Source organism: Bos grunniens, chromosome 27 (genome assembly GCF_055505025.1).
Source record: "Bos grunniens cultivar Pamir isolate PY7600 chromosome 27, Bosgru_T2T1.0, whole genome shotgun sequence".
NCBI classification, from domain to species: domain Eukaryota; kingdom Metazoa; phylum Chordata; class Mammalia; order Artiodactyla; family Bovidae; genus Bos; species Bos grunniens.
The window spans coordinates 38,018,462-38,084,108 of record NC_141191.1 but is presented as its reverse complement, the minus strand read 5'-3'; the positions used below and the strand labels follow the sequence as shown (position 1 = coordinate 38,084,108).

General features: G+C 43.1%; 1 protein-coding gene and 2 long non-coding RNA genes across 7 annotated transcripts; all 3 read right to left on the bottom strand.

Moving 5' to 3' along the window:
• Positions 1 to 3,688: 3,688 nt before the first annotated feature.
• Positions 3,689 to 4,198, bottom strand: LOC147343817 (uncharacterized). The gene is made up of 2 exons (XR_015155925.1): positions 3,921 to 4,198; positions 3,689 to 3,799 (listed from the first exon to the last, which is right to left on the bottom strand). It is a non-coding gene; the product is annotated as an uncharacterized LOC147343817 (long non-coding RNA).
• Positions 4,199 to 9,833: 5,635 nt separating this feature from the next.
• GOLGA7 (golgin A7) lies at positions 9,834 to 27,248 on the bottom strand. 5 transcript variants are annotated; one of them, XR_015155924.1, is made up of 7 exons: positions 26,787 to 26,910; positions 26,326 to 26,458; positions 21,087 to 21,239; positions 16,756 to 17,523; positions 14,898 to 14,999; positions 13,619 to 13,681; positions 9,834 to 11,218 (listed from the first exon to the last, which is right to left on the bottom strand). XR_015155924.1 is itself a non-coding variant. In XM_086379609.1 (6 exons), the coding sequence occupies exons 2-5, from the start codon at positions 26,434 to 26,436 to the stop codon at positions 13,634 to 13,636; spliced, it is 414 nt and encodes a 137-aa protein (XP_086235735.1). In that variant the 5' UTR covers positions 26,437 to 26,458; positions 26,787 to 27,248; the 3' UTR covers positions 9,834 to 11,218; positions 13,619 to 13,633. The 5 variants fall into 5 exon arrangements, 3 of the variants coding, with proteins under 3 accessions (XP_086235735.1, XP_086235734.1, XP_086235733.1); XR_015155923.1 differs by lacking the exon at positions 26,787 to 26,910 and adding an exon at positions 26,674 to 26,710; XM_086379609.1 differs by lacking the exon at positions 16,756 to 17,523 and having other exon boundaries at positions 26,787 to 27,248.
• An 18,219-nt stretch (positions 27,249 to 45,467) lies between these two features.
• Positions 45,468 to 48,897, bottom strand: LOC147343815 (uncharacterized). Its single transcript, XR_015156403.1, has 3 exons — positions 48,653 to 48,897; positions 46,993 to 47,188; positions 45,468 to 46,900 (listed from the first exon to the last, which is right to left on the bottom strand). It is a non-coding gene; the product is annotated as an uncharacterized LOC147343815 (long non-coding RNA).
• Between the last annotated feature and the right edge of the window lie 16,750 nt (positions 48,898 to 65,647).

Genomic DNA, 65,647 nt, shown 5'->3' with positions numbered 1-65,647 from the left:
ATACCATCCTCTTGGGTGGGGGTTAGGGTCTCAACATGTGAATTTGAAGAGACACAAACATTCAGCCTTCAGCAGCCTCCCTGAGGAGCTGACATGTGAGCAGTGCTTGCAGGAAGAATGAGTCAGCTTCAAGGCGATGGGTATGCAGCACTGTGAGCAGAGCCAAGGCTGTGCAGTTACTTTCTCACTGCAGAATACACAATGACCATGACTTTTCCTTTTAAAAAAACATTAAACATATCTTCTGAAAAACTGTGCCCGAATAGCATTTATCAGACCAAGTAAGATGATTTTCTTAATGATTTTCTGGATAAGAGTCTAGCAAAGAGAAATGTGACTTTTCCGTCAAGAAATATGTATGCCTTTGTGTCATGAACCTCCGATGAAAAGCTTCTGTGTCTAAGTGCTGGGCAGGCCCTCTTGTTTATTAGGTCCACATAATTTACTCTAGGGAAATGTGTCTAGGTCTAAATGAAAACCAGGCCAAACTCAGTATTTCTACATGCTTATGTCTTAGGGCAATGCTCTTTTTTAAAATATATATATAGCTATAGGAAAAGTTTTGACCACAGTCATAGGAAAAAGCTAAAGGGCAGCCTTGCTTAAGAATGAACCCTGTACTGGTACATGAAAATATGCTTAACATCACTAATTATTAGAGAAGTGCAAATCAACAGCACAATGAGCCAACTCACACAGGTCAGAATGATCATCATTAAAACATCTACAAATAACAAATGCTGGAGAGAGTGTGGCGAAAAGAGAACCCTCCTCCACTGCTGGTGGGAATGTAAACTGGTACAGCCACTGTGGAAAACAGTAGGGAAGGTCCTCAACATCTAAAAATAGAGTTGCCATACGATCCAGAAATTCTACTCCTGGGCGTATATACAGAAAAAACTATATTCAGAAAGATACACGTGCCCCTCTGTTCATGGCAGCACTATTCATGAGCGCCAAGACGTGCAACTCAAATGGCCATCCACAGATGAACGGGTAAGATGTGCTGTGTGTGTGTATATATACTCACACACACAATAGAATACTACTCAGCCATAAAAAAACATGAACCAATGCCATTTGCAACAACATGGACACAACTAGAGATTATCGTACTAAGCGAAGTCAGACAGAGAAAGACAAATATGCAATATCACTTACATGTGGAATCTGAAAATACGATATAATGAACTTATTTACAAAACAGAAACAGACTCACAGACATAGAGGAGATTTATGGTGGGACGGCTTGGGAATTTGGGCCTAGCACATGCAAACAATTATATAGAAAATGGATAAACAAGGTCCTCCTGTACAGCACAGGGAACTATGTTCAGTACCCTGTGATAAACCATCATGGAAAAGAGTTTGAAAAAGAATGTGTGTATATATGAATCTATACACATGTATATGTATAACTGAATCACTTAACATCTTATATATCAACTATATTTCGATGAAATAAATTTAGAAAAGAATGTACCCTGTATCAAAACTTCATTCATTGTTCTTCATTTTAATGCCATCTTCCAGGGAATTCGCTGGTGGCCCAGGGGTTAGGACTCTGTGTTTTCACTGCCTAGAGGGTGGGTTCAGTCCCTGGTTGGGGGGAGCAGGCAGGTACGCAGGTGCGCAGGGGGATGTCGGCAGGAGCCCGGGGCCCCGCCCCCGAGGGGCCCAGGCGCCCCCGGGGAAGGCCCAGCTGCCCGCCGCCCCCGCGCGCAGCCATGGACGCCGCGCCCGAGCTCCTGAGGGTACCCCCTGCCGAACTCCTAAAAAAAAAAAAAAAAAAAAAATCCCTGGTTGGGGAACTAAGGTACTACAAGCCCACAGTGTGACCAAGAAAAGTAAAAAGTCACCTTCCTTTGATTAGTGGACCGTAGGCATAAAACCATTTTGAAAACTTCACCTTATGAATGAAATGGGTCATTCCACTTCAGACTAAAGTTTATTAAAAAAAATATGTATTTTCATAGAGACAACTCTTAGAATAGAGTCAAGTTCATCTATATATAAGTATGGTTTCCTTGAACTGACAATATATAGTAAGATTTATTTTAAAATGTTCTCCAGTTCCAAACTTTCTAACTAGAGTTATAGAGATGGAATTGTATTGTAATTGTTACCATTTTGTTTTCATTCCTACATGGAACATCTATAAATTATACATCTCTTGACGTGTCAGTACTTGAAATAATAAGGAATAAGAGGCTTGAGTTAGTAGAAAAATGTGAAATTTAAAAATTTGTGACATCTTAAAAACTTTTGGCATTTTGTCTAAATTTCTTCACTTAACACTTCTTACAAGTTTCTCACTGGTGAAACTGAATATTTTGATTGAGTTCAGTAGTCTCCCTCTGTCTATCAGACAGCTAAAGAATAGCATGATTAATTATGTCCCATGACACTGAGTATTTTACTATTAAATTAGTTAGAACAGATAATGTAATAATTCCATCTTTGGAATATCCAAAAGGGATGCAAAAAATTAGATTTTCCAGTTTACTCTGTGTTCAGTCAGTTATAAAAATATTTTCAGCTGAAAATACTGAAATTTTGGTCATGAAGTTCTAATTGCTGGTATCTTGGGAAACGAACCAGAAACCTTGGGTCAGTTGGTCTGTCAGAGGTGATCTTGCTGTAAGCTGCTGTCATCCTGTGAGCTGCTAACTCAGCGAGAATCAATAAAACCTGGATGCGACCCACGGAGCTCTGTGAAGGCTGAAACTACTTTGGACTGTTCCCTGTTGGTGGTGAAGTGAGATCACACGTTTCCCAGTCACCCTCTTTGTCTCGTCTTAGATGTGTTTACTTTAAGAGAGAAATTCAGCTTGACCCTGAACTTTACCCTTAGCTAGAGTTTGCTTCTAGGCTGGAAGTTCAGTTCAGTTCATTTTTTTTTTTTTTTTCAGACGCTCACTCACATACCTGTAAGTGGGAAAGAGCTATTTGTCCATATTTTTCACTTTTTTTAGGGGGGGTTATAATTAGAACTAGCAGGACTTAGAGGCTAGTGTCTCTTGATAATGAAACTGAGGAGACCAACCGGCAGGGATGCATGGAGGAAATCGAAAATAGAAACCCGTGATTGTGAAATCCGGGGGTAGGGGGGGAGTGGGAGAGGTAGTGTGTAAAGTTATCAAAGCCCATTCTGATCCTGAAGATGTTTACTGGCGTGCAGAATATTTAGATTACAGTAGTTTACGTTGGCAAATATATGTAGTTTTTTATTTTAATTTTTTATATTTAATTTTCATTTTATATTGGAATATCATTGATTGACAATGTTGTGTTAGTTTCAAGTGTACAACAAAGTGATTAAGTTCTTCATATATATATATATATATATATATATATATGCATTCTTTTTCAGATTCTTTTCCCACATTGGTTGTTAGAGAGTATTGAGTATTACCCTTTCTTTTTAAAGTATAGTTGATTTAAGACATATAATTGTTTTTGTCACAGTTTTTAGGCATTTGATGAAGTATGGAAAACAAGGCATTTAATACCAGGAGTTCGATCTCGGCCCTGTGTTCCTCTTTCTGACCCCCCCTCCTCCCCCTCCAAAGGTAACAGGCTGGCATTCCACACTCCAGGCATGTTTACATATTTTACCAAATATGTTTGAACCAAAGAAAGTATAACAACAAAAGCTGTGTGTTTTGTACCAAGATAACTCACAGAATGCAGTCATAGAGCAACTTTATTTTTGTCCCTTGACATTTCAGTTGTTGGATATAGATCTTCCCTGTCACTGGATGAAAACTGACGAAGGTCCATGGTTGCTCTTGTCACTCTTAGATTGAAAAAAAAAAAAAAAAAATCCCATGATCTCTTTAAGTCACAAAGCATAGACCCAATTCATTCATTAAGAAGTCTTGTTAACATCAGAACCCCCCTGGAGAGAGGTGCCATACTGGGGCTTTGAATCGGCGTCCCGCGGCCGAGCAGGCACTCAGCCCTGGCGGTGGACAGATTGGCGAAGTCCACGTGGTTGAGCCACATGCTGCCCACCCCACTCCCCTCGGTCCCAGAGCCATTTCACGTGGTCCCACAGAGGAAGCACCAGGGGGCTGGGATGAACTGGCCGACAGCAAAGTGCTCTCCACTTTCTCGGTAAGAAGCTCTGCAGGGGATACTCTCTGATGGGCACTCACACGGCGTGGGTGACCAGCTGGCCACGCCCCGAATCAGTGCGCATGCTCAGATCAGGCCTGAGCATCCCTCCCTCCGGCCGAACCTCCCGGAAGCCCGGGGACCAGGAAACCAGGGTGAAGCTGTGCACCGGTCCAGGTTTCCAGAATGTAGAGAGGACACCGAAGGAAAAAGGTGGGACGAAGACAGTGTCCGCCGACCGCACATGAGCCGACGGCCAGCTCTCCATTCTGCCCCGTCTTCCACGAGCCCCTCTTTGCTCCAAAGCCACACACCTCAACTCTACGGCTCTGCATGCCATGCTAGCTATGCACGACTTCACTTCTCCTAGAATCAGCATGTCAAGTTCCATTAAAAACAAACAAAAAACCAAACAACTCTTACAGGGACTTTATCAGGCCAGTGCGTTCTTCAGTTTCTAATAAGCTGGTCTGTTAAGTGAACTGACTAGTTTTACCCTTTGAGCCTAAATGCGCCCCTCCCCCCGCCCTCCCGTTTCAGAGGCATTTTCACCTTCTGCCTCTGTCACACGTGGGTAATATGTAGCTGCATTTTATCCAGACACCACACAGTTTCCTTAATAAACAGAAATATTGTGTTCATTTCAAAATCAGTGTAAAACTTGGGGACAGAAAACGATGTACACAAGCAACTTTTCCTTTTTTTCAGAATTTTGTTTCTATCAGGGATCTGATTATTTTTAATGTATAGCCCTTGCTGGCAGAGGTTGGTAAAGTGACTATTGTCAATATGATTGCTGTTGGGAATCCTGGTTACTTATAGATGATTTTTCCTATCCTCAAACAGTGCTTCCAAATCATTAGATATCAAGCAAAGATTTTTCTCTGCAATATTAAAAATGCCCAAACACGCTGTCAGGCCTTTCCTTTGCTGAATGTCTAACTGAAGCACTCCTTGTTTTTAAATTAGACAATAACATCTACAATAATGTTCCTTTTTCATAATCTTTCAAATATCTGAGAAAATATGAATTAGACTAAATATTTGTACATTGTATGAGATGCACAAAGATGTGCAAAAATTGTGAACACTAATCCTTTAATTGGAAAGAAAAGGTCATAAATCATCTAAGTTTCTGAGTCCTTGCATATCACAGAATCTGAGCTCCTATAGTTATGTTGCTTGGCACTTATTTGATTGTTCCCAGAAGACTAATTGCCAAAACATTTTGAATAAAAATTATGATGTTCATTTCCTGGCAATAAATTGGTCTGTGAAAATATGAAGTAACAGAATATATACATGAACAGAAACATTAAGAACAACAGGTCTGGCAGGCAATGGACTGATTTTTCACTGCCATCCCCCCGCCATATGCCCCCACTTGCCTTAAAAAAAAAAAAAAACTCTTTGTATGAAAAACAAAAGGAAATTCTTCAAAGACAAAGTGACTTAATTAATCTGAAGATTAAAGACTTCATTACCAAGGTAAAAAGTGACAGTACAAAGTTAAATTCTTGACAAGGTCCTAAATACTTATAGATTCTACGAAAAAAACCCTGAAAATTCTACTGGCGTAAATTTGTTTTAACTTGACAGTGACCCCCAGCCATAGATCTTTAGCTTTGTCCACTTTATTATTTCTTTTTTGCAAAATGGAGGCTTAAAATTTTTTTTAAGTAGGTAATGGCACCCCACTCCAGTACTCTTGCCTGGAAAATCCCACGGATGGAGGAGCCTGGTAGGCTGCAGTCCATGGGGTTGCTAAGAGTCGGACACGGCTGAGTGACTTTACTTTCACTTTTCACTTTCATGCATTGGAGAAGGAAATGGCAACCCACTCCAGTGTTCTTGCCTGGAGAATCCTAGGGACAGGATGCCTGGTGGGCTGCCGTCTATGGGGTTGCACAGAGTCAGACATGACTGAAGTGACTTAGCAAGTTCCTATAGGGCTTCCTAGTTTTAGGCATAATTTCTCAGAACTTCACATCTGCACCACTGAAGGTTTATGGGAAGAGCTTAGGATACAGCACAGAAGAGCTCTATCCTTTATTTGATCACATAATTCTGTTCACTCATTTTGGAACAGCGTATATGTACCACTGTACTCCTAACTATCCTAGAACTTGGGAGGTCTTAAGTTATATTTTGGCATTCACAATTTATGGCAGATGAGATGGTGCTCAGACATTTGCTATTCTCTATAGGTTTCCAAGTTTTGTGGTGTGCAGAAAACTACTATAAAACCATAAACTCTGTGGGAGGAAGGATAAAGTCTTCACATTTCACACATCTGCAGATTAAAGTTGGTCATTGTGTAATGGTTCTATTTATTGATGCTTATCTTCCAGCCAAGGACAAATGATGCGGATCACTTTGACCTATATCAATTCATTTATCCCATTAAGAAGTGATTTGCAAGCCTGTTGGGGTCATTTTAACTGCTAAATGAAGGACAAGCACATTCTTCATCCAGTTTCTTGGAACTTTGTACAGAGAAGTCTAGTCAGTAAAATCCTAAATGAATACAAAGTATCATTTGCGCTTTCCAAGGTTCCAGAAAACTTTGAAAAGTGGAAACTTTCTAAAAGTGAATGTTTATCAGATTAAAGAAGTTTAAAGAATTCAGGAGAAAAATATTACAATACTTTAAAGTGTTTTCTAGTTTTAACCATTCTCAGGTGGCCCAGATGGTAAAGAATCTGCTTGCAGTGCAGGAGACTTGGGTTCAATCCCTGTGTGAAAAAGATCCTCTGGGGAAGGGAATGGAAACTCACTCCAGTATTTTTGCCTGGGAAATCCCAAGGAGAGGCGCCTGGAAGGCTACAGTCCATGACGTCACAGAGTTGGACACAACTGAGCAATTAACACACACACACATGGATTTAACATAACACACTGGCAACGCCAGTGACATACAGAATAACAAAAGAATGAAGTGAAGTATGAGACCCCTTCTTTTCATTATGTTTGTCAGAAGTTTTGAAAGCAATTCCTTTCATTTCCCTGGAATTCCTGATCTAGAGGGAAAAGCTCATTGGAATCAAGAATAGTTATCTCTAGGCAAAAGTCCTAGAACCAGACATCCTGGAAGGTGAAGTCAAGTGGGCCTTGGAAGCATCACTACGAACAAAGCTAGTGGAGGTGATGGAATTCAGTTGAGCTATTTCAAACCCTAAAAGATGATGCTGTGAAAGTGCTGCACTCAATACGCCAGTAAATTTGGAAAACTCAGCAGTGGCCACAGGACTGGAAAAGGTCAGTTTTCATTCCAATCCCAAAGAAAGGCAATGCCAAATAATGTTCAAACTACCACACAATTGCACTCATCTCACATGCTAGCAAAATAATGCTCAAAATCCTCCAAGCCAGGCTTCAACAGTATGTGAACCGTGAATTCCCAGATGTTCAAGCTGGATTTAGAAAAGGCAGAGGAACCAGAGATCAAATTGCCAACATCCATTGGATCATTGAAAAACCAAGAGAGTTCCAGCAAAATGTCTACTGCTTTACTGACTATGCCAAAGCCTTTGATTGTGTGGATCACAACAAATTGTGGAAAATTCTGAAAGAGATGGGAATACCAGACCACCTGACCTGCCTTCTGAGAAATCTGTATCCAGGTAGAAATTCTGTATGCAAGAAGTAACAGAATCAGACATGAAACAACAGACTGGTTCCAAATCGGGAAAGGAGTATGTCAAGGCTGTATATTGTCACCCTGCTTATTTAACTTATATGCAGAGTACCTCATGAGAAATGCTGGGCTGGATGAAGCACAAGCTGGAATCAAGATTGCTGGGAGAAATATCAATAACCTTAGATACACAGATGACACCACCCTTATGGGAGAAAGCAAAGAAGAACTAAAGAGCCTCTTGATGAAAGTGAAAGAGGAGAGAGAAAAAGGTGGCTTAAAACTCAACATTCAGAAAACTAAGATCATGGCATCTGGTCCCATCACTTCATGGCAAATAAATGGGGAAACAATGGAAACAGTGAGAGGCTTTATATTTTTGGGCTTCAAAATCACTGCAGATGGTGACTGTAGCCATGAAATTAAAAGATGCTTGCTCCTTGGAAGAAAAGCTATGACCAACCTAGACAGCATATTAAAAAGAAGAGACATTACTTTGCCAACAAAGGTCCGTCTATAGTCAAAGCTATGGTTTTTCCAGTAGTCATGTATGGATGTGAGAATTGGACTATAAAGAAAGCTGAGTGCCAAAAAATTGATGCTTTTGAACTGCGGTGTTGGAGAAGACTCGAGAGTCCCTTGGACTTCAAACCAGTCAATCCGAAAGAGTATCAGTCCTGAATATTCATTGTAAGGACTGATGCTAAAGCTGAAACTCCAATACTTTGGCCACCTGATGCAAAGAACCAACTCTTTGGAAAAGACCCTGATGCTGGGAAAGATTGAAGGCTGGAGGAGAAGGGGATGAGAGAGGACAAGATGGTTGGATGGCATCACCGACTCAATAGACATGAGCTTGAGCAAGCTCCTGGAGTTGGTGATGGACAGGCAAGCCTGGCATGCTGTAGTCCATGGGGTCGCAGAGTCGGACACGACTGAGTGACTGAATGGAGGAAAAGTCCACCTCTAATGGAATCTGAGCACAGATACTGTCTCTTAGAACAAGACTTCTATAAAGGGGAGTTTGCTGTGCTGTGTGCTGTGCTTAGTCACTCAGTCACGTCTTATCCTTCGTGACCCCATGGGCTGTAGCCACCAGGCTCCTCTGTCCATGGGATTCTCCAGGCAACAAGACTAGAGTGGGTTGCCATGCCCTCCTCCAGGGGATGTTCCCAACCCAGGGATCAAACCCAGGTCTCCCTCATTGCAGGCAGATCCTTTACTGTCTGAGCCAGTAGGGAATCGTAAGAAAACTGGAGTGGGTAGCCTATCCGTTCTTCAGGGGGTCTCCCCAACCCAGGAAGTCTCCCACACGTCAGGTGGATTCTGTACCAGCTGATCTACGAGGGAAGCCCCAGGGAGTTTACGAGTCACTATTAAGTCAAACGCCTTACATCTCGGGCATTTATGTACACGGATACGAGTGCTAAGTACAGTATATGTAGCCGTGTTGTGGAATGCTGGGTCAGGGACGGATGCGAGGGCAACGAGAAACCAGCCCTGCTCTCAGGGAACTGAGGGGCTGGGTGGGGTGGCAAGGGGAAGGGGAGGTTAAGTATGAAGGTCAGACATGGCTTGAAGACTCCAACTTCCTTTATGAGACTGAAACAAGCAACAGAGTCTGTGCCACTTGACAAATGTTGACTTATCCAGGAACCAAGGCCAAATGGAATATGGAAGGAACTTAAGTTGGAATACAGACTCTACTTTATAAGCTGTTACTCTCTGCAAATGCACTTCATAAAAAAAAAAACAACACAAGAGACATCAGATGATCTAAGATTGTCATGATCCTGTGATACTTTTCCCCAATGAAACATTCCAATCTCTTATTTAATACATTTTGACTATTGGGGACTATTTCTTGGTTTGGAGCCCTGTCGCTAATATATCTTCATTTAAGAGATAAAGCATGTAAAAAACTGCTGAGTGTGACAAACCATATAAATGTCAGATGTTTGTTTAAAAATACTAAGCTGCACTGGACCAGGGGTTCTCGTAGTATTGTCTATCTGCCAAATTTAATACTGTTTCATTTACACTTTACCAAATCACACCAAATATGACACAGAGACAATTTGTTTAAGAAAAGTTTTACTAATGTGTTAATATTTCAGCAAAGTTATTGCAACGGGTTGAAAAGGCAGACAGACACACTATTATAGGCTATTATAAAGTAACAAGTTATACAATTAAAATATTACATGGAACTATGGGATTTACTGAATAATTAACAGATCATAAAAGAAATTAAATCTGAAAGGTTAAATCCAGTATTAGCACCTACAACATCTCTGAAAGTAAAACTTTTAACTGTTTCATTCTCTCCTAATACATGTCTTATCCTTCACCCAAAAACAGTGCTCTCAAACCCCGAAGGTGAAGGGTATGGGAAGTCCCCGTGCTAAGAACATACAGCCCAAAAAAGAACTCCAAACAGTGACTCGGGACTTGACACTTTTAGCTGGAAATCACTTATCTTACTGAACTTGAACCAATCATACATGTTTCTGTGCACGGAATACTGTATATGATAAAGTCTATGAATCATAAGGACTGCCATCAGGGAGAGTTAAAAATTAGCAATGTACAGTATTATTCCTATCAAATTTTTTTTTCTCTTAAGTTACATTTATAACAAAACTATAATTAAAATATTTATTACACTTGCTCATTACACGTTCAGGGACACAGCAGGGACATTTGAGTTTGATGGTTTAGCATCCACTTTATTGTGCTTACTTATTTTTATAAGGAACAAGCGACACATACCACATCTTCCCAATGTTTGAGGTGATGCAGTAGTAACAGAATTCTAAAAAAAAACCAAACCTGGAAAATGCATTAAATACTGCTTTAATTAGGAAATGGCTATAATAAAACAAGTAAAATAATACATTATTTTTCCAATGAGCTTCGGTTTGGGAAATTAAACAGCAGAAGTAGATCTTTAAGCTTTGAGTCACAGCAAAACTGGTAGTTCTCTGAAATCTGAGAGATGCGTTAGCAAAACCAGACACAGCCCACCCTTCACCAAAATCCTGGAGAAAAGCATTTCATGAATTTGGGGGAGTAAGACTGAACACTGGCTAGGGCACGACTTGCTGAAGCCCAAGGAATGGTGAGAACCACTGGTGCTGGTGGCAGGTGAGAAATAAACTGTGCTGGGCTGACCAACTGCATATGTTTTTAATGGCTTTGAATGAAAAAGTGAAACGCTTCACTGCATTTTCTCAGAAACTGATCAAAAGATTGCAGAGTCCTACACGATTTGGAGACACAAAGTGGATGCTGAGCGACTAGAGGTCACTCCAGGTGCAGAATTTTAGAAAGTCAGTCCTTGGAGTGAATGGCACCGTGGCTCTGGCAGCAGATACGAAGGAATGATGCTCTGGAGAGGAGGTAGGGGGACGCTCTGCGGTCGGCCGGTGGACAGGTGAGGGTCCCAGCTGGAGATGGGATCTGCAGTTAGAAGGGGAAGCAAAGGTTTAGAAAGCGACACTGACTGACCTCCCAAGAGCAGCTGCTGTGACCTCCCCGCGTGTGGGCTACACTCCATTAACCCAGACTCTGGCTACTGAGATGCCCATATCTGTCTCATCTGCCGAAGGGGGTCCACGGCTCGAGGGTCCAGAGATCCAAGCCTGAACGTTTGCATCTCTGACCAAGCATGTCTTGAGAGGCAGGACAGCACAGGGGTGCGCGGCCAATCCAGGCCTGGCTGCCTCCTGCCGAACTGCCAGTCTGGGGCCCTGGACAAGTAACTGAAATCCTCTGGGCCTCAGTCCCCTCGTCTGAAACACAGGGATGCCGCCACGGACCTCAGAGGGTGTTGTGAATGATGCGGGCACAAAGAGGGGCCCACAAGCGCTGGGTGTTTTTATTATCACTTCTTTATCATGATAGATTAGTGCTACATTCTGTTTTTTAAGTAAAGAAGACAATCTTAATCTGAAGAGAGAAAACAACCATCAGTTTGTTGGGTAACAAAGGTATCAAAAAAATTCAAACTTTTTTAAAAGGAGCAAGATATAACACTCTTTTTAAAAAAATAAAGGCCGCCTCCATGATTTGTGTGCTCTTAAGTCATTAATTTTAATTCCCATGTAATGCTTTAAGCTGCAGACACCACGTACGCTTAAGAAAAACGACAGAACTGAATTCATTAGAGAGTTTTCCCCTCTCCTCTAAGACCTCAGCCCACACAGGATCCCGGGTCTGAGGAACACACAGCTCTGAAAACTAAATTACACTGAACGAAAATATTTGCATTCATGAAATTACCACAAGTTCCTAATGTAAATCTCATTTCAAAATTTCACTGTTGTTGAATATTGATAGATTCGTCTCTGGTGTGCAATTGCTCCAAATCCCGCGCCACCTCAGAAAAACAGTGTATTAAAGCAATAAGAGCTGCAAAGTGAGTCATGACAAATGGGTTGTGCCAAAGCAGCGCAGCTGCAACTGATCAAACAAACGTATCCCAGCGGCCGTCACCAAACCCACACGTAGGGCTCCTGGCTGCTCGTCTGAGAAACACCAGTTTGCAAACCGCACGTGAGAAAGTGTGTGAACAGGTAACACCAAGTGCTCCAAAACAGCCTCAGTAAAGACTAAAACACACGGCAGAGCGTGTCATTGTTTAGGTCTGCGTCTTGTAAGAACTCCGGGGACACATTCCCTGGCGCTCAGAGAAGGCAGCTATGTATTAACAGCATTCAACAAATGGTACAGGGCAGACAAGATGTTATTTTTAAAAGGTACTGGAAAAGAAACGAAGGGGAAAAGCACTTAGAATAATGTGATGGACTCTCTCTTTCTCCACATCTCTGCTGCTGCATGTACTTACAGGAAGTATGGTGAAAAGACAAGGCTTTATGGTCAATCAGACTCGGGTTGGTAACCCGGGACTCATTAGCTGTGTGACCTGGAGATCATCACTTAGTCTCTTCCTATCTTGGTTTGCTTATCTGTTAAGTGGGGGAAATACTGGGCAGGATTCTCGTGAGAACTGGAAACACGGTCTGTGTAACACCTAGCACACAGCCATGCCCTCAAAACAGCAGCGAGTATCATTACTGTTGCCTTGGGGAGGAGGCTGTCTGCTGTGGTTGAATCTGTTTCTGCGTGGCCTCCTGTGAGTCAGGGACAGCTGCCTGCGGACGCGCTCAGGAAAGCACCGCGGTAGAATTACTACTGGGAGGCAGAGAGTAGGATGGAAACATGCAGAAATCGACCATTTTTTTGGTCACTTAGAAGGCATGGTGGCTTCCAGGTGATTCTTCCCGCACATTCCCACCAGCATTCATCAATTCGTTGCTCAGTTGTTCAACGTCATTATATGGATATGTGAGAACATGAACATTCTAAAGAGAAAGAACATTTATGGTTCTACCCACTGGAGGTAAGGTTTTTTCTAAAGGGCTATGAAGCCACTTAAATACATGAAATATTTAGAATCTCCCTATTCTGAAACGTTTCTTTGGTTATTAAAGCCATTTGTAATGGCTTTAATTACAGGGAAATCTGTCAGGGAAAAAAATGTCAGGGAAATCTCTGATCTGATTTTTATGTGTAAGACCCATGTATTAAAATGTCCAGATAGTTTTGAAATATTAAAATAAGACCGCCCCCAAACCCCCCAAACAAAGTAATAACAAAACCAGTCTGAAAACAACAAAGGGGGAAGAAAAAAAATCAGGATTAAACTATCACTTGGGTTAACAGAATTTGGGTTAATGACACATTTTAAATATCAAGTCAGTACAAAGAGTATGCCAGGATTTATGATGCAGGCGAGAAAATGTATGCATCCTACAAAATTACAGAAATGGCACGTAAATCATACAATTTCGTATTTACCTTTAATTCTATGGTTTATCTTCCACTGCTCATGCCTCTGTCTTCGTAAATGGTAATTTCAATCTGAACAGCGTGACTGTTAAGAAAACACACTGGAGAACAGAACACAGAAAAAGGGACTACGGAGAGAAGATGGGTGTGATCTGTGCGGACTTGTCTTTACTTAACTTAAAAAAAAAAGTTGTTTTGGCTGCGCCTCGCGGCGTGTGGGACATCTTCGTTCCCCGCGTGAGACTGAACCTGCAACCGCCGACTGGAGGCCGGAGTCTTAACTGCTGGACCGCTAGGAAAGTCCCCCTTGTCTTTACTTATCTTACATTACCATTTACATCATTTTAAATTATTAATAATTATTATTTGCTTTACTTGTTTCAAAACATTAAAAATTTCTCCTGCTTAAGTTAAACAGGGTGTTTTCCACACCTTGCTGAAAAATTCAAGAAATGTAATTGCTTGTGGTATACCACAGAGTTCCTCTCCAGACATTATTTACTTTTTAAAAAAAGAAAAGAATCTGAAAAAGGATACTTTATTGCAGAACTAAGGGGGATGCTCTTAACTGAGCATCCATAGTGAGGTAATGACGTCAGGGGTGCAAAGCACCCTGAAATTGTATGCAAACTTTTTTTTGTGAGAGAGCTCACGACCTCTAAAAGTTTAAGAAACACTGATACAAGTATAATAAAGCCGTTGAAATGCTTATCAGCCGGAAGGCCTGGGATTATCTGACCTAGGTTTTAAAAAAATTTTATTTTACCCAGTTATTTATTTTACTTGTTATCAAGCTAAATTAGTTTTTTTTTTTTGCAATTTTATTTACCAAATTACCAAAATAAACTTCATGATTTTTAAAGTCAACTGCCTCTAAAATATGCAGTTATGTCAAAGGTAATGAAATGATACATCTGGCAGCTGTAACTGATTTCAACGAGTCAGATGAACCCACGGAGCTGCGATTTATTTGGACGACGAGCTCTCTGCGCACTGAGTTCATGCATTTCAAAGGGGCCTTTGGTGCAGCCTCTGCAGCTGAGATGCATGACTCACCCGACTCCCATTATTACTACAAGATGCTGCACAGCCACCAAGACAACGGCAGCCCCAACACTAAATGCTCCAGAGCCCAGCACGATGCCCGGGAAGGAGTTGTGCTGGAGGGAGAGTGTGCCTTCCAGCAGCACAGCCCACAGCAGGTTCGGGAACTGAGGGAAATCCTCTCTTACCCGGGCTGACGGGGCCATCAAATACTCAGACCTCATGATCTGGACTGAAAAGATACAACTCGCAGCCCTCTCTCGATGGGATCTGTCAGGAGGAGGCCTTGTGGGGCATAGATCTTCTCATTCTGCTCTTGAATGTATTTGGAGACTTTCTTCAGGACCTGACCAAAGAGAAACAACACAGCTCTCTTACCAACTTCATCAGATTTTCCTTTTGAGTATTTAGCTGAACTGCAAAATATTCAGGCAGTGGAATTAGTTTTCAAAGCAAGAAATAGGTGTTCACGTGGAGGGACAGCTCTGACTCCATGGCTCATGCCCTGGGTCCCCAACACTCGCCCCCCCAACCCCAGTTCTGAGCACGTCCATACAGCCTAAGTCCAAACAGAGATGCAGCCAGATGGTGGCACGGGAGCCACGCCCCTTCCCTCCGTCCTGGATATGGAGAAATTTGGAGGTGACCATACACACACGTTACGTGCCTTCCCCTTCCCTACTCGGGAAATGTGTGACATGTGACCTCCTCTAATATCAGGGACAGCTTCTGGCTTTCTCCTGGACACTTGAGAGATGCTTCTCGGGACTTCTCTGCAGTCCAGTGGTCAGGACCCTCGGGTCACTGCTGAGGGCCCATTTGCACGCCTGATCGGGGAACTAAGATCCTACAAACCGTAAGCCATGCCCCCCACCCTCCCCTCCAAAAGAGAAAGAAAGAACTGCTTTCTCCGCTGTACATTTTCATCATTTAAAGTCATAGTACAAAGCGGGCATATAACAAAGGGAGTCCAGTGCATTTAAAACTGAGAAATCTGTGTCCTTCATCAGGCACGTTTGTGCTGGCTGCCATGGAGGTCTGGTGACCAGTGCTCTACATCATCTCCCGGCCTGCACGGGAGGCTGCTCTGAAGCCTGCTCTTGTGTCCTAGATGGGAACCTCGATTTATAAGTTTAGGATTAAGGTTGTAAAAGTCAAAGCAAACGTAGACAAAAACCAGATAGGATAAAAAGGAACTCCTGGAAATTGCCAAATCTTAAGCTTTAATAAGGGCAATTCTGAGACAGATAACCTAGAAGAAAAGAAATCTTAATAGCGATACACAAAATCAAAGAGTCACATGTTTTATTTCAGATTCAAGGTCATTATAATCCTTTGCTGGCTCTAATCTTCAAAGAGGCTTTGATCCAATTCTTTAATTATTGTATGTTTCCTTAAATTCACACTACCAGAATATGATAAAGTCACAGATAAATGTGATCACAACATAAAGGGAAAAAAAGAACTGTATGAAAATAAAGCTGGAAATGAAGAAATTTTATTTAAGTGTGGGTCTATAATGTACCAGAACAAACCAACATATTAGAATGATAAAATGTAGCTGCTTTGGCATAAACTGATTTAGAATTTAAAACTCTATGCTGCTTGTATAATGAAGGACAATAAACAGTCTATTCAGGTTACATCTCTGGGGAATAATACAATCTCATGTTTTACGTTTTTTTAAAAAGAGCATGATATTATTAAAAGAGCCATCTGCAGGGTTATGAAGTAATGTAAGAATACTATTTCTAAAGAAAAGACTTTTTCACCTAATTACCTAAAGTACATATGTCATTCTCCTATTTTCAACTCTCAAAGAATTTGAGCAGTGCCTGGTCTTAATGAGCAAAAAAAAAAAAAAAAATCTCAGTCACTCTCTTTCCACCAGGATTTGTCAATCATGCTGCTGCTGCTAAGTCATTTCAGTTGTGTCCGACTCTGTGCGACCCCACAGACGGCAGCCCACCAGGCTCCCCCATCCCTGGGATTCTCCAGGTAAGAACACTGTCAATCATGCTAAAAAGAGGGGAAGCAAGTCACCCACGAAGGTGCCCAATTCAGGATTCTCCCTCTTCTCTCCAATTTCCTTCTGTGCTCACCTGCCAAAGCTGGAAACCGGAGAGCCAGGCTCCTCTTGGCCCGTCCATTTCCACCGGGTGGACACCGAGAAACCCGCCTGCATGGCTGATTTCAAAGAAAGGATTCCTTCACACAGCTCTCCTCCCCTCCTTGAGTGCAGGTTATTAGCAAAGACACAGCCATCCTTTATTCGATTCAAGCAGAACTCTGTCGTGCAAGGCTTTTGTTTAAACTTTGATAACACTCATGGACATTTGGGTTTCAGTTCAGAAAGAAGACAGTCAGTTTTCCTTGGGTGCCAGCTGCAAATCCTCCCATAGCACTGCAGTGAAGGCAGCACCGTGCTAACCCAGACGTGTTGTTAGCAACAGACAGCTCACGGATGTGAGTCAACTCGTACCTCGCTCCTGACAGGACAGAGCACCGTTCTCAGCCTCCAGGAACTCTGTGTTGACATTTTATTTATACTTCACTATTTTTAGTAAATCGTTGTTAAAACAAAGTATAATACCGAACAAAATTATCTCTGTTATCCTCAAACCCGCAATAAAAACCTCAGTTTGTATAGTATTTACAAAGTTAAACACTCAGACTTCAGGAAAGGCTATTGTCCTCTTTGAGAATAAGCCTCTCAAAGCCCTTGAGGAAAGATAACCGAAGTGGGGTTGAGTGAGAGGCCCAGGGGCTTAGTGTTTCCAGAAAGATCTGAGTTCCTCTGACTGTGCTCTTTTCACATAACAGCCCATGGGCAGCAGGGACGCCTCTGGTGGACGAACACACAACTGCTCCTGAAAGAAGAACGTTCCACAGGCCCATTTGTTCCCTGATTAAGCAACGGAGAGGAATAACACTGAAGCCTTTATCTTCATTGTAAATCAATAAATAGCACATTATAGAAAAAAAAAAGCATGATTGTTCTAGTGGGTTTTAAAAGGCCTATTTACAATCTCAAAAAATTTAACCCACATGACAAGGTGTAAGTGTCATTATACTTGGCTTACTGTTTGTAGACTGCAAGTTTTAGTGTTCAAAACGATAAAGATTAAATGACTCAATTTTGTCCCTTCATAAAGTAGAAAATAATAGCGCAGGAATTCCTAAGGGGCAAACTGGAGAGAGGGAGTGGCTGAGTGCTCTAACATTTTTATCATCTTATCAAAAATACAAATACACATTTACAATGTTTTCTTTTAAAAGTACATGGAGATTATATCCTTATTATGAACATTCCAGTTATGTACTTTGCATGATCTAGTTAATTCATGTCCACATTTCTTATATAAAATCACATATTTATAAAATGTGCCATAAATTTGGGTTTCTTGACTAATTTTATTGGGTCTTTATTTGCTTTATAATACTTACTCGGTAAAAGAGACTTTAATTAGACTTGTAAAGTAATACCTTATATGTTACTTATGAACTCAAGTCCATTATTTTCTGATGTTGAGAAGTGCCTTCCAAAATTAATAATCAAAATAATCAAATAATAATAAAAAATATTTTAATTAAGAGTTGCTAAATGTTTTAGTAGATAAAGAAACTAGCAGCTGCTAAAAAAAGATTACTTATACACTTATACACTCGAGGTTAAAAAAAAAAAAACAAAACCTGTACATGTAAGTGCATATGTATCTGATTAAAACATATATGTACACACACACTAACTTGGTTTTTAAGTCTATCTTAAGAAAACTTTATTTAGCACCTGCCATAAATAAAATAAAGCAATTTATTAATTCAAAGACCCATTATATTTCTTTTTTGGATTTACCTTGTTTTTTTAAACAATGCTGTGTTAATTACTGCTATACAGCAAAGTGATTCAGTTATACATGTACATAACATTCTCTTTCATATTCTGTTTCATGATGGTTTCTTTCCTATGTCTCCTAGTCTACATCTGCTAACACCCACCCCTACTCCTTGGTAACCACCAGTCTAAGACCTGCTTACAATTGAGAACTCAGATTTGGGGAGATGAACTTGTCCATGACTCAAAACTAGGAAATGACCTAGCTGGCACCGAGTGATCAGTCTCTTTATAACTGATGCCAGAGGCAGGTATCTGTACCTATTTTAGCAAAGGCACATGAAAAAATAAGTTAATTAAAATTTCATCAACAAATTCAAAAACTACAGTGAAATAACAATTCAAGCATGTAATATTCCATGAGGCATGAATAAAACACTCTGGAGGAAGTATTTCTGCCTTAAATTGGAACTATTACACGTCTTCGACGGCCACGTGGCATGAGTGTCTTACCTGCACGAGCCCAGCCCTCCCCGCCCACCCCCTCCCGTGGTCAGTGGCTCCCCAGCGCACCCGGCTCCTCCTCCACCACCTCGTCCCTTGAGTCCGAGCACCTCCTGCCGTCCCTGCCGCTCCCTCCCTGCCCAGGCTCTTCTCCTCTCCTGCCTGGACTTCTACGAAGCGTCTTACTTGCACTTTTACACCTTTCTTCCCCAGAGCCAAGAAATCTGTTTAAAATGAAAATCAGATCCTACCACCCTCCTGCTTGAAAAGCTTCAGTGATCCTTCCCTGCGTGGAAATAAAATCTAAGCCTCTCTCCAGGGAGAACACACTCCACGGTGAAGGACGCAGGTCCCCTCACCTCCCCCACCACCTCCGCCCTCCCCTGCTCTGCATGGGGGACCCACGCTCTGCGTGTCCTCCTCCGTCCTCCTGAAAGGCCCCAGGCTCCCCATCCTTCACGTGGCAGCTGAATGTTAGCACTCCAGAGGCCCTTTCTGACCCCCCATCTAAATTAGTCTCTCCAGTTATGTTCTATCCTAGGGAAGCTTGGTTTTTTCTAAGGCATTTATCACAACTTACAATTCTGTGGGTTTTGTTTTCTTAGTATCAGTTTTTACTAGACTTATAAACTCCACAACGTCAGTAACCATGTCTGCCCATTCAGTTATATCCTCTGCATAGTGCTTAGCACATAGTAGATGTTCAATAAATATTAATTGAATGGATCCCGTGTCCCTTCACTCACCAAATGTATCACTAAAGAGGAGCTGCTAAGACAAAACAGACTAAAAGCGGATACGGATCCTTTGTGACTTCTGATGTCGAACGTTAAGCAGGAAAGAAAGTATGTGACATGGAGAAGGACATAAACTGCCTGTGTAGCTCTTTAAATGCTCACCAGGGGATTCACACCAGGATGGTAAGGAAGAACATGGTGGTATGTTCAGCCAACAGCTCAAAAAGCTGGAGCCGCACGTGTCCACTCTCCACCACACGGAGTACAAGACAGCCACCGGGAGACTTCGGCCGGAGAGGGTGTGACACTAAATTCCTTAGAGCCTTCCCTTTCTAAACATGGTCAGAACGGAATGATCCTCTAGGGGTTTACTGTGATTAATGTACATCCATTCATTGAACACATGAGTGCCTCCTACGCCCAAGGCCTCGTGCTAGGCGTCAAGAGGGATACACTGTCCTTGATCGCAAGAAAAACACATACTTGATGGGCAAGTAAGACAGGAATACAAATGCCACATTGCTCAGCAGAGACTGCTTAAGTACCAGAAAACAGATTCCAGTAACGCGCTGTGGGGACAGAGAGGAGAGAAGGAGTCCAATCAGAGAGAGGGCGAAAAGTCAGCTGAGAGCGGGACTGAGGGACTGAGGCGATTCGGACACGGGAAGGGCATCTCAGGTGGAGGAAGGCTTCTCAGAGGGCGCACGCTGAAAGATAAAGTGAGGACGGGGGGAGACAGGCCTGGGAGAGGTGAGCTGGGGGAGGGCTTGAGAAGGCCCCTCATGCTGCAGGAGAGGCACGGCTGTGTTTGACGACACAACAGCTGTTTGGAAATGCAAGAGAAAGGCAGGAAAGAGGCTCTGTGGCTGTGGTGTTGGTCTAGGAGAGATGTCACAAGGGCATAAATCAGGGGGTGGCAGAGGGTGTCATAAAGTTAATGAATGGGGAAATGGAAGACAGCTCGGTCTGACTACTGATACAATTTCCTTCTTCTTGACCCCCTGAAGATGCTGGGTGAAAAAGACAGGGTGCCGCTGAACCAAGTGGGGAGGTGAGGCTTGACTTTCAGACCCCTAAGTTGAGAAGCCAGCAGCTCTGGGTCCAGCAGACAGTTCAAAGGGGAGACAAGCACTCAGGTGGAAGGAGGAGATGGAGGGTACACATTTGGGGAAATAAAAACTCAGCACTCTTCTATGTGTCTGGTCATAGAGGCAACAATAAAATCTGAATTATTATTATTATAAAAGGCCCTTTAAATTTTATAGCAAGTGTCACCATGCAAACATAACCTGTAACAAACCCACATTTTTTTTTTTTAAATGATTGTAAGAGATTGGGAAAACATGGGCAGGCTTACCTTCTCATAATGAGTTTCCATGCACAGGAAGATGGTGTACGCCGTTAGACAAGCCAGGCAGCCTTCCAGATACGACTGGCCCCCAAGCTTCTCGGCCTCGGCATAAAGGTTATTTAGGGTCCGAACTGTTTCTTCAAACTGCTGCCGATCAATCTGTACCGAGAAAAGAATTTTAAAATAAGTTTTGGGAAAAAAAAAAAAAAAGATGAACATGTCACTCCTGCCTGCGATCCCTAAATAGGTCACTGTCTTGTCAATATTTTTATCTGTCGGCAAACAAATTTTCAGGTGATTAAATCTGGATCTAAGTTGCTGAAACTGGTTAGTGTTTGTTTAGTTTCATCTTTCTTTTGGACACTGTGTTATGTCCAAGTTGAAAAGGGTGTCTCCCGATCCTCTATGCTGAATCACAAGTAACTTAATTAAATAACACAGTCCTTCCGGCCCTCCATTCTCCCACACTCCCATTTACAGAGCTCGTACTTTCGGGTATCACCACAGGCAGGTCTTGGAGAAAGGTGAGTAAGACACTGACTTGTCCTCACGGCATTGAGAGTCATGAGTGTAACAGACATGTAACAGTGAAAACACAAGCAGCCAATAGGACACTGCAATTGAGGCGTGCGTGAAGAACGAGGGCACCCAAAGAGGGGCGGCACGCTCCCTCAGCAGGAAGGGCAGGCGATCCTAAATCGTGGTCCCTCAATGCTGGCATCTACTGAGGCCAAAAAGGGGAGGAAGGACACTGTCAGCAGATCAAAAGGGGCAAACTCTGTATGCTTTCCCATCTCTTTTGCAGTAACCACTTGGTTACTAAGAGCTCACACTGGACGAGGCAAAATCGCCCACTCCCGCAGGGCTCTTCTCACCAAGCACGCCTATGACCTTTTTTCTAGTCAGTGACGCCATCACCTCACACGTGTGCTAACACGACCGTCGTATCTCCTTTTCTCCAATGACCTGCTTTCACTTTCTTCTTCCAGTTTCCCTTTCCTTCCTTCTTTTAACAGCACTTTGTCAGTTTCAAATCTCCATGGGAATTTCAGGGCCCAAGGTAGAGCATTTCACCCAATTCTATCATTCTCAGCAGGTAACAAAGCCCAACTTATCTGTCCTTATCCTCAGCCTGCTCTCAGACAGTATCCCCCTTATTCCTAAAACGAATACCCACTTACATATTCTTTCCTTTATGAAGGCTTTACACAGAAACAGACTCAGAAAGAAACTCCAAGAACCTTAATATACACTTTGAGACAGAACATTTCCAAATTCCCAAAACACTTCCAAAATTATGCTCCAAGAACATAATTCTTTGTTAACAGATTATCAACCTTAAGCTATTAGAAAACCTTTAGGTAAGAGGCAGCTGCCTTGTCCTTCATGTGGAAAATGGTGAAGATTCAGTGAGCCAAACGCATGAAAACCTTAAAGTGGTGGTGACTCAACCTGCCTTTCAAAAGGAGCTACTTTAAATTTCCCAGAACAGGAGTGTTTCTGATAGGGGCTGGGTGAGTGGGGACAGAGCTGGGAGCCAGGGCCGCCCCTTGAAGATATGGCGTGTCACTGACGGTCACTTGGGCAACCCGTCAGCATTCCCAGAGCACAGACTGAGAGGAGACCTGCTCAGTGAGCAAGTGTGGATGGGAAACTGTTATCTCCACCTGGTTCTGCCAAAGTTAATGTCTTCTGTTTGTTCATCAGTAAAACCATGAAAGTCCAAACAATTTCAAACACTCACACTTGATTCATCTACAAAGTTATGATCTGAGAAAGAAACTTCTCTGAATTTTTTATGTTTCTTTGGATAGAATGATTAAAAACCAGGCGATCCAACCCAGAAACTTTTTTTTTTTAAGCCACACCAGGCGGTCTGTGTCATCTCAGTTTCCCGACCAGGGCCTGAACCTGCGTCCCCTGCCTTGGAAGCGCTGAGTCTTAACCACCAGACTGCCAGCAAGTCCCCAACCCAGAAACATTTGATTTCTTTCCGATTTGGAATTACAGATCCCACCAGAAACACTAATTCTTAAAAGTTATTCCACGACTGCACTGCTTTACAGGATGGAAGCAAATCATAAACCATTTAAAAATTTTTTTTAAAAATCCAAGGTGAAGATTAAAAAAAAAAAAATAGTTGAATTGAAAAAAAAAAACAGATGGGCGTTCCTTGGCAGTCCAGTGGTTAGGTTTTGGCACTTTCACTGCCGAGGGCCCCAGTTCAATCCCGGGGCAGGGAACTAAGATCCTGCGTGCTGTGCAGCGTGGCCAAAAAAAAAAAAATAGTTAAAAAAAAAAGTTAAGAGCTTCTTGGAAAGATTTGAAAAAAATGCATGACAGGCGGCAGTAAAGGCGAGGACACACAAAACGAAGGGCCCTGCAGGGCGACCGCCGGCCTCGCGCTCACGCCCCGCAGGCTCCATGAGGCGCGGCCGTCCGCGCCCCTCTGGGTGCCTGGACACCGACACAGCAGCTACACTGACACCTGGAGGCTTGTCAAGTTAGAGCTGCTTGGACCAATAAGCAGTGGATGTCTGAATGGAAACAGGAGTCGGGCTCATCTGCCAGAATTTTTGTTTCATGTTGAACTACCTGCCGAAAGCATCAGGCTGAAGCTTGTCAAAGGTAACGAGTCAAAGGTAATTTCTACTGACCAGCTGTAGAGACATAGTTTTAAAGGGATGCAGGGAACAAATGCCTCAATTATAGCTCGCTCACTCCTCTTTCTGCCCACACCAACGGTTCCTAAGATGTCTGCATGCTGGCTAAAGTTAAGAATCGAGCTTTAAAGAAATGTCCTGGCGACAAAGCGCTTACACATCAAAGTATTATGTTCTCAGAGGCAGTGAGAAAGTAAACTTGTTAACACACAGAACTTGTTCTTACTCTCAAATTAAAGGGTACAAATGTGTGTGTGTTTAATGCTTTAAAGTCATACAAAACAGCTGGATGTTTATTTCTCCCTCTATTACATTGCCAAGTACGACGTTCTCACAAAGGGAAACTCAGCCTCAGTGGCAGCGCAATCAGTACAATTTCTAGGTTAAGCAGTAGAGAAACAAAGAGAGAAACCTTTCAATTTTCCATCAAACAAAGCAAGGAAAATTTAAACCTGTAATTTAAATTTAATCTCAACACACTTTAAAAAAAAAAAAATCAAAGCTTTCTCAAACAGTTTCAAGTATAAGCTAGTGTTTTAACCCAAACATTTAAAAAGAAAGAAAAAAAAAATTCAAGGGTAGCTCAGCTGATAAAGAATCTGTCTGTAATGCAGGAGATCTCGGTTCAATTCCTGGATTGGGAAGATCCCCTGGAGAAGGGATAGGCTACCCACTCCAGTATTCCTGGAATTCCCTAGTGGCTCAGATGGTAAAGAATCTGTCTGCAAAGTGGGACACCTGGGTTCAATCCCTGGGTTGGGAAGAGTCTCTGGAGAAGGAAATGGTAACCCACTCCAGTATTCTTGTCTGGAGAATCCCCGTGGACAGAGAAGCCTGGCGGGCTACAGTCCATGGGGTCGCGAAGTCTGACTGAGCGACTAAGTGCACACACACATAGTACTCAGAATCACAAGTGGTGCTGGGCTACACGAAGTCAGAGAAACGGAGGGACTCCAGAATGTGGCAAGCGCGACTTCCTATAGCCATCCATGGAGTACTGTCACTGCACCGTTTCTGTATTCAGACCATAAAATAAAGGTTCCACCACACACAGAGTTGAAGGCTCAAGTCTGATTCTGCATAAATAGACTTGGCTCAATTATGAGCTGGAAGTTTGACTTTTAAATCCTTTAAACAAAGCATCAAGTGACATCCAAATAAGTGTGGGGCAAAAGAGTTGTTTACATTCTGATCTGAAAGCACATAAACAGTATTAAGTCAGAGTTTCCCTAAGAGACTTAAAAGTGAAACATTTGATCTATTTCATATAAGTACTAAAAAAGCCTGTTAATTATAATGCTAAATTATTTTACAAACCACATTCAGTAGCTCTAGCCAACAGGCAACTTGCTCAATTTCTATCTTTTCAAACCACCATGGAGGTGTCCAGCTAGTGTCAGGCTGAGTTATCTCATAACATGGCAACAATAAACTGCAACAATTACAGGACATTTCATAAACAAACTAATCTACAAATCATCTTTATAAGGTGTGCTGGGTCCTTAATTTGCATTTAAAGAAACATACTTGGGCCACTAACCTGCTGAGGGTTCTAAATCAAGCCAAAGCACACTGTCATTGATCTTTGTTGATTTTCCCACCTTGGCAATCAGGTAGAACGACCTACCCCCCACAAGCTAATTTTACATGACTGCTGCACATTGCTCCAGTACATACTCATCGCCACCTACCTACTCCATGGCCAGCACTTCACATCTCCACACCCATGCCCAATCACCCCTGACTCCCTCACCCTCTTGTCAAAGAGAAAAGAACCACAAAACCTGCTCCCATCTAACCAGAAGCTGACCTCTGAGCAGGAAACAGGTTCACCTTACAAACCTCAAGACCAAACAGTCTGTCTTTGGAGTATGAACACACCTAGGCACAAGAAAACACACACATAGTCTCACTTCGCTGCACCTTTACAGTAAGATCCAATGACCATTATTATTCTTTTTATTAAGTCTGAAGAAAGGAGAAACACCCCTTCCTGCGCCCAAGACCGTCCAGAGGACCCACATTCTGATGACAGTTCTGGCCCACAGGCCAACAAAAGTCGGCTCCCAGCGATAATCAGCATAAGGAACTAGTTGAGGGCCTCGTTCTGAGATATTTTTCTGTCCAGACCCATGCACTACTCTGTGTTTCTCAAGGTTCGGAAAAGGCCTGTCTGCGCTGCCCAGCACAGCACCGAATAATAAACCAGCACAAGCGGCCGGACGTTCGTCACTCGAATGATGGTGATCTTTGCGTGGTGAGGTTGGAGAATGCAGCTTACACAACACGCCGAGGTGGGTGGCCTGGAGGGTCAGGAATCAAGTGCCTCATCACTGTGGTCACTAACCCGGGGTGGGGTGGGGTGGGGAGGACAGCAGCGTAACGATTCCGGCCCTGGCCATCATCAGGTCATCCGGCCCAGAGGCTTGGCCTCATTCCTCCTGCTCCCGACCCCGGGTCTTGCTTACCAGACCCCTCCTGGCACAGCCCTGGCCCAGGCCCCAGCTGTGCCCGGCCCCTCCCAGACCCGCACTCCGCCGCCGCCCCGGCCGAGCGCAGGTGCTGGGAGCCCGGCCGCGTACCCGGTTCTCCAGCTCCGCGGGGAACTTGGTCTGGAACTGGCAGCGGGTGCCACTGCTGTAGTCTCGCTGAATGAAGACCTTCCCGGACACCGGCGCCTGCTGCGGCCTCATGGCGAGGACAGGACGGGCCGCGCTGCGGGTTCGGGGGACACCAACCACGGTCATACCCCCGGCCTGGACCCAGGACTCCGGCCCGCCAGCCCCGCAGACCCGCCCAGCGCCCAGAGCGGCCCAAGACCTCCCGGCCCCACTCCCCTTCACCCATGCTGGCACCACGGCCCTTCAGCTCCCTCCCCGGCCCAGGCCCCGCGCCCCCCCACAGCCCGGTTCGGCCCGGGAAACACGAACCCGCCTCCTCTGCCCTCCAGCTGCTGTCGCAACGCCTACGCCTCCACTTACGTCCTGCCGCAAAAGGCCTCTTCCTCCCCAACACCTCCCCGCCCCTCTGCTCGAACACCTACCTCAAGTCTAGGGCCCACCCTCTCCTCCGGCCGTAAAGCAATCCTGTTGAGACTGCGCGCTACCGTGCGGGGACGCGCTGTGGGCGGGGCCAGCGAGGACTCCGCCCCCCGCCCTGCCCGTAGGAGTCCGGCTGGAAGGAAGAGGCAGGGCGGGGCTGCGGGGCGGGTCCGGGGGCGGGTCCTCAGACCCGGGAGGCGGAACTGCGGGCCCTGTGGGCGGGGCCGCAGGATCCGCTGGGCCTGGCGGCGGGGAGAACCTTGCAGACTGAGCTCATCAGAGGATACTTGGCCTGTAGGCTGGGGATTTCTGTCCTGTGTCATTTCCCTGCTGTGTCATTTCCTCATTCGTCGTGCGGACAGAGTTTCTAATCACTGACTGAAAGGTTTTATTTTCGCTTTTGATTGGAACTCTCAGTTTACGCGTGAGAAACCACTCAACCGTACAAAACAAACTGCTCACACGCATCCCCTCCTCCAGCTTTCCTGGAGGTGTTGTCTTTTCCTTCCACCCCAAAGATTTTCATCTAGCACCCCAGCCTCTGCCCCTCAGGTGACCTGACAGGCTTGTGTGAGCCCTTGGTGCCCTCCCCGAGCTCAGCATACCTTTGCAAGGCAACCACAGAAGGCCCTGGTGTGCCTGGCTGATACACTATTCCACCTTATCCTCTGTTTTGCTTTCCCAGGTTTCAGTTACCACCTGTCCCCCCAGTCAACTTCAGTCTGAAAAGATGAAATGGAAGTTTCCAGAAATAAACAATTCATGTTTTAAATTGTGTGCCTATTCAGTTCAGTCATTCAGTCCTGTCCGACTCTTTGCAACCCCATGGAATGCAACGTGCCAGGCTTCCCTGTCCATCACCGACTCTAGGGCTTGTTCACATTCATGTCCATTAAGTTGGAGATGTCATCCAACCATCTCATCCTCTGTCGTCCCCTTCTCCTCCCGCCCTCAATCTTTCCCAGCATCAGGGTCTTTTCAAATGAGTCAGTTCTTCACATCAGGTGGCCAAAGTATTGGAGTTTCAGCTTCAGCATCTGTCCTTCCAATGAATATTCAGGACTGATCTCCTTTAGGATGGACTGGTTGGATCTCCTTGCAGGCCAATGGACTCTGAAGAGTCTTCTCCAACACCACAGTTCAAAAGTATCAATTCTTTGGTACTCAGCTTTCTTTATAGTCCAACTCTCACATCCATACATGACCACTGGAAAAACCATAGCCTTGACTAGATGGACCTTTGTTGGCAAAGTAGTGTCTGCTTTTTAATATGCTCTCTAGGTTGGTCATAACTTTCCTTCCAAGGAGTAAGCGTCTTTTAATTTCATGGCTGCAATCACCATCCACAGTAATTTTGGAGCCCAAAAAATAAAGTCAGCCACTGTTTCTACTGTTTCCCCATCTTTGTTTTCTGAATGTTGAGTTTTAAGCCAACTTTTTCCACTCTCCTCTTTCACTTTCATCAAGAGGCTCCTTAGTTCTTCACTTTCTGCCATAAGGGTGGTGTCATCTGCATATCTGAGGCTATTGATATTCCTCCCAGCAGTCTTGATTCCAACTTGTGCTTTGTCTAGCCTGGCGTTTCTCATTATGTACTCTGCATAGAAGTTAAATAAGCAGGGTGACAATATACAGCCTTGATGTACCCCTTTCCCGATTTAGCGTGATGAAATCTCTTGCTGTTGGCTCCATCTCTTTGGGATTTCCCAATCACTCACCTCTACCGCTGACATCCAGTCACTGACACAATCGTGATCCAGGGTTACCTGAAACAGACGATCCTCTGACCTAGTGTCAGAAGTTAATACAGCCTAAGGCTATATCACAATGCCTAGGTCATTCACCTCACTTCCTCTCCTCACATAGGCACTTTGCACTTTATCGTCTCGCATGATCACAGGAGAAGGGTGAATATAGTACAATAAGATATTCTGAGAGACCACATTCACATAGTTTTCATTACAATATACTATCATTGTTCTATTATTATTAGTTGGGGCTTCTTTGGTGGCTCAGGTGGTAAAGAATCTGCCTGCAGTGCGGGAGACCCAGGTTCGATTCCTAGGTCAGGAAGATCCCCTAGAGAAGGGAATGGCAACCCACTTCAGTATTCTTGCCTGGAGAAATCCACAGACAGAGGAGTCTAACGGGCTTTGGGGTCACAAAGAGTTGGACATGTGGACATGACTGAGAATTGAACACTTTCACTTTCATTATTATTAGTCATTGTTGTTAATCTCTTACTGAGCCTAATTTATAATCTAAACTTTATCATAGGTATGGGTGTGTAGGTAAAAACAGTATATGTGGGGTCTGGTACTACCTTCAGTTTCGAATGTCCACAGAGGGTCTTGGAATGGATCCCCTTGGGTAAGGGGGACCACTGTATAACTTGTTAGCACCACTCTCTAATACTGTCTAATATATATTTAAATATTTCTCCTACTGTATTTTAAAAACAGCTTTCAGTTCAGTTCAGTTGCTCAGTCGTGTCTGACTCTTTAAGATCCCATGGACTGTAGCATGCCAGGCCTCCCTGTCCATCACCAACTCCCGAAGTTTACTCAAACTCATGTCCATCCAGTCGGTGATGCCAGTCAACCATCTCATCCTCTGTCGTCCCCTTCTCCTCCCACCTTCAATCTTTCCCAGCATCAGGGTCTTTCCCAATGAGTCAGTTCTTTGCATCAGGTGGCCAAAGTATTGGAGTTTCAGCTTTAACAACAGTCCTTCCAATGAATATTCAGGACTGATTTTTTTTAGGATGGACTGGTTGGATCTCCTTGAAGTGCAAGGGACTCTCAAGAGTCTTCTCCAACGCCACAGTTCAAAAGCGTCAATTCTTCAGCGCTCAGTTTTCTTTATGGTTCAACTCTCACATCCATACATGACTACTGGAAAAACCATAACTTTGACTGGACAGACTTTTGTTGGCAAACTAATATCTCTGCTTTTTAATATGCTGTCTAGGTTGGTCATAACTTTTCTTCCAAGTTAGGGAAGAATAAATAGCATACAATAAACTGGAGGTATTTAAAACAGACAAATTGAAAAGTTCTAACTTACCAACTGTGTATACAGCTGTGAAACCATCGCCTTAATCAAGATAGGGAACATTCATCGCTTTCAAAATGTTCCTGGAGTTCCTTTGTAATCCCTCCTTCCGGCCCCTCCCCAGTCTCTTTCCCCAGGCAGTGATTTGGTCCCATAGTTCAGCAGTCCCCAAGCCCTTGTTGAGAACCAGGCTGCACAGCAGGAAGTGAGCTTCATCTGCTGCTCCCCATCACTGGCATTACTGCCTGAAGCATCTGCCCCCACTCCAGTCCACGGACAAATTGTCTTGCATGAAACCGGTCCTTGGTGCCAAAAAGGTTGGGGACCGCAGCCTCAGTTTGCATTTTCTTGAATTTCATACGAAATGAAATTTCACTTCCTACAGTGTGTACTTTTTGTCTGGCTTCTTTCACATATGCTAATTATTCTGTAATTCACCTGTTGTGTTGTCAAGAATTCATTCCTCTTTGTTGCTGGATCACATTCCATTGTAAGAAAACATTGTGTGGATAGCTTGTTATTCATTCTTCTGTTGATAGGCATTTGAGTTGCTTCCTGTTTTTGTCTATTACATGTGAAGCTGCTGTTGGACATTCGCCTGCAAGTCTTTGTATAGATGCATGTCTTCATTTCTCTTGCGTAAACACCTAGGAATAGAATATCTGGATCGTGGATAAGTACATGTTTAACTTTTCAGGAAACTGCCAAACTGTTATCCAAAGTTGGTTGTATCATTTTACATCCCCACCAGCAGTGGATGAGAGTTTCGGTTTCTCCACATCCTTGCCAACACTTGGGTTGTGGTATCTCCTTGTGGTTATAACTTTAGTTTTTCTCTGACTAATGATTCTGAACATCTTTTCATGTATTTATTTGCCATCCATACATCTTTTTTAATGATGTATCTGTTCAGATCTTTTGCCATTCTTTACTTGTGGCTGTTTTCCTATTATTGAGTTTTAAGAGTTATTTATATATTTTAGAGAAGCGTCTTACATCAGACATATGGTTTGCAGTCATTTCCCCCGTATTCTGCGGCTTGCCTTTCTCGTCTCTTAACACATCCATGGGTTTGGGGGGAGTAGGCTGTGGACATCCTGAGGAGGGCACTACTCTGCCTACCACTGATATGGAGTGAAGTTCATTTTTTCCTTCCATATGGTTATCTAATTGTTCTAGCACCATTCCGTGGAAAGACTCTCCTTTCTCCTTTCTCTCCTTTCTCCACTGCATTGCCTTTGTGTTAAAAATCAGTCTTTTTCAAATATTGTATATTAACACATATATGTGGAATCTGGGAAAATGGTACTGATAAACCTATATGCAGGGCAGGAATAGAGACACAGATGTAGAGAAGAGACTTGTAGACACTGTGTGGGAAGCAGAGGGTGGGACGAACCGAGAGAGTAGCACTGAAACATATATACTGCTGCATGTGACATAGATAGCCAGTGGGAAGTTTCTATATACACAGGGAGTCCAACCTGGTACTCTTTGACAACCTGGAGGGGTGGGATGGGGCGGAGGGTGGAGGAAAGGTTCAAGAAGGAGGGGACATGTGTACATTTATGGCTGATTTGCGTGGTTGTATGGCAGAAGCCAACCGAACTTTGTAAAGCAATTATCCTCCAATTAAAAACAAATCAGTTGTGTGTGTGCCTGTGTGGTACTGGATTTTGTATTCTGGTCCATCATCTGATCTCGTTGTACATTAAATGGCTATTAGTGTTTGTCTATGATGTTAATGCTTCCTTACTGACTCAGTAAGATCTCTTGGGAGTTGCTTTCCCACATACTCAATATTTATAGTTGGGAACACCCTAAAACAGGCACAATAGTCTCCACCTTCAAACCTCAGTTTAGTGGCGTAAGCAAAGAAAAGAGTTTTTGTACATCGTGTAAAAGGGTAATATTTTTGGAACTATTTCTCGGTGAGCCTGCCTGAGGGAAAGCACAACTCAGCTCTTGACACTGGGAAAGAAGAATCTGGTTGAGAGAGGAATTAAAGGACAATATGTCAAACTGAATGTCTACCCTCCTCCACACACTCATGCGTCTGTACTCTTTCAAAAAGAGCCTGCTGGGGGAGGGTAGGAGGTGTGGGGAGATATCCAGGATGGCAGAGCAGGGCAACTTGATCATTGCTTCTCAAGATTTAGACCGGAAGTCTCTCAGCATTAAACCGGCCACCAGAGCAAAGCAGGTGTTACAAGTGCTGGATAAGAGATGGCCAAGGCTGGTGGGCCAGAGTTGGTATTCCAAGTCTCCTGTTCTGGGTCTGCGCCTGTGACTGGGGGAAAGTCCTTTGTGGAAATGCCCAGAGATCCAGGCACATGGAAGAAGCCTGGGATGGGGATGAAGAGGCTGCAAAGTATGAGAGCCTTTGGCTGGGCAGGCAGTCTTCCACATTCCTGCCAGCGTGATTCTGCAAAGAACTGTGTGTGACCAGCCATATCTTGGCAATTAGCAGTGCAAGATGCCCAGAGACTAGGCAGGGCAAGCTAGAGGATGCCAGAGCAAGAACCCAGCTCTCCTTCCCCCAAGGCAGAGTGTTAGGCAAACCCCTCTAGATCTTGGATTTCTTCCAGGAGAAGGAGGAACTCATAGTTGACTGCACTTCAAACCCAACCCAGGTGGGAAAACATACTTGGAAGGGAAGTTTTCATGAAGAGACAACTTTAAGATTTACTCCTACTCTTGTTACAAAGTAGGAATAAAGAGAATAAAGAGAAAATAAACTTTTATTTCTTTAAACCACCTATCACAGCCTCTAAATTTTGCCTCTTACAGCCAGCACTGTAAAGTTATTCCCAAAGATGTAAAATCTGATCGTCCGTGTGAATAGGAGTTAGCTGGGAGAGGTGGGCTTTTTCCTACCCTTGTTTTTGGTACCAATAAAGAAGGCTAAGCACTGAAGAATTGATGCTTTCCAATTGTGGTGCTGGAGAGGACTCTTGAGAGTCCCTTGGACTGCAAGGAGATCCAACCAGTCCATCCTAAAGGACATCAGTCCTGAATATTCATTGGAAGGACTGATGTTGAAGCTGAAACTCCAATACTTTGGCCACCTGATGAGAAGAACTGACTCATTGGAAAAGACCCTGATGCTGGGAAAGATTGAAGGTGAGAGGAGAAGGGGATGACATAGGATGAGATGGTTGGATGGCATCACCAACTCGGTGGACATGAGGGTGAGCAAACTCTGGGAGATGGTGAAGGACAGAGGAGCCTGGTGTGCTGCAGTCCATGGGGCGGCAAAGAGTCGGACACGACTTAGCGACTGAACAACAACATTGGGGTTGAAGTTCTATCTAACTAAATTAAGCTGTTCCTAGTATCCACAGGGAATTGTCTCAAAATCCATGGATACTCAAGTCTCTTACATAAAATGGTGTGGTACAGCTGGCCCTCTGTGTCTGCGGGTACCACAGATTGGTGGAATCCAAGGATGCAGAATCCAGGAATATGGAGGGCCCACTGTATTTACTCAGATAAAAGTGTGACCATGGAATTGCTCTTCTCCCACTGAGAATGATTAAGACTCAATTGATGTACTTTTACTGAGTGTCTCCCAAGCTGTGTTTCTGCCTTGATGCACCGGATGGGCGACAATCACATTGATGAAACACTTCCACAGACATGCCTAGACAAAGACTGGGGTACAGAGAAAGATTTCCATTTCTATCAGTCTTCATTCTCTTCCTCCTTCCTTTACTTTTCTTCCTCCTTCTTCTCCTCCTCCTTTTTTTCTCCCCCTTTCTTCCTTCTTTGGTTGTTTTTCTACTGGTGGTAATGCTGTTGTTTAGTTGTTAAACTGTGTCTGACTCTTTTGCCACCCTATAGACTGTAGCCCGCCAGGCTCCTCTGTCCATGGGATTCTCCAGGCAAGAATACTGGAGTGGGTTGCCATTTCCTTCCCCAGGAGATCTTCCTGACCCAGGGATCAAAACCGTATCTCCTGCACTGCAGGCAGATTCTTTACTGCTGAGCCACACAGGAAAGCCCTGTTGGTAATGAGTGGCTTAGAATGATCCCAACCTAGTCTCTGTTCAGCATATTTTGGAATTCTGTAGCCTGGGTCGGGAAGATCTCTGGAGTGGGGAATGGCAACTTGCTCCAGAATTTTTGCCTGGAGAATTTCATGCACAGAGGAGCCTCTGGGGCCACAGTTCAAGGGGTTGCAAAGAGTCGGACATGATTGAGTGGCTGAGTACAGCAGCAGCACGACTAATACATGCTCAATTTGAGCTATCAAAGAAACCTACAACCATGGCATGGAAATGCCCTTGAAAAATTATCTAGAGACTTTCCTGGCAGTCTAGTGATTAGTACTTGGCTGTTTCCTGGCCGTGGGCCTGGGTTCAATTCCTGGTTGAGAAACCAAGATCTACAGGCTGCATGCTATGGCAATAAAAAGAAAAGAAGGAAAATGATCTAAACAATTCCCTTGCCTTGTGGCAGACACACCAATGGTAGACTTCTAAGGACTTCAGGAAATAGTTCACAACCTTTCACACAGTGACCTTTTAACATCTAATCCTTCCGATTCAAGCTGGCTTTCTGCAAATTCTCAGTGGTCATAGTCAAAGGGTTGCACTGTCTGCCCTAGGAGGTTCGCACAGGGGGCCCGCTGTGGGTGGGGTGTGAGTCGGTGACCTGTGAGGAGGACTAAGGGTGCCCAGGTCCCAGCTGCGGAAACCCACTGCTGACGCTCCCCGCAGCTCACCAACAGGCTTCCTAATGGGTCCGCATCCCTCTGACGTCCTCCAAGGGCCCTGGCCGCTTCTGTCTCCTGGGTGGGGTTTGACACAGCTGGGGAAACCTGGCGCTTACTACCTTCACACTTTCCTTGTGGGAGAAATCAGAGTCCCAAAAGCTTTCTCCTGGCACTTTTCTGTGCCACCTTGGGGGCGGAGGGTAACGTGGATGAAGGAAGGTGTTCTCATATCCTCTTCAATATGTCAATACAGGATTTTTTTCTTAATATGTATATTTTATTGAAGTATAGTTGACTTGCAATGTTTCAGGTACACAGTAAAGTGATTCAGTTATACATATATTATTTTTGAAATTATTTTCCATTATAGATTATTGTAAGATATGACTATAGTTCCCTGTGCTATACAGTAAACCTTTGGTGCTTGTTGCATATCTGTTTGTTTTTTTTTTAATTAGAAATCTAGCCTTATATACTAACTCAAACAAGCAGAATCAGAATGTCATAAATTTTTAGTTAGGCAAAAATTCATAAATTTTCTAATATATATATATACATGTTGTTTATATATATGTATACAAAAGCTTTATTATGCTTGATAAAGGTTAGAGAAAGAACAAACAAAAGAGATGGAGAAATTGGAAAACATAAACTAAATGAAATGGGGGCACTGAATATGAACCAGATAAAGTCCACTTGTTCTTTTTTTTTTTTAGTCCACTTGTTCTTGAACATGCCTGCTCATTAGAAACATATCTGGAGCTCTGGAGATTAAAAAAAAACAATACTAGGCAATTGTGTTTTTCAAAAAATTCAAAAATAATTCTGATATGCATCTGGATTTTACAAAAGATTACAGATTTTTCTATTAAATCGTAGTTTTGGTGATATAGAGTTCTATTATTTTTCTGTTGGCCAATCATGATACAATGGGATTAAGTGAGTAATAGTTACATAATTACAATAGTAAAAGATGTTTATCAGTTTTCACAATCAATCAGATCAGATCAGTCGCTCAGTCGTGTCCGACTCTTTGCAACCCCATGAATCGCAGCACGCCAGGCCTCCCTGTCCATCACCAACTCCCAGAGTTCACCCAGACTCATGTCCATCGAGTCAGTGATGCCATCCAGCCATCTCATCCTCTGTCGTCCCCTTCTCCTCCTGCCCCCAATCCCTCCCAGCGTCAGAGTCTTTTCCAATGAGTCAACTCTTTGCATGAGGTGGCCAAACTACTGGAGTTTCAGCTTTAGCATCATTCCTTCCAAAGAAATCCCAGGGCTGATCTCCTTCAGAATGGACTGGTTGGATCTCCTTGCAGTCCAAGGGACTCTCAAGAGTCTTCAACACCACAATCAATAGCCAGACAAAAATATATATACATACAACTACAATATTGGATTTTTAAAATTTTACTTATTTATTTTTGGCTGTGTTGGGTTTTCGTTGCCTGCACGGGCTTTCTCTAGTTGTGGTGAGCAAGGGCGCAGCACGGGCTTCTCGTTGCGGTGGCTTCTCTTACTGTGGAGCACAGGCTCTAGGGCGCTTGGCTGGGTAGTTGTGATGCCCGGTCCTAGTTGCTCAGAGCCATGTGGGTCTCCCCAGAGCAGGGATCCATCCTGTGTCCCCTGCAATGACAGGTAGACTCCCATCCACTGTACTACCAGGGAAGTCCCCGGTACTGGATTTTTTTTTACTCCAACAGTGTGCTGGAACTTCTCTGCTGAACTCCTGAACTTTCACCAAAATGCTCTTCTCCATGAGAAATTATCAAAATTAGTGTTCTTTGTAAGAAAGAAGGTAGAAAACTCCTATCCCTCTATTTTTCTGACATCAGTTTTCTGCCACAGGTAATTTAGAGTGACTCCAAATTCATTCTGTAAAGCAATTTAAGACTCAGCTGTGGTTATTGCCTGGGTCCTGGAATCTCTAAATGTAAAGTTTTGCAGTAGATCTGTGCACTTCCTGAGGGCCGGGCTGGAGTAAGATGAGCATCTGCAGCACCATCCTACCAGGAGCCACAGAGCGTGGCTTGGAACCACCCAAAGGCTTCTGTAGAAGTGCGAGTTTGGTGATACTGCAAATGACAGACAATTATTTTTTTGCTGTTGTTATTTAAAATAAAATAAATTAAAATAAGTCAACCTTTGTTTGGTGTATGCCGTCCATTAGTCCCTTAATAATCTTATTAGTTATCACATCAGCTGTCTTGGTATCGAAGTGCTTGTGTTCAAGTGACCCTTATTATACTTAACATTGGCTCCAGTATTGAGGGGCCAACAGCAGTGATGCCGGCAATTTGGATTTGCCCAAGAGAAGCTGTAAAGTGCTTCTTTTAAGCAAAAGGGTAAAAGTTCTCTACTTAATAAGGAAAGAAAAAAAATCATATGCTGAGGTTGCTGAGGCCTATGGGAAAAACAAATCTCCTACCTGTGATACTGTGAAGAAGGAAAAAGAAAGGCACGCGAGTTTTGCTGTTGCACTTCAAACTACAATGGCCAAGGTGTGTGCTGTTTAGTCAAGATGGGAAAGGTGTTAAATTCGTCCAGTAACGTATTTTGAGATAAAAGAGAGAGACACCACATTCATAGGACTTTCTTTACCAAAAATTGTGCAATTTTATTTTTAGTTATTGTAGTTAATCTCTTATTGTACCTAATTTATATATTAAGCTTTATCATAGGTTTGTATATACAGGAAAAAATATAGTATGTATAGGGTTTGGTATTAGCTGAGGTTTTAGGCATCCACTGGGGGTCTTGGAAGGTATTCCCCAACAGATAAGAGGGGACCACTGTCATCTGAATTAGATACCATCTGTGATCCTATGCTAGCTCTAAATGATTATTCTTCTGTATCTTTTCAAAAGACAAAATGATTACTTTATTCTTTTGTATCTTTTCAAAAGACCTTTAGTATTTTAAGGGACCAAAGTCAAGCTACTGGTCTCTAGTCTTGAAGCTTCATTTGTTTCTCCTTTTTGAAACTTGAGTACTGTCGATGTCTAATTTCTCTGACCCCTACATGTCTATCGTATTACTCTGTCCACACTAAATTCTCAAGAAATGATTTGACAATGAATTCATCTAACAAATATACACTGAGCACTTACTCGCAAGAGCTGAAGATGAAGTGGTGAACAAAGCATGCAATAAGATCTATTAAAACTCAACACTTGCGGGCACCAAAGGGTGGGAGAAGGGAGATCATAGCAAGTAGATAGGCTTGAAGGAGGAGCCGGGTTCAACAGATGGAGCACTAATAGGATATTCTAGCTCTGTGTCGGGGAATGATGAGTTTGCACGGTGTGATGGTTAATTTTATGCCAACTTGGCTGGGCCAAGGGATGCCCAGATAGCTGGGTGTGTGTGCGAAGGTGTTTCCAGAAAAGACCAGCGCATGAATTGGTGAACAGAACACAGCAGGTGGTCCTTCTCACAGTGGGTGGGCATCACTCAGTCCACTGAGGGTCTGCATAGAACAAGGCAGAGGAAGGTTGAATGAACTCGCTGCCTGACTGATTGGGCTTCAACATTGACCTTGTTCAGCTCTCAACATGGCTGTTCTCAGGACTTTAGACCCAGACTGGAATCTATACCATCGACTCCCCAGCTCTTGGGTCTTCAAACTGCATCACCAGCTTTCCTGGGTCTCAAGCTTACAGAGAGCAGACTGTGGAACTCAGCCTCCAGAAGTGTCACTTCATGTGTAAGAGTCTCTTTATATATAAATCTGCCTGTCTGTCTTTCTGTTTGTCTGTCTATCTGTTTTCCTGTTTCTCTCTGTTTGTCTCTGTCTCTCTATATGTATGTTTTAGGTTGGCCAAAAAGTTTGTTTGAGTTTTTCTGTACCATCTTATGGAAAAACTGGAAAGAACACTTTGGCTAACCCAATATATGTGTGTCTGTATATATATTGTTTTTTGGGAGCACTCTGATAACTGGTATACCTGGAGTGACCAGAGCTTGCTGTCTCCCTAGGTGAGGGCAAGGTGGGAGTGGGGATAAAAGATCTTTAACAGCGTGGAGAGATAGTGGTGAAAACCGTACATCTTCTACCTCCTCCTGTATTGCCTGCTCTTCTTCAAAATAAGTGAACCAGTTCCCTTTGTCTTGTATGGAAGGATCTCTTTTCCAAAGCTTCAGCCTTTTTGTATGACTTTTGGAACCTCCTGGCGTTTGGAACTAGAGATAGGACTCCAGGAAGAGCATTTGGCTGTGCTGAAGATAATCAGAAAATGGCCTTTAGCCCTTTTCTTGTAAATTCTATTTTTTCTTTTTTTTTCCTGATCAGAACAAAGCAAGCTTTTCAATATTGGATCCTATTCTGTATCACTGACTCATGTTCAACTTTTGACCCAGGGATCATTTTCAGCCCTGCTTACAGACAGCTTTCTGTGCCGCAGTTTATTTCCCTCTTCAGCTACCACCCCTCCTGGGCTTTGTTCTGTTCATGCCCGACCGCTTTCTCCAAGGTCCTTCATCAAGATTTGAACCGCAAGGTGTGTTTATCCTAAAGACATTTGAAACTGTCCTCCGCGGCCAAGCTCGTGCTGCTACCAAGCCCCTGGTTTCTCTAAGACTGCTTTTGGTTGTTTCCTCCTGACGCACCGAGGCAGGCTGGATGGGAAGGTTAGACCACTTTTCTTAGTTTTTGTTTCTTGTTTCCAGGTGCACTCATACGATGGACGGAATTCCAAGGAGCTTGTCTCTTTGTGTTGGCTCATTTGAACACAAACTAGCTCCTGTTTCAGAAGCTTGCCTGTCTTTACTGGATTTTGAGATAGCGGTATTAACCTCCCTGCGTTGACAGCGTCTGTTCCTTCCCATTTAAATCCCACCATCCGAAGCCACATGTGCCTTTAGAAAGCTGGCTGAACAGATGCCTAACAGTCATCATGAAAGAGCTGTTCTTGCCTGCACTTTTGTGTCTTTCATTGTGAAGGAGAAGAGTGGATTCAACAAGAGTGCTTTGCCTTTATTGTTTGGGTTTATCATGCAGACCTCTCATACCTGAGAGGTGGTGGCAGGTTCAGAGATTTCAGACGCTCTCCACCAGCACAGCACAGAATTGTAGAGCTGGAAGCAAGACGGGCTTCGGGACGTGCAGCCTGTGTGGTGGCACATGGCTCAGCGCTTACAAGGACCCCATGCTTGCCTAAATGTTCTGCTGTTGCATCTTGAAATTCTTCATTTTTGAACATGGGGATCCAAATTTTCATCTACTGAAGGCTAAGAAGGGCTTCCCTTGTGGCTCAGCTGGTAAAGAATCTGCCTGCAATGTGGGAGACCTGGGTTCGATCCCTGGGTTGGGAAGATCCCCTGGAGAAGGGAAAGGCTACCCACTCCAGTATTCTGGCCTGAAGAATTCCATGGACTGTATAGTCCATGGGGTCGCAAAGAGTCGGACACGGCTGAGCGACTTTCAAGGCAAGAAGAATAATAGGGCATGAGGCACACACCATCACTTTCTTGGGTAGATTTCTCAACTGAAGAAAAATGCATAACCTACAAGTCGTGACTTATCTTTTATTCAAGGAACTTAACAAGGACTATAGCCTGGAAGACAGCCTCTCAGCACTGAGCAATTATTCTCATGAGGAAAGGGAGGAGCCAGGATACAAAGGAGTTTTTGTTAAAAAGAAACAAAAAACCATGTAGTGGAACATCAAAGTGAAAGTCCCTGAGTTGTGTCCGACTCTTTGAGATTCCCTGGACTGTGGCCCTTCAGGCTCCTCTGTCTATGGGATTCTCCAGGCAAGGATACTGGAGCAGAGGTTGTCCTTCCCTTCTCCAGGGGATCTTCCTGACCCAGGGATTGAACCCAGGTCTCCTGCGTTGTAGAGACAGTCAAAATAATCAAAAGATTATTGCTAATCACAAAAACAGACGTCTCAAGTTAATGATTTTAGTGATTTTATATGTATGGGAAGATGCAAGAATCTGGCTCATGGAAACTATCCTTAGATATGCATCATAACTGTCTAGGGCCCGCATCCTGCTTTTCCCCACATTGCATTCCCCTCAGGGCACACCGTCAGGTGTGGCTATGGTGACTTGATGGCATTGTTTAATGGAAGGGCAGGAGACATCTGTGGACATCACCAACAGATGGTTAAGCTATCATCTCTCCGTGGAACCTGATTCAGTGTGAATTTTGACAAAAATTAAAAAAAAAAAAAAAAAAAGAATCTCTCTTAGAATTCTATCTTCCAGGAGTTGGAAGGGCCCAGCATCAATCTCAGAGTGGGACACCATGAAACCATCTTCGTGACTTCTGGGGATGAAGACTTCACATGTCCCCAAGAGGTCTTTTCACGTCCACTGCGGGCTGTGCCATTTTCTTTTTTCTTTATAATTGATTTTTTAAATTTATTTGACTGTATTGAGTCTTAGTTGTGGCATGTGGGATCTAGTCCCCCGACTGGGGGTCGAACCTGGGACTCTTGCATTGGGAGCCTGGAGTCTTAACCACTGGATCACCAGGAAAGTCCCCTACTTGGTTTTCTTATAAAGGATAAATATTTGCCAGACATGAAGGATTAATACCTATGGTACCTTCATAGTAATACACATTCATAGTAATACACATTCTAAGGCATTGGCAAAATGAGAATTGAGGCTGTCAGAAAATTTAAGATTTTTTTCTTCCCCTGAGAACAAGCATTGCTGAAGAAGAATGCATACTTAGATCTTCGCTTTGGTGGGGAGTAAAATTACTCTGTTCTTGACATTTGGCCATTTGTTGTTCAATCGCTCCGTCGTGTCTGACTGTTTGCGATGTCACATTTGGCCATGGAGACTCCTTTATAGAGGGGAGGGGTGGGAGCATTCAGGGCTAGAAATGAATCAAGAGGGATGAATGAAGGAAGAATCCACCCCCACCCCACAAAGAGAAAGAGAAGATGATGCCTCGGCCTTGGGAAGGACGCTGTTTGGGGCAGCTGTTACCGGCCATTGGTTGAGCATGCTCTAGGATCCTCTCCACTTTCTAAACCACCTGCTCACATATGTTACTGAACCCTGTCCTGCATAAAGCACGGAAGGTTCATGCACCTATGAATCCGTCACACCTGTCCTGCTGGGTGACGCTGAACTCTGCGGTTTCTGTACTGTTTGGCTATGTTTTCAGTTCTTTCACGTAAGACTTGCATGATGTCCCTACTAAACTCCATCTTGCCCTTAAAAATCAGTCTCACTCACGCCTTGCCTGGCGTAGTGAATCGCCTACATTTAACCAGCAGAGTTTCTACTTTGTCATTTTAGTCGCTGATAGGCAGGATCCTTTGAGTAACAGAGGTAAAAAGAAATCACTGTGTAATCAAAGAAGTGGTCCAAGGCCCTTCTACCCCAAATTCATCTCTGTTGTTAGATTTGCTGCTTTGATCTCATCCTCTTAGTCAGGAAACCACAATTGACAAAACAGCTATTTCTCCTTTTTTTTTTTGCCAAATTTTCAATATATTTTTAAATTGAAGTATGGTTGATTTACAATGTTATGTTAATATCTGCTGCACAGCAAAGTGATTCAGTTATACATGTATGTACATATTCTGTTTTAAAATACTCTTTTCTATTATGATTTATCACAGGATGTTGAATATAGTCCCCCGGGCTATACAGTAGGACCTTGTTGTTTCTCTGTCCTGTGTATAATAGCTTACATCTGCTAACCCCAACCTCTTACTCCGTCTTTCCCCCAAACCCGTCTCCCCTGGCAACTACCAGTCTGTTCTCCATGTCTGTGATTCTGCTTCTGTTTTGTAGGCAGGTTTATTTGTGTCCAGATTCCACATGTAAGTGATATCATACGGTATTGGTCTTTCTCTTCCTGCCTTCCTTTACTTAGTATGCTAATCTCTAGTTGCATCCTTGATGCTGCAAATGACATTATTTTGTTCTTTTTCATGGCTGAGCAATATTCCATCATATATACATACCACATCTTCTTTATCCAAAATGACAATTTCCTACTGGAGGCATGTTGATATTCATCAGTGTGTTAGCCTAGACTGATTTCTCTTTTTCCTAGGGCCTTGAAAGGCCTTGAAGGGCCTTGAAGGATGTGATGTTTTCTTTCCATGGAGAAGTGTGGAAGTAGTTTCAGTTCAGTTCAGTTCAGTTCAGTTGCTCAGTTGTGTCTGACTCTTTGCGACCCCATGAATCACAGCACGCCAGGCCTCCCTGTCCATCACCAAATCCCGGAGTTCACTCAAACTCATGTCCATCGAGTTGGTGATGCCATCCAGCCATCTCAACCTCCGTCATCCCCTTGTTCTCCTGTCCCCAATCCTTCCCAGAATCAGAGTCTTTTCCAATGAGTCAACTCTTCACATCAGGTGGCCAAAGTATTGGAGTTTCAGCTTCAGCATCAGTCCTTCCAATGAACACCCAGGACTGATCTCCTTTAGAATGGACTGGTTGGATCTCCTTGCAGTCCAAGGGATTCTCAAGAGTCTTCTCCAACACCACAGTTCAAAAGCATCAATTTTTCGGTGCTCAGCTTTCTTCACAGTCCAACTCTCGCACTCATACATGACCACTGGAAAAACCATAGCCTTGACTAGATGGACCTTTGTTGGCAAAGTAATGTCTCTGCTTTTCAATATGCTATCTAGGTTGGTCATAACTTTCCTTCCAAGTAGTAAGTGTCTTTTAATTTCATGGCTGCAATCACCATCTGCAGTGATTTTGGAGCCCCAAAAAATAAAGTCTGACACTGTTTCCACTGTTTCCCCATCTATTTCCCATGAAGTGATGGGACCAGATGCCATGATCTTTGTTTTCTGAATGTTTAGCTTTAAGCCAACTTTTTCACTCTCCTCTTTCATTTTCATCAAGAGGCTTTTTAGTTCCTCTTTACTTTCTGCCATAAGGGTGGTGTCATCTGCATATCTGAGGTTATTGATATTTCTCCCAGAAATCTTGATTCCAGCTTGTGCTTCTTCCAGCCCAGCATTTCTCATGATGTACTCTGCATAGAAGTTAAATAAGCAGGGTGACAATATACAGCCTTGACGTACTCCTTTTCCTATTTGGAACCAGTCTGTTGTTCCATGTCCAGTTCTAACTGTTGCTTCCTGACCTGCATATAGGTTTCTCAAGAGGCAGGTCAGGTGGTCTGGTATTCCCATCTCTTTCAGAATTTCCCACAGTTTCTTGTGATCCACACAGTCAAAGTCTTTGGCATAGTCAGTAAAGCAGAAATAGATGTTTTTCTGGAACTCTCTTGCTTTTTTGATGATCCAGCAGATGTTGGCAATTTGATCTATGCTTCCTCTGCCTTTTCTAAAACCAGCTTGAACATCTGGAAGTTCACGGTTCACATATTGCTGAAGCCTGGCTTGGAGAATTTTGAGCATTACTTTACTGGTGTGTGAGATGAGTGCAATTGTGCCATAGTTTGAGCATTCTTTGGCATTACTTTTCTTTGGGATTGGAATGAAAATGGACCTTTTCCAGTCCTGTGGCCACTGCTGAGTTTTCCAAATTTGCTGGCATATTGAGTGCAGCACTTTCACAGCATCATCTTTCAGGATTTGGAATAGCTCCACTGGAATTCCATCACCTCCACTAGCTTTGTTCATAGTGCTGCTTTCTAAGGCCCATTTGACTTCACATTCCAGGATGTCTGGCTCTAGGTGAGTGATCACACCATCGTGATTATCTTGGTCGTGAAGATCTTTTTAGTTTGGGCACAGGGAATAGCTCAATGGAGCTCCTAGAGGGTTTCCTGAGGATCCAAGTGCTGCCCAAGGGCATAGGGTGCCTGGGAAAGGGCCTGGCTAGGTCGTAGTAGGTACCAACTTGTGATGTCATCAGATACAGTTTGCTAAGAGCTAGTCCAGGACAAGACACTAGCCCTATACTGTGTCCACTCTGCAGAGAAGTTTCCTTCCCCACTGCCCCTTAGTAGCTGTCTGATAAGTCAGTCATCAGATGGGGCTGCAGAGAACAGGGCAAAGGCCGAGTGGACCTGGACCAGGGAGGTGAGAAGAGAGAGGTCTGAAGCAGGTGGGCTCTTGCATGATGACCTCTAAGGGGCAAGTGGGAGAAGGACTTTGGACGGGAAACTAGAGGAAGATGAACTTCTCCCACTCTGTGGCAGTATGGGCACGGCTTTGCTATCAGGTCCCCTTAAAAGATGAGCAGACCGAGCCAAATAACACAACGAGAGTCAGTCTCATCTCCCAGGATTTAGTTCATTTTTTCATGTGACGAATATTTTCTGAGAGCTGATCACTTCCAGGTGCTAGATCTTGGCATAGAGCTGGAAAAAAAGCAGGTGGTCCTGCCTCATGAACTACTGCTCTAGAGAGGGCATACCCTCCCCTTCTTCCCCACTGGCCACCTTTCCATTATGCTCCCTTCAGGGCTATGCGTGCTGGTTTCATTTTCCCTTCAAATTTGACCTTGGTAACATGGTAATGAGAATGAGAAGGCAAGCTACAGACTGGGAGAAAATATCTGAAAAGGCACATCTGATAAAGAAATGACATCCAAAATATAGTAAGAACCATTAAAAATGAATAATAAGAAAACGAACAACTTGATTTAGAAATGAGCAAAAATGTAAACAGACATTTCACCAAAGGAGATATACAGATGGCAAGTAAGCATATTAAAAGTAAGCATGTCATGTGTCATCAGCAGCATGCAAATGAAAACAACAAGATTTAGAGTGAACAAAACCCAGAGCACTGACAACACCAAATGTTGATAGGAGGTTATGGAGCAACAAACCCTCATTTGTTGCTGGTGGGGATACAAAATGGATCAGCCACTTTGGAAAACAGTTTTGGAAGTTTGTTACAAAACTGAATAACTCTTCTCATAAGATCCAGCAACTTCCTGATATTTACTCAAGTGAATTCAGAACTTATGTCCATACAAAAGCCTGCCGACAGGTATTTATATCAGCTTCATTTAGATTTGTGAAAATTTGGAAGCAATGAAGATGTCCTTCAGTAGGTGAATGGATGATAAACTGCTGCAACAAAACAATTAGTGCTAAAAAGAAATGAGCTGTGGAGCCACAAAAAGACTTGGAAGAAATGCGTGTTTCTAAGTGAAAGAAGCCAATCTGCAAATGCTATATACTGTATGATTCCAACTATCCGACAATGAGGAGAAGACAAAAATAAGGTGATGATAAAAAGACCAGTGGTGCCAGGGGGGCGGGGGCAGGGAGGGGTGAGCAGACAGAGCGCAGAGGATGTTTAGGGCAGGGAGACTGTTCTGTGTGACACAGCAATGGTGGATCCATGTCACTACGCATTTGTGAAACGTGCATGGAATGTCCGCCACCAAGCGAGCTGAAACGTGCACTATGGACTCTGGGTGATGTGTCAGTACGGGTTCCGCCGCTACAACAAATGCACGACTGTGCAGCAGGATGTTGGTAGTGGGGAGGGGACGTGCGTGGGGACAGAAGCAGATGGAACTCTATTTTCCACTCAGTGTTGCTGTGACCCTAAACTGCTCTAAAAAATAGTTTATTGCATTTAAAAACCAGACCCCAGAACTCATGGGTAAATTTGATTTGCGGGTAGGAATCGTCATCACTCCAGCTTTTGTACCTCTTTCTCCCACTTCACCTCCTCATGGATGACATTCCCAACCATTTATCCTTTGTCACCTCTGGCTTCTGTTTTCTTATTTCCTTCCTTCCTTTTACTTTGTCAGAGTTCATGGAATGTCAGTGTCCTATACTAATGTTTCCGCTAACATTCAATTTCCATTGAAAAAACTCTCTTAACTTTTCTGATGCCCAATAAACTTTAACTCGCTCCCCAAATCTCTCAAAGCACAGGCTTCCCCATTCTCACCAGTCACTGGTTTAATTCTATTTAATTGAGTCTGTCCTTTATATAGCAGCATGTGGCTTCAATATGTATGCTTTCTGGATCTCCTAATATGTTATCTCTTAGACCCAGAGCATTTATAAAGATGTTGCAAAAGGAATTTAATTAAAAACAGATGGATCCTCTTTGAACCACTTCCTTATCAATTAACATTACCAGCTGTCTCATTAGTGCAACCCTGGAGAAGAGAGAAACCATGTAACTCTTTCCTTTTGTAGATGAAGAAAGTGAGGGTCAGAGATATGATTTTGCAAAGGTCACACAGCTAGGGAGTGACAACACTGTGCTGGGAGTGTTGGAAGACCCAAATTCTAGTTCAGTTAGGTTTCCATCAGCTTAGATCCTACCAATAATGTGTGTTTTCCGGGTACGGGTGGTCAAGGTTTCCCTTTGCAGAGTGCTCCAGCCATGGCGCGGAGGAAAGTTCATTCATTTCCGCTGACTTTCTCCTCTTGTCCTTCCTCCTTCACCTTTTCCTTCTTCTGTCAAACAGATAAAGCAAAAATACATTTTTTTTCATGATCTCGCACCTTTCCTGGGGCTTCCCAGTTGCCGTTAGCGGTAAAGAACCCACCTGCCAATGCAGGAGACTTAGGAGATGAAGCTTCGATCCCTGGGTTGGGAAGATCCCCTGGAAGAGGGTACAGCAACCCACTCCAGTATTCTTGCCTGGAGAATCCCATGGACAGAGGAGTCTGGCAGGCTGCATAGGGTTGCACAGAGTTGGACATGACTCAAGTGACTTAGCATACATGCAAGTACATCTTTTCCTTAAAAAAAAAAAACAAAACAAAACAGAAGAGATCATTCATGATACAAATGAACTTTCTTACAAAACAGAAACAGACTCACAGACATAGAATACAAAATTATGGTCACCAAGGGGAAAGACGGGGAGAGGGAGAACTTAGGAATTTGGGATTAATAGATATACACTATTATATACAAAACAGATGAATAAGGACCTACTGTATAGCACAGGGAACTGTATTCAATATCTTGTAATAATCTAAAATAAAAAAGAATATGTAACTAAATCACTTTGCTGTATACCTGAAGCTAACACAACATTGTAAATCAACTGTACTTTAAAAAAAAAAGATCACTGCAAAAACTTCAGAGGCCATTGAACCTAGCCCTGTCATTTTACAGGTGAGAAAACCGAAGCCCAGAGAGTTGAATTAATTTGAAATCACTTGCTCCAACACAGAGAAAACATACATCTGAGATCAGAAGTCCACTCTGCGGACTTGTAGTGGAAAGTGCCCTCCTCAGCCTCTTAGGACACCCTGATCTGCAGCTGGTGGTGCTGTATCACCCAGGGGTCCATTAGGCAGCTTTGAAAATGCACCACTATAATTTCATGTGAAGAGGATCCAATACTTCTAAAAAATGTCCCTGGGTCAGAGATACCACTGTTGCCCTGAACCACTCAGAAGATGAAAAGCAGAAGTTTGTACTGGCACAGTCTCTACAAAGGAAGAATGTCCTTTTTTTGTTGTTGCAAAGAACCACAAGGATTATCAATTTCATTGTGTTTTCCTAGGAATTTGAGAGAGTGAGAACAGATTGACCTTTACTCACACATTTTTCCTCAGTTTATTTTGCTGATAAACATATTACCATTTCCAGACCAATTAACCTTTGACCTCCAGAATCCTGCCTTCCCAAGACACAAGCAAGATCAAAGATTATTTTGTGCAATGAAACACTAGGATGGCTGTTATTCCACCAACTCAGCTGCTCCAAATTGTGATGTTTTATTCCTCTTCTTATATCTATTTTCAGAGGTTTCCTTTTTAAAATCAAAACCCATCAGACTTTTATAGAGGCAATATTGTTTGTGAATTTTAGCATTGCTTGATAATAAATTTGAACACAGATTTTAAGCCCGTAGGCTTAAAGTAGCATTTGTTAGAAACTTGTCTACATTAAAAACGCAAAAGATATTTTGGACTTTAAAAACCATTAAAAATGTTTAATTAGTGCTAAACTTCAAAGCTTAATTTTCATTTTCCAATAATCTTAATTTTGGTCTCAATCAAGTGGCAATTTCAGTAGTTTGAAGCAGAGAGGGTGTTATTGTTATCAAGTCCAAGCTTGTTCTGTTTGCTTTGCAACAGGCCTATAAATTGGGAGATGAGGTGTCAAGGCAAAGAATAGCCAACTTATTCAGAGAAAAGTCAGCAGACAGAGGGGATGTGTGGACTACTGTCTCAAAAGAACCATCTTACCCAAGCCAGAGTTTAGGCTTCTAAAAGGGAAGGGGGTGTAGCTGGTTGCTGCAAAGTTCATGGTGTTGGAATCTTTGGTTCTTGCAGCTGTCCATACAGTCCTGGTCACCATGCTCCGGTAAACCTCCAAAGAGACAAATATTCCTTGTTCTACAACTTTTTATCTTGATAAGAATGGAAAAGTGTTATACCTTTAAAGGTCAGAGCCCTGAGAACGGGCTTCCTGTAGGCTTCAGGCCACAGGCAACAAGCTTTTACACAAGGTGCGGAGCCAGCATGACTCAGCACAGGCCACAGGGCCCAAAGGTCAAAATAAAAGAAACAGGCTGAATACAGAGTCAAACTTGTTCTTCCTGATTTCAATATGGGTAGAACTGTGTCCCATCCCAGATTCCAATGTTGGAAGTCCCAACCCTCAGTATCTTAGATGTGACTGTGTTTGGAGACAGCGTCTTTAAAAGTAATTGAGTTAAAAGTGGTCATATGAGTGGGCCCTAATCCAATGTGACTGGTGTTCTTACAAGAGGTGCATAGGACACAGTCACACATAGAGAAGGACTGTGTGAGGATACAGGGAGAAGGTGACCATGTACGAGGCCAGGAGAGAGGCCTCCGGAGAAAACTGCTGGCCGACACCTCGGTCTCAGACTTCGAGCCTCCAGGATGGTGAGATGACAGACTTCTTTGTTTAAGCCTTCCAGTCCGTGGTACGGCAGCCCTAGCAAACTAGCAGGGAGAGGGCTCTTGGAGGGCACAAAAGGCCCTTGTTTCTCTACCAGAAACAGCAGGAGGGTGGTGCCTCGCTTGCCCTAGGGGCTCATGAGAGGCTGCCGTGTGATGTCGGTGGGAATCCCTGTGGTTGTGCAACCTGGCCTAAGTCTCCTTTGATTCTGCTCATCAGCCTCCTGCCCTGGGGGTCCTGTGACACTCGGATGGTAGCTTCACATTGCTTCTCAGTGCCCGCCCCCCTCCTGCTAGGGCCCCAGGGAGCTCAGTAAAAACACAGATTCCCAGGCTCATCTGCAGATCTACTGATCCTCCCTCCCCCTACACCCCCACAAGGGATGCACAGGAATCTCGATTTTTCACAAACTTCCCAGCAGATTCCAGTGGGAATGCAGGGTTGGGAGCAGCTGGATTGGGTCATCTATAAGCTTTCTGCCTGAGCCAGCGTTCTGTGCTTCTGTGCAGAAGGCTTTGATTCCTGACCTCCAACAAAGGGGCTGGAAGCTGGAAGCAAATTGGCAGTGGGATCTTGTCTCCATCACACACTGATTAGGGCCCTGTTTTATTGCCTGCACATTTCCCTGCCCCTCTCCGGATGTTCTGAGGCATCACAAGACACCCTGGGTCAGCTGATGGGACATGGGCTGCTCCCTGGTGGCAGGCTGTTGATGGCGCACAGCCTGGAGCTGGTTTGGGGTTTAGCTAAAGGGATTGGAGACTAAGCATGAGGCTGGAAGGAAGACTCCAGGTGGCCCAGGGCCGTGGTGGTGCATAGACTGATGCACCGAATTCCATTCCCAGTTTTACAATGTTCTAGTTACCTGGTGTTGGACAGCTTAGTTGGAACTTCAGTTACTTACTTGCAAAATTTATTTATTTTCTGCTCTCCCTGTCTCATGGGATGATCCACTAAGATGATGGTTATCAAACCACCTTGAAAAATAGGAATCCCTTTCACTAGTCTCTGCTCCTATCATTAGGATATGCTGATAGGGGTGGCGGGGTTCAAGCAGAGGTCTTTGGAAATCTGGAAAGACGAGCCGAGAAGCTGGAACATTTTCTGATATATGTCTAGTTGAGCCGTGCAGCTTTGGTTAATGCTGAGCCAAGACTAGGGGTTGCAATGCCAAATACTAACTGGTTCCAAGGTTCCAGGCCAAACACATGGCAGAGTCAGAATACACATATGTCCAGGTCTGCTGATGCTCTGATGGGATGCTCCTAATGTCATTCCCCTGGCAAGGGTCTCCCTCCCCAGTCCTACCCTCGAAAGGGCAAGTTCCAAAGAGAATCTCACAAGAGTCACTGTGGCCGTCTTTTATCAAGTCTCTTTACTACCCACACCCTGATTTGTGGAAGACCCATCTGGTTTCTCTACATATGTGTTGGTATTTGCACATCTGATTTTCAGCCTCACAGTGTTTACAGATGTTAACTAGTAAACCCCCAGAGAGTCCCTATGTGAGACTGGCAATTCTAATTTCAATTTTATGAAAACAGCAACTGAGAAATGAGGGGACTTCCTCCAAACTCCTATTAGTAGGGAGGCCAGATTCGAGAAAATTGATTATTTCAGCTCAGACTACACAAACACATCACTCCCTGGTATATCAGAAAGTCCCTTAGTCACCTCTTCAGTGGCTTGAGGTTAGTTGGAGAGATGGATTGAAGTAGATGGTTTTTCTGGTTTATTTTATTCTTTTTTCGTGTCTGTGTATGTGTGTATAGATATGCACACACATACATAAATACAAATTTTAAACAAACACCTATTTTCCCCAACAAAGTCTTTTGTTGGTTGTTTTTGAACCAGGAGCTGAGACTGACACATTGCTTTTGGTTTTTAATGTCTCTTTAATCTCTGTTCTGGAGAAGGCGATTGCACCCCACTCCAGTACTCTTGCCTGGAAAATCCCATGGACCGAGGGGCCTGGTAGGCTGCAGTCCATGGGGTCGCTAAGAGTCGGGCACGACTGAGCGACTTCAGTTTCACTTTTCACTTTCATGCATTGAGAAGGAAATGGCAACCCACTTCAGTGTTCTTGCCTGGAGAATCCCAGAGACAGAGGAGTGGGCTGCTGTCTATGGGGTCGCACAGAGTCGGACATGACTGAAGCGACTTAGCAGCAGCAGCAGCAATCTCTGTTCATCTAGAACAGTCTCATCATTTACTCTTTTTTCCACAACATTGACATTTTCAGAGTCCACGTCAGGTGTTCTACAGAATATCCTACATTCTGGATTTGTTACTCTTTTCATGGTGTTTTGGACCTGTTCCTCTCTCTCCCACTTTCCTGGAAAATAAAAATCAGGACCAAGGCTTGATTAGATTTAGGTCAAACATTTTGGCAAGAGTAAATCACAGGTGATGCTGTGCCCTTGTCTTGCACCTCATCAGGAGACACCGATGCTGTGCGTGATCACTTTGTTACAGTGGTGACCGATGGATCTGTCAGTTGTAAGGCACACTTGCACCCTGGCTGTCAGGGAGGCAACACTTGGACACCCATGGACTCTCCTGCTCCCAATAACATCTCACCGAATGGTTTTATCATCTTTGGATGATTCTTACCTGACTCACTGACTACTCTGTGGGTTGCAAAGAGCTGTTTTTCTCAGTGTATCATTTTTTTTCTTATTACCAGAACTTCTGTAAAGAAGAATTTTCCTCTGTGCCTCCACAACTCCTTCTCTTTCCTTCTTTGAGAATCACCGTGGACTCACGCATTTTATATATTTAATATAATATATGTAATATATTTATTACAATAAATTACAGTCACGTGTGGTGTGTGCGTGTGTGTGTGTGTATGCTCAGTTGTGTCCTGCTCTTTGCGACCCCATGGACTGTAGCCCTCCAGGATCCTCCGTCCATGGGATTTCCCAAGGCAAGAATACTGGAGTGGGTTGCCATTTCCTTCTCCAGGGGTACAGTACTTGTGATGCTAAATTTCCCCAAATTGGACAGCCTTCGTGCCTTCGAGTGGCCCCGTGTCCTTCTGGTTTGACCCAATGCTCCTCGTGTGCAGTCCTTGCTCTCTGGCCGTTGATGTATCCTTGCCCCTTGTTCTCTGTCCCCAGACTTGAAATCAGTATTTGCTCAGAAAGCCCTGGTTTCCTTTCACAGGAGGGGCATGAAAAACTGAGATCTGACTTAAGTGTACTGACCGTACACTTGAAAAGGTTAGGATGTTACGTGTCTTTTACAACAATTAAAAGAAAAAAGCAACAACCAAGATGCAGGTGCTGGGAAGACATGTTCATTGTTACTGTCAGTTTCCATGTCATTTCAGTGGGCAGAGCAAGGAAAGAATACTTCATGAGTTTATGTTAATATTTCCAAATGTAATCTAATATTGTGGGCTTTTTTCCTCCCTTCTTTTATACAGGAATATCTGCTCTCATTCTGAAAATCTTGATGTACAGAATAACTTATTTAACTTATTTTCTTTATCTTGTCATATATATAATTTCATGTCTATCATCACAATATCGCTGCTAACAGTTTACCAAATGAAGTTTAGTTTTTGTCTTTTGCAGGACTTTTTTGTCCTTAGAATATAGTCATACAGAGAGAACAGGACCAATGTTGATGCAGAGAGTGTGATATTCAAAAGTTACTTGAAATAATACGTTGTTATTTTGATATCCAGTTAGGCTGATTTGTTTCTGTTTCCTATGCATTTAAGTTTTTTCTCTTTTTGATTGAATTTTAGGTTTTAAATATTTATAAAGTTTATGGTGAGAGTTGGACCATAAAGAAGGCTGAGCACCAAAGAATAGATGCTTTTGAACTGTGGTGTTGGAGAAGACTCTTCAGGGTCTGTTGGACTGCAAAGAGATCAAACTAGTCCATCCTAAAGGAAATCAACCCTGAATATGCATTGAAAGGACATATGCTGAAGCTAAAGCTCCAATACTTGGGCCACCTGATGCAAAGAGCCGACTCATTGGAAAAGACCCTGATACTGGGAAAGAATGAAGGCAAGAGGAGAAGGGGACGACAGAGGATGAGATGATTGGATGGTGAGAGAGTCAGTTCCAAGGTAGGTTGATAAGAAGTCCAGGGGTCTCCAAGGAGAAAGGGGTCTGGAATTCTCAAGGAGGAGGAAAGGACATTTTTTTTTCCCCTCTACATTCCTTCAGTTCAGTTCAGTTCAGTTCAGTTCAGTCCAGTTCAGTTCAGTCACTAGTCGTGACCGACTCTTTGCAACCCCCTGAATCACAGCGTGCCAGGCCTCCCTGTCCATCACCAACTCCTGGAGTTCATTCAGACTCACGTCCATCAAGTCAGGGATGCCATCTAGCCATCTCATCCTCTGTCATCCCCTTCTCCTCCTGCCCCCAATCCCCCTCAGCATCAGAGTCTTTTCCAATGAGTCAACTCTTTGCATGAGGTGGCCAAAGTACTGGAGTTTCAGTTTTAGCACCAGTCCTTCCAAAGAACACCCAGGACTGATCTCCTTTAGAATGGACTGGTTGGATCTCCTTGCAGTCCAAGGGACTCTCAAGAGTCTTCTCCAACACCACAGTTTAAAAGCATCAATTCTTCCGTGCTCAGCTTTCTTCACAGTCCAACTCTCACATCCATACATGACTACTGGAAAAACCATAGCCTTGACTAGATGGACCTTTGTTGGCAAAGTAACATCTCTGCTTTTCCATATGCTGTCTAGGTTGGTCATAACTTTCCTTCCAAGGAGTAAGTGTCTTTTAATTTCATGGCTGCAATCACCATCTGCAGTGATTTTGGAGCCCCAAAAAATAAAGTCTGACACTGTTTCCACTGTTTCCCCGTCTATTTCCCATGAAGTGATGGGACCAGATGCCATGATCTTTGTTTTCTGAATGTTGAGCTTTAAGCCAACTTTTTTACTCTCCTCTTTCATTTTCATCAAGGGGCTTTTTAGTTCCTCTTCACTTTCTGCCATAAGGGTGGTGTCATCTGCATATCTGAGGTTATTGATATTTCTCCCAGCAATCTTGATTCCAGCTTGTGCTTCTTCCAGCCCAGCATTTCTCATGATGTACTCTACTTTCCTCAGTTTTAGTCAATTACACAACTCAGTTTAAACTCTGTACTAGGGATTATACAACAATAATATATCCTGCTTGAGGACAGTTTCTCCTTCCTGAAAAAAACCTTCTGACTAATCCTGATATCTTAGAATGTATATTATGGGAGTGGGTCTGGAGGATCTTTCTACTGTTAAATTCTAATCTTGTTATCCTAAAATGCAAATTGTGGGAGTGGGTCTGGTAAAATTTTCACAAACTTGAGACATTCTTTTGATTCATTGTAATAACTAATTAAAAGGTATATAACTCCATTGCTAACACTAGCAAGGGGGTACTCTTTCTGCCCCCCTTCTGATGTCTATGTCAGAAGCTTTCTCTATCTCTTTCATACTTTAATAATAAAACTTTATTACACAAAATAATAAAGCTCTGAGGATCAAGCCTCGTCTCTGGCCCCGAATTGAATTCTCCTCCGGAGGCCAAGAATCCCGGCGCCTTTCGTGGTTCAGCAACAACCTTTCAGTGGCATCACCAACTCAATAGACATGAGTTTGAGCAAGCTCTGGGAGATGGTGAAGGACACGAAAGCCTGGTGTGCTGCAGTTCATGGGGTCGCAAAGAGTCGGACATGGCTGAGCAACTGAACAACAACAACAAATATTTACAAAGTTTAAAGGTCAGAATCATATAAAAATTATACTACTTGGAAAATCCTTGGTCCATCTACCTCCCATTCTGCACCCATCTGTTGATCCCAGAGTCTGCCATTTTCATTTGTGTATGGTTTATATTTCCTGTGTTTCTTTTTGAAGCAACAATAACAACAAAAATGCGTATTTTTCCTCTTTCTTTCAAAAAAGAAATTATATTTTACTTCTGAAGTATACTTTAGGTACTAAGTATACCATTTGTGTTTTTCTTGACTTTTCCTTGGATCTTGGAAATAATTCCATATCCATTCACTAGAGACCTTCATTTTTTTAAGGTTGCATAGAACTAAATTGAGTAGATGCAGCATAGTTTATTTAAGCAGTCTCTGCTTGGTGGCCATTTGTATTTTTTGAGTCTTTGGCCATTGCAGACAGTTTAATGACTGAGTGTGTGCACATGTCATATATGTTTGTTGAGCTGGATCTTCAGGGTAGATTTCTAAAAACCCCAACTCCTTCAAGCCTTTTGCCACTCTTTGGCTAGTATCTGTTTGTTTCCTCTTCAAACACTTTGTCCAAATTAAAGCAAAATGTAGTATGAAATATGAGAGATAGTTTTGGATAATTGTTAGTGAACATCAAAACTGAACAAAGAATTTTAATCTTTAACTCTGCATAAAAACGCACACTCTCCAGCACAATCACTTGTAGACCTTGTAGTGTGTACTTATGATTAGCCTTGTCTTTGGGGTTGGACTACACATAGGAATTACACAGGAATTATCCTCTTTTTTGGCTTGTGTTCTCTCCCAGTGCTTGAGTCTTTGCTATTGCTGTGTTTCAGAATTCAAACCACATCTTAGGGAATTTGATTTTTTAAAAAAATTTGACTCATAGTGGTTAGACTTCATGTGAGCACAGTTCGGCTGAATGGAGTATGAATTTTTACTAAGTTGGATAACTCCGTATAGCCCAGGGTCTCTGCTCAGACATTCAATCACATACTGTGCTTACTCCCTGACCTCTAGGTAATTAAAATGCCTCTGTTTACATATAGATAGATAGTATATAATCACTCACTCACGGATATCAAGAATATTCATTATCCTAACCGAGACCAAGTTTAGAACCATTGAAGTCCTACTCTGAAATAAACTGTAACTCCATCTGTCAATTTCTAAGTTTACTGCTCCAATCTCTAAATCATGAAATTCTTGTATCTCTGCCACGTCCCTTTCCTCTAGGAACGTTTGGTTTAGGAATGGATGTGATTGATTCATCCACAGAGAACAAGCGAGCTGCTGTCTCTTGTGCGTCCATAGTGTTTTGTACGTATGATATTTGTGTCTCATACAGCACTCAAATGTGTGGACACAAACTTGTGACAATAAAGTGCAAGATTTCCCCTCTGGACTGCCTTGAGAGTAGAGTTGGCATCCTTCCACTGTCACAGTCTGGGGCACAAATGAGTGATGACCATCCCTTATACTCATTCCTCCTGGGGCCTTCACACGTACCCACCAGGGAGAGCTGAAACATTTCAGGAGATGATGAGAATGAACAAAAACCCTATATGGATATCTGCGAAGAGTTGGACGTGGGGAGAAAGAGCAAGCTACCATCTTGATAAATGTGGGCTAAAGAAGGCATTCTAATCCAAATCATTCAGCGAAGAACCACAAGAAACCCAAGATGGAGCTTTTCTAGTCTAGCTCCCAGGTGACCACAAGCGAGTCTCTGCCTAGGTCATCCCTGGGTCATCTTTGCTTTGCTATCCAAATAAAGTGATGAGGTCAATAAGAACTTCTTACGTTCCTATAGAACGAATGTGCTGCTTTAGGAAGTGTCTTTTAGGAAGCTCTCCAGGCTAACTTTCCTTTTGAAGCTATGCAGAGCTGGTGTGTCCATCAGGGTGCAGACAGCCTCCAGCTGGACCTCCATCCTCCCATCCTTCACCCTCCATTTGGAGTCACAGAGCTGGCCCCAGTGGAGCCCCATGTCTAGCCTCATAGGCGGGGCACATACAGACTCTGGGTAAACTCCCATCGGCAGGCCCAGACCCCGTGTTTGGAGGAGGTTCTAGGTAACCCTGAGATATGCAGGTGGATGGACAAGTGTCCCTGCTGTCCAGAAAGCAAAGTTCACCAAGAGCAGTGATGGCAAGAAGAAAGTGACCATCCTGACTTCTGAGGGGCCCTGAGAATGGCATTTGGCATGAGACTTTGGAATTGCACAGATCTGGGAGAGACAGAAAAGGGAAGGGAGGGAAGTGCAGAGAGGGACGTGCCTAGGAGGTCTGTTTCTCTGGCCCTTTCTTTTCCCAAACGCGTGGATATTTGGAGAAACAAATTGGCCAATTTGGTGAGAGATGAATACAGAAAAAAGTAAGAGAGATACGTAGCAGAGAGTTTTGCAGGACAAGGCCAGTTTCTATCAGCTAGAGACCCAGGAAACACTAGCCAAGTGTAACTGGGCTGCACCAGGTCTAGTGGAAAGGACACATTTAGGTAAGCCGACAAGGAGAGGGCTAGTCCAAGCTGCCAGCTGATAGATGAAAGGCCAGTGTCACAGAGGTCAGGCTGAACTGAGCGGAGGGCGTGGTGGGAAACATGTGGGAGATGAGTTTGGGAGAGGAGTTGAGGGTGGGGGAGTGTGGTGGGGGTGGACAGAGTGCTTTGACCACCCGGCTAAGAGCTTTCCATTTTACCCTAAAGTCACAGGCAGAGTCAAGTTTTGTGTGTTTTGAAGTACATGATATTTTTGGGAGGGGGGTCTCAATTGAAGAAAAAAAATCCAAAATTATGAAAATGAACTTGCTGGGCTCCTTGCCAGGGCCTGTGCCAGTGACAGGCAGGGAAGATGAGCCCTCATTAGCCTTGCTGTGCCCAGGGGTACCTTGGATGTTTCAGAGGTGGGGTCGGGGAGGTGGTTTCTCAGGCTGCCATGCTTGTCTAGAACTGTCTGGTTTGGGGTTGGATGCAGACACAATTTTTGGAGCACCCGGATTGGAGTCAGATGAGTTGGGGTGCTTACGGGGAGCTCTTGGGATAAGTTCAACACAAATGGAGTGGCTTTAAAATGATGGAACTTTATTCTCACGGTTCAGGATGCTGGGCCTGAAGTCGAGGTGTCTCAGGACTGGGGCTGCTAGAGGCGCTGAGGGAGAAACCCTCCGATGCCTCTCTCCCAGCTGCTGGTAGGGGCCAGTGATCCCAGGTGGTCCTTGGCTTGTTACTTCAGTCTCTGACTCCATCCCCACGAGGACTCCATCCCCACATGGCCTACTTCTCTGTCCCCTCTTCTGCTTTAAAAAAATTTTTTTTTCAAATTAATTTTTATCGGAGTATAGTCACTTTACAGGACTTCCCAGGTGGCTCAGTGGTAAAGAATCCTCCTGCCAAGCAGGAGACCTGGGTTGCATCCCTGGGTCAGGAAAATCCTCTGGAGAAGGAAATGGCAACCCACTCCAGCATTCTTGCCTGGAAAAATCCCATGGAAGGAGGAACCTGGCAAGCTACAGTTCCTAAGGTCGCAAAGAGTTGGGTAAAACTGAGCAACTAAACGCAGCAGTAGCAGTTGCTGTGTCAGTTTCTGCTTTACAGCCAAGTGAATCAGCTATACATATACACATATCCCCTCTTTTTTGGATTTCCTTCCCATTTAGGTCACCATAGAGCATTGAGTAGAGTTCCCTGTGCTATATAGTAGGTTCTCATTGTGCTGTGCTGTGCTAAGTCGCTTCAGTTGTGCTGGACTCTGTGCAACCCCAGGGACTGCAGCCTGCTAGGCTCCTCTATCCATTGGATTCTCCAGGCAAGAATGCTGGAGTATTTGCCTTGCCCTTCTCCAGGGGATCTTCCCGACCCTGGAATAGAACCTGGATCTCCTTCACTGCACGCAGATTCTTTACTGCTAAGCCACCAGGGAAGCCCCATTAGTTATCTATATTATATATGAATGTGAAAGTTGCTCAGTCGTGTCTGACTCTTTCCGACCCCATGGACTATACAGTCCATGGGATTCTCCAGGGGATCTTCCCAACCCAGGAATCAAACTGAGGTCTCCTGCATTGCCGGCAGATTCTTTACCAACTGAGCTGTGGTGATGTATATATGTTAATCCCAGTTTCCCATTTCATCCCTCCCCCTTCGCCCTTAGCGTCCATAGGTTTGCTCCCTGCATCTGTGTTCTCGTCTTATAAGGACACTTGTCAATGGATTTAGGGCCCCCATTCAACTCAGGGTGATTTCATTTTGGGATCTGCAAGGACCTTATTTCCAAATAAGGTCACAATTGCACATACCAGCAGTTAGGACTTGGACATATCTTTTTTGGGGGGAGGGGTCACTATTTAACCACTCTGGGCACTAAAAATAAACTGTACAATTTAATGCCCATGTCTCCACCATGGACCTAAGATCTCTTGCTTCCGTGAACTCGCACCCAATCTGAGTCTTGACTATGAGGCCTTGGGTGAATTATTTAACTCTTCATTTTGTCCAGTGCAAATGGAGATGCTTGATATAGATTCTCACATTTTCGTTCACATTAGAACTTAAAAATCTCATTGCTCAGGCTACATCTCATATCACTGAAACCATAATCTCTTGGGGTGGGGCTTACTCATTCATATTAAAAAAACACAAGCACAGGGAATATAGCCAATATTTCATAATAATTTAACATGGAGCATAATCTATAAAAGCTTGGTGCTGCTATGTTGTACACCTGAAACTAATATAATATTGGAAATCGTCTGTACCTCTTTTAACAAACAGACACACAAACCCTTCAGTGATTCCAATTCGCAGGGAGTTTGAGACTGGTGCTTCTCAGCTTTAAATTTGCATATGGATCACGGGTCGGGGGCAGGGTGGAATTTGGGGATGTGAAGGGAGGAGTCTGTGAAAATGCAGATTCCATTTTGCGGGGTCTGGGGGCCTGAGACTGCATTTCTAAGGAGTTCCCAGGTGATACTGACCCTGCCTGTCTTGCATGACCTCACAGCACCTCTGTGAGGATGCTACGTCTTATGGAGACCAACCCTCTCTAAGAGGGCATCCTTGAAGGAGTGACATCTGAACAGACTCCTGGAAGTCGAAATTGCCCAGGGGAGACAATTGTTAAGGGAGAACGTTCCAGGTGGAGGGAGAAACCTGTGCCAAAGCCTGGAAAAGGGAGGGGCACGTGGACTCGAGGAACAGGGGGAGGTGGGGAGGATGAAATGCAGGAGATGGAAGGCAGGCTGCTGGAGCCGGAAGGGGTGGGGCTACGTCGGGTACTCAGCATCCCCTTCCGTAATCGCCTCCGTGTCTTTGAAATTGTTTCAGTTCGGTTCAGTTCAGTTCCTCAGTTGTGTCCGATTCTTTGTGACCCCATGAACCACAGCACGCCGGGCCTCCCTGTCCATCACCGACTCCCAGAGTCCACCCAAACCCACGTCCATTGAGTGGAACATCCAACCATCCAACCATCTCATCCTCTGTCATCCCCTTCTCCTTCTGCCTTCAATCTTTCCCAGCATCAGGGTCTTTTCCAATGAGTCAGCTCTTCACATCAGGTGGCCAAAGTATTCGAGTTTCAGCTTCAATATCAGTCCTTCCAATGAACACCCAGGACTAATCTCCTTTAGGATGAACTGGTTGGATCTCCTTGCAGTCCAAGGAACTCTCAAGAGTCTTCTCCAACACCACAGTTCAAAAGCATCAATTCTTCGGCTCAGCTTTCTTCACAGTCCAACTCTCACATCCATTAATGACCACTGGAAAAACCATAGCCTTGACTAGACGGACCTTTGTTGGCAAAGTAATGTCTCTGCTTTTGAATATGCTGTCTAGGTTGGTCATAACTTTCCTTCCAAGGAGTAAGTGTCTTTTAATTTCATGGCTGCAATCACCATCTGCGGTGATTTTGGAGCCCAGAAAAATAAAGTGTTCACGCTCACCCTTTCCCAGGAAACTCCTCCAGGCAGACAGCTTGTGCCTCCTAATTGTTTCTCACCTTTTTCTTTTTTCACCATCATCCACCACCTTGACCCCATCACTGAAGTTTACAAAGACCCTCACCTACCTAGTCTTCATTTAATTTTTATAAGGTTTAAGATTAAATCGTTGTTTACAGAAGAGGTAGTTTAGATTCAGAGAAGCGAATCCACTTGCCCAGAGTTATGGGGTGAGTGGGGACTCTTTTTTTCCCCTCTCCCTCCCTTCTTTCTTTTTTTACTTCTTTTTACTTTTTCTTTTTACTTCTTTTTCTTGTCTTTCTTTTTTTACAAAATGGAATATGAGTAGATGTGCTAATATTTTACATTCTGTCATATTCAAGTGACACAATCTCTCATTATTTTATTCACATTCTTAAATATTCTTCAAGAAGCTTTTTTTTTTTTTTTTAAGTGACTCCTAGTAGTCTGTTATTTGAATGTATCCTAATCCAATCCGTCGATCCTATATTACTGGGTATTTGTTTTCAGTGTTCTTGATAGTCGTTGTTCTCAGCAGTAAACAACCTTTGAAGATATTTTTGATCACTTCTTTAGGAAAAAATTTATAGATGGGGTTAGTGGATCAAAGGCTGTGTACAATTTAAAGATTTCCTACATGTATCTCCTTCCGGTCGGACTGAACAGATGTAACTTCCCGTCAGCAGCGTGTGAGGTCGTCCTGGGGACAACTCTTCAGTTAAGCAAGGCCGGTTATCTGTAGCACTTCGGTTGCTGAGAATACGTCTATCAAAGCAAAGCAATGAGAGAAACAGCATACTTCACAATATGCTGCTCTTCACAGCGGGACCCACTCCTTGTCCTTGGTTAGCGCTCATCTCTTCCCCATCTGGTTTGAGTCCTGAGGATCCAGGGTAGCTTTGCTCATGTTTCTCTGGGTCTACTCTCCCTCTTGCCCTCCCCCTCCTCAAACCTTCTTGTCCATCTAGATGGAGCTTGGGTATCACTTGAAGTATTTGTAAGACACATGAACTCAGGTTGAGTGCTGTCTATGGTCATACCACCCTGAACACGCCTGATGTTGTCTGACCTTGGGAGCTAAGCAGGGTTGGGCTTGGTTAGGACTTGGATGGGAGCCCCTTAGATTTGTTACCTGAAATTTTTTTCCAATATCAGGAATTCCAGTTTTATAGTCTTAGGAATTCAGGACTTTTAGTGTTGCAAGGGACCGCGGTGGTCATCAGGCCCATTATTCCATCTGCAGTAACCAGCTGGTGGTGGTCGAATGATTGGGTGTCCATCGCTTGATGGTCCCATTTTGGGTCCTTCAGGTGGTTACACAAGAGATTTTGAATCTCTTGCTCAGAGATTAAAAAACTGTGGAATATTTCAAACATACAAAAATCCAGAAAATAATGTGATACCCATGTCCTACTATGTGTATTTACCAAATATTAATATTCAGTTATATTTGTTCTAGAAATCTCTTCAAAAAAGAAAAAGAGTTCTAAATACTGGTACTACAACTGTTCTTTTTTGAAATTGTCTTGACTACTCTGGGTGCTTTTGTTTTCATATAAAATATAGAATAATGTTGTCCCATGATTTGTAAAGCTAATCTCCATTTTTGGACATTTTTGCCCATATTTCACTACTGTGAATCATGCTTTGATAGTTTGTACATAAATATTTATGCACATTCTTATTTTCTTTCTTAGTATAAATTGCTAGGAATTTACTTGCTAAGTCAATGATTAAGCATGGTTTAAAGGGTTTTCACACAAATTTTCACACTGGCCACCTGAAATGTATGAGTGGCTTTTTCTTATGCTCTTGCCAACACTGGGGGTTTGTTATCTTTAAACTCTTTTCTGTAATAAGATAGATGTAAAGTGCTACTCTATTGTAGTTCTAATTTGCATTTTATTAGTGACTAAGGAAGTTGAAAATTTAATGCTGTGTTTGTGGACCCTTGAAAGTGTTTTGTGAATTGACAGCTTATCTCTTTTGCTCATTTTTGTACTGGAATGTTAATATTTTGATGTTGATTTCTAAGTGCTTTTTATTGTTAAACACATTGCAGATGTTATTTTATTTGCATTTATTTGTTTACTTTTCAATTTTCTTTTTGTTTTTTGAAACAGAAGTGTAAGTATTTTATTTAGTCAAATCTACAGGTCTTCTCTGTGCCTTTTTCTTTTAGTGTTAAGTATAGAAAAGTCCCTGTTATCTAAAGTTCGTGTAAGTCTATTTTATAGTATTACTCTATTCTCCTATAATAGATTATATAAATCTATTTTCTTTCAGTCACTTTTACATTTAACTTTTAAAAATTTATTTATTTTAAGAATATTTATTTATTACTCTTTGGCTGTTCCGGGTTTCCATTTCGGCATGCGGGAGTTTTTAGTTGTGGCATGCGAACTCCTGTTGCTGCATGTGGGATCTAGTTCTCTGACCAGGAATAGAACCTGGGCCCCCTGCATTGGGAGCACAGAGTCTTAGCAACTGGACACCAGGGCAATGCCTAACTTTTCAGTAGAGCTGGAATTTTGGATGAGTCATAACTTTCTTCCCATCGTGTTTTATGCACCCGTCCTGGCACTATTGCTCATCTGTTACTATCCCGGATTCTACCTTCATCTTATACCAACACTTACATATATTTGGGTTTGTTTGGGGTCTCTCTGGTCTGTAACAGTGGTCTGTCCTTTTGTAGTGTATCCCATTAATGTGCTAATTATTATAACTTTTTGATGATTTTAATTTCAGACATATTTTAATAATATGCCAATAATTGTTTTAGTTTTTCTTAATTATTATTGTATATCTTACATAGTTTTTGTTCCAAAAACCAATATATAAATATTTCATAATAAAAAATAAGTCATATATACACGTGGCCAATAGTTTCAATAATGAATTGCATAAAGTGAAAAGTAAAATCCCTCTTTCCCTTTCTCCAGTTCCACCCCCAACAGGCAAAAACTGTTAACAGTGTCTTCTGTGTCTTTAGAAAACACATATATTAAAATTACATGTGTGTATAGATATTTACATATGAGGAATCATGTTGTATAGAGTTCTCTATGATTAGTTTTTTCATTTAAAAACACATCTGGTATGGCAGAAACCAACAAAATTATGTAAAGCAATTATACTTCAACTAAAAAAGAAATAAAAATAAATAAAAAAAAATATATGTGAACGTCTTTCCATACCAGGGCACAAAGTTCTAAATCATCCATTTAACTGCTTTGTGATAACCATTGCATGGATAGAATATAATTAATTTGGCTGGTCCTTGATTGAAGGCCATTTAGGTCACTTTCAGTTTTTTTTCTTAGTACAGATAATTGCTCATTTTATTTCTTGCTGAACTTCAGATCACATTTTTCCTATTTAAAAGATGAAAATTGCATTAAATTAAGAAAATAATTTATAGAAGGATTGCCATCTGTTTATTTTTTAATCTGTCCATCCACGAGCAAACCACATCCTTCCATTTATGTGACTATTTTTTATGTACCTCAGTAAAATTTTATAAGTCTTTTCAAATAGAGCTTTCACAATTTTGTTAAATTTATTCCTTGGGGTTTTATTTTGTCTTTTATTAGATCTCACAATGCTATTATTTCCTGTTGTATTTTCTAACTAGTTATCTTTGGCAAATGGGTAAACCACTACTTTTTGTGTGTATTTATTTTATAATTAGCCACATTACTCAATTCTATTTGTAATTATAAGAATTTTAGCTAGTTCTCTTGTGTTTTATAAAGTCAGATGATATGTAGAAATTATATTTTTCTTTCCAATAGCTATATTGATATTATTTTTATATGGAAAAGTACAAGTTATAAGAAACACCCGTGTACCTTCTACACAAAAATAACAATGGTTTTATTATTTCTTTTCCTTTTTTTATTACAAAGGTTAAAGCTCTGGAACAAATATGAAATAATATGTTTAAATAGACATATTTGTTTTGATTCTACTTTTTTTCCTAGTTGGGGACATGAAAGACACTGGATTGTTCCATAAAGCAGCACTTTCTTGAAAAAACAATACTTTTTAGTGTGGAATGATGTTGGATTTACAGAAAAGCTGCAAAGATAGTACAGTGTGCCCGTGTATCCCATGCCCAGTGTCGTCTGTTGTTAACACCTCACACAACCATAAACCCAAGAGACCAACATTGGTACACGAACATTAACTAAGTTCTAGACTTTATTTGAATTGAACTGCTTTTCCCACCAATTCCCTTTTCTATTTCAGCATCCAGTTCAGAAAAGCACGTTCCATTTAGGTGTCACGTGTCATTAGTCTCAAGCGGATCTGTGACAATGTCTTCATCTTTCCTTATTTCCGACGGCGTGTTAGTCAAGTGTTGTCTCGAAAGCTCCTCAGTTTGGATTTGTCTGATGTTTCTTCACATCAGACTGATGATTGGTTTCAGGGAAGAAGACTCCAGAGGGGTCATTTCTTTCCCATCCCATCATGTCAGCCGTGAGGACTTGTTATCAACATGACATCGCTGGCTATGAGATACGCGGCCCCAGGCCAAGGTCGTGTTTGCTGGATTTCCATTTTGCAAAGTTACTTTTATTCCCTCTCATCACTCTTTTAATTGGGAAGCAAGTCACTAAGTTGCAGCCTATA

Coding starts and splice junctions, on each gene's coding strand:
- GOLGA7 (XM_086379609.1), bottom strand. CDS start 26,436: ATGAGGCCGCAGCAGGCGCCGGTGTCCGGGAAGGTCTTCATTCAGCGA. Junction 21,240..26,325: donor CCGCGGAGCTGGAGAACCGG/GTACGCGGCCGG, acceptor TTCTCGGTACAG/ATTGATCGGCAGCAGTTTGA. Junction 15,000..21,086: donor TGGAAACTCATTATGAGAAG/GTAAGCCTGCCC, acceptor CTCTTTGGTCAG/GTCCTGAAGAAAGTCTCCAA.